This window comes from Mytilus californianus, unplaced genomic scaffold, assembly GCF_021869535.1.
Source record: "Mytilus californianus isolate M0D057914Y unplaced genomic scaffold, xbMytCali1.0.p SCAF_9, whole genome shotgun sequence".
Lineage (NCBI taxonomy): Eukaryota > Metazoa > Mollusca > Bivalvia > Mytilida > Mytilidae > Mytilus > Mytilus californianus.
This window is the reverse complement of record NW_026262745.1, coordinates 12,284,972-12,357,060: the sequence shown is the minus strand read 5'-3', so window position 1 is coordinate 12,357,060 and position 72,089 is coordinate 12,284,972. Positions and strand designations below refer to the sequence as shown.

General features: G+C 32.2%; 2 protein-coding genes and 1 long non-coding RNA gene across 3 annotated transcripts; 2 read left to right on the top strand and 1 right to left on the bottom strand.

The window, feature by feature from the left end:
- Positions 1-12,794: 12,794 nt before the first annotated feature.
- Positions 12,795-22,753, bottom strand: LOC127715589 (V-type proton ATPase 16 kDa proteolipid subunit c-like). The gene is made up of 3 exons (XM_052221681.1): positions 22,566-22,753; positions 15,254-15,437; positions 12,795-14,752 (listed from the first exon to the last, which is right to left on the bottom strand). The coding sequence occupies exons 1-3, from the start codon at positions 22,633-22,635 to the stop codon at positions 14,542-14,544; spliced, it is 465 nt and encodes a 154-aa protein (XP_052077641.1). The 5' UTR covers positions 22,636-22,753; the 3' UTR covers positions 12,795-14,541.
- Positions 22,754-28,894: 6,141 nt separating this feature from the next.
- LOC127715548 (periodic tryptophan protein 2 homolog) lies at positions 28,895-49,308 on the top strand. Its single transcript, XM_052221636.1, has 19 exons — positions 28,895-28,987; positions 30,566-30,678; positions 31,455-31,549; positions 32,518-32,617; positions 34,952-35,095; positions 36,112-36,247; positions 36,550-36,661; positions 36,948-37,011; positions 37,549-37,704; positions 38,285-38,492; positions 39,461-39,609; positions 40,398-40,545; positions 42,425-42,575; positions 42,868-43,048; positions 43,996-44,143; positions 44,692-44,866; positions 45,517-45,735; positions 48,484-48,709; positions 49,087-49,308. The coding sequence occupies exons 1-19, from the start codon at positions 28,970-28,972 to the stop codon at positions 49,289-49,291; spliced, it is 2,748 nt and encodes a 915-aa protein (XP_052077596.1). The 5' UTR covers positions 28,895-28,969; the 3' UTR covers positions 49,292-49,308.
- Positions 49,309-55,964: 6,656 nt separating this feature from the next.
- Positions 55,965-67,538, top strand: LOC127715599 (uncharacterized). Its single transcript, XR_007988485.1, has 3 exons — positions 55,965-56,240; positions 63,088-63,156; positions 67,073-67,538. It is a non-coding gene; the product is annotated as an uncharacterized LOC127715599 (long non-coding RNA).
- Positions 67,539-72,089: the final 4,551 nt, after the last annotated feature.

Below are 72,089 nucleotides of genomic sequence, written 5' to 3'. Positions count from 1 at the left end.
AGGAAAGTATATACTTGAAATAGATTTATGATGAATAATATGCAACTGCAGCACCCCTTTTTATCAAAGTGTACATGCATGTATTTTAATGACTGTCCGTTATTTCGATTAACAATGACAATTGTACGTGAAATTCTATAGTTGCCAGATATGCGACTTTTCGTATTTATATTTTCTCTTATATTACTCTCATTTAATATTTTATGCATAAGTGCAATATTAGGAATGGTTTATCCCCCCTCCCTTTTAATCTAACTAAATAAATTAATCAACCCTCTAGCTGACCAGACGTTAATACATCTACTATTAGTCTATTCGGAGTGAAGTTTCTTTATTTCTTCAAATAAGCTTTTTGGGGATCATTAGTGTACGTCCAGTGGCATATACCGGGGTATATTACATGCAAGTCGGAACAGGAAAATTGACATGAGGTACTACCGGTATAATATAATAGAACCATGTTCACATTATTACATTATTATACATAATACACAACCATTGTGATGATGACGACTTTCTTAAACTGTTCAAAATAATCTAATTGAAATAAAAATCTGTGATTTTACTATGTGCATAACTTCGATGAACTAAAGCAAGTTAGATATCGACCTGTATTTAAATCAGATTGGTTTTGGATGTTTCTCTCGTATATTCAATATACATGTATATATTCTAAATTGCGACTATCTATAGTTCCATAACCTTCTATCTAGGCGTATAATCCAATGATCGACAAGTGCGAACATTTTGTTAAATCAATATTTGTACGTTTCAAAATGTCCATAATTATTGACAACGAGTAATTACTTACATTTTCCCCAATTTACGTTTAGAAAATATGTAAATATATTTTTATTTTATCAAATCTTTTTTTGGAATTATTTAGATTTTCATAAATATTCTTTACACCATAAATGTTATTTATAAACAAGCGTATGAGTTTAGTCATATATATAATGGCTATTATATCTATGGTTTAGTAAAGACTATCATATCACTATCGGACACGCAAGACAAAGATGTATATTCACCTGATAGTTTCAAAATGGAAGGTTACAAGTTATCGGCCGTGTACACTTCTCAATACCCTCAGAAGTGAAGTGATGCACGAACTTGCTTTATGTAATTGTGTAATAAGAGTTTTAAAGCCCGACAGGAAATCGCTTGAATACCTGGACGTGTCAACTCACAATACCTCTGGGAACAATTCCTTTAGACATACTGGTGATCAGATAAGGGAAGGTCCGAATTTATTTAAATAAGATTATTACATAAATGAATTATGAACACACTAGATTTTCGAATTTTTTTTTACACGTAACACTTAATTTATCACTTTGAACTTTTTAACTAATTTCCATTAAAATTTCTTGTTTCAAAAACTTAGTAAAAAAAGAGTTTTAAAACGACAGACCATAGTACTAGTTATTTCAAAAAAAATTATATATAATTACATTTTCCGCCTATCAAGTTAGTTAGGAAAGGTTTCATGCACAGCCATGTCTATTATAATCTTTTTTTGTGACCCGGGAAACTGTTTAGGCTTTCCTTGTCGGGTAAATCAACCGTACGCTTGACAAGATATCGACACTCAATTACGGCTACGTTAGGTTACTGCTTGTTTTGGTCCTTTGTGGTTTATAGATATATCGTGGTTTCTATTCAGGGATGATGTCAAAATGGCCGCACGCGGAGAAGTGATACTCTAAATTTAAAATCGATGGTGATCTCTTATCTAGCAGAATTAAACTTTTATATTTATGAATTTGTGGTTTTTTATACATAATCAACATAATATCAATTTTTCATTTTTTTGCGAAGTTTCCCTTTAATACCTTCAATAAATCGATCTTTAAGAACTTTATCTTTATCACACAAAACTGTGTTATCTCGCTTGTTTATTTGGTCAAATATTTTCATCAGATTCAAAGAATAGTCTTGCAAAGTTTCATCATCTTTTTGATTTCTTTGAAAAAATAGCTGTTGTAATTGACTAACGGAATCATCACCATCATAAATACTATGAATCAAAAGCAAAATTTTATCAGCAGAATCTCTTTCTAATAACGGTCTTAGTCTTATCTCATCTTTAGCTGGAGATATTACATTTTGCATAAGAAAGTCAATTTTGGCTTTTTCGTCTGGTATTGTAACGAGATGTTCTCGGGCATCTTCCAACCAATCACTTATTATCGGATCTCTGTCTTTTTCGGGCTTTCCGGATAATTTTGTAACCGGTCTCTCTTTTGCAACATATACAGTTTTTGTTGATTTTTGTAATTGTTCAATGATTTTGTTATTATGTTCTAATTGTTGCTTTAATTGTAAGTTTTCACCTTTTTCTTTGTGCATATGGTATAATTTCTTACTCAATTCGTCTACCTCTTTCTGTAACTTTTCTTCTTTAGTTTCCATCTTGCTTGTAATATCTAGCACTTTAACCCCTAGAAAATATTGTCTAACCAACGTTGCCAATTTTTTATATATATAGAAGAATTTTTAAGAAGAATTTTATAATATTTTATTATATATATAGTTATCCTGTCGACGACGCCATTTTTGTAACCTCCGAAAACGATAAAACTGGCTTACGAAAGCACAAATGTAAGGTTCATGAATTTATTGTACTGTATTCATATATTCACATTATACATATATCGAAAAATAACATTAATTATTGGCAACGCTGAATAGTTCAATATTTGTGAAAAAAATGGAAAAACACAAAACATCATAAGTCTATTAATATGCAGATATAAATTCAATTAAATTTAACTTGAAATAAAGATTGCTTTTTCAAATATCAATTAAATACATCAGAACCATTAATTTATCCAAAGCTATATAAAAGCTATAAGAACACGATTATCTCCCTTCTGAATATTACAATTCTTAACATTTCTCAAATCAAAATATGAACACAAGAGAAAGTCTTCAAAGTAAACAACATTTTTTTTATGAATAATCAATAATGTTTCAATTAGAAATATCAAAAATTAACTAAACATAATCATAATATCAATCAAGGGCACATAATTACAATTCAATATACATACCCTAAATAAGGAAATGGTAGACAATTTCACCTCAAAATATCATCCTCTAGTAGGAAAAACACATAGATCTACCTGTGAACAATATTGACTTTATCAGAACCTTTTATATTTAAAATGTAAAACAAATCTTTCATAGTATAAATATTTCTCAACAATGCCTATCAATTAGTTCAATAAAACTATAATTATATTTTTCAAATGATTATACAAATTTCGAAATCATATTTGCATTTGCAAAACTTCAGATAAAAATATAGAATGTTATTTACATGCACATGTCATATTTTTTGTTCTTTTTGTATTTTATAAAACGCTTTTATATAAAACAGTTATATTCAAAATCATTATAAATATTTACAAAATACACCAACCTTAAATCTTCAAATATTCTTGTTGACAAAACTGAGACACAACTACACCTGTCGATCAGTTATTTATCTATAGTAAAAACATACAATGTAGTGAACAGTTTTTACCTGTACACTAATTACTAGAATGAAGTAAATAATATTTTGAAATACCTTTAAATAATATTTGGACAAAATAAACAAACTGTATCATAAATATGATTTAATAAAATATATAAATGCTAATATAAAAATTATCTTTTCTGTTTTTTCTTAATTTTATTTAATTTCCAAATTTTACTTCAATTGCTGAACTCTATACAAAGAGAGATAACTCAAAAACTTCTAATGTAGTTTTTGACATATTACAAAACTTCAATTGCTGAACTCTATACAAAGAGAGATAACTAAAAAATTTCGAATGTAATTTTTGACATGTTACAAAAAATTAAGATCAGCATGCAAGTCAAGTACAAGCAGGATTCATATTCGTCACATTAAAATCTGCTCGTCCTGAATATGAATTTGATTTGCCAATGGACATTTACACTGTGTCTAAACTACCCCGGCAAAAAATGTTTGGACTCGATAGTATCTAATGTCCGGCACAGTGACGGACAATCAACACACAGAGAAAAGGTAAAATTTCTGTTTATTTATTTGTTTTTTAATGACATTGAAGAATAAACATACACATATAACTATTTTCGATTGTGTGATGTAATATTTTCTACAACCGATCTAGATTAATGGAGAAATAAGTAAAAAGGCACATGAAAATGGTGAATTGAGTGAACCTTGCTACGAATTTGTTTAATTTCTTTTTAAATTGTGCACATCGTACGGAAAGAAAAATACGGAAAGAAAGATATTAACACAGAGATTGCATGGCTAGTCACTATGAGCACCTCAATATTTGCATTTCTGTGCATGGAACAAAAGAAATGATTCATGTCAAAATGGAAGGACCCAGTTTCGTCAATGTTGTTTATTACTTAAGGACTCGGTTTTGTCTCAGTATAGGACCCGGTTTTGTTTTGTTTTGAAACCACACATTTATGAAAAGCTACGTTAACACGGATCTGAACATTGCCCATCGGAAGAAATTAAATATGTGAGTCAAAAAGATGTTATAAAGATGTTATTGCAATACAAACATGTCGTGTTAAAATATATTTCAAACGGGAACTTTTCAAAATAGGGAGTAGACATTTTTGAATGCTATACGTATACCTTATTGAACTTATCTTCGAACTAAACTTAAATGGAAATAAATACTTTATAGCATGTACTTACATTAATTCCTTATGATATAAAAAAAGAAGATGTGATGTGATTGCCAATGAGACAGCTCTTCACAAGAGACCAAATGACACAGAAATTAACAACTATAGGTCACCGTACGGCCTTCAACAATGAGCAAAGCCCATACCGCATAGTAAGCTATAAAAGGCCCCGAATTGACATTTGTAAAACAATTCAAACGAGGAAACTAACGGTTTAAATTATGTACAAAAAAATGAACGAAAAACAAATATATAACACAGCAACAAACGACAACCACTGAATTACAGGCTCCTGACTTAGGACAGGTACATATATACGGAATATGGCGGGGTTAAACATATTAGCGGGGTCCCAACCATCCCCCTTACCTGGGAAATTGGTGTAACAGTACAACATAAGAACGAACTATAAAAATCAGTTGAAAAAGGCTTAACTCATCAGATGGATACAAATAGAAATACATCTCACAAATGTTTGTTTATTTTCTATACTACTGTAATGATGTAAAAATAAGAAGATGTGGAATGATTGTGTTACCATATCAATTTTTCAAAAGAATAAGGATAGTATGCTTTACTATACTATACGCTATGTTTACTATATATTTACTCATTCGTTCATCCATTGACGGACAGTGAGAGAAAAAGCTCCGTTTTGAATGCCGTACTTTGACATTTTTATTTATTTCCATTTAAATTTAGTTCGAAGATAAGTTCAATAAGGTATACGTACAGGGGCGGATCCAGGATTTTGGAAAGGGGGGCGTAGTAATGAAGTTTGCCGAGCGGAGCGAGGCGAAAATTTTTTTGGGCCTTTTTTTGACTTAAAAACATAAAATAAGTGTAAAATGCATTTTATAGTTAAAGTGTAGGGGTTGGACATTTTTGGTGCCGTATTCTCTCCATTAATTGTCTATTATAAAATGATTGGATGGATCCAAAGCTATGTATTAATTGATTTATTTGATGTGGGATTTGTCAGTAAAAAATGGACATAGAAAATTTCGTTTGTTGTATGCATGGTTAGTTAGCATAACCTCACAGATTTCTTGTTGTAAACAAGATATACGGCTATTCAATGAAATTTACAATACGACCGACACGAAGAAAGACAAACAAGCAATTTTTATCCAAATTTTTTGTTGAAATGTTTAAACCAACAAGGGAAGTGAGGGGGTTCCAAATCAACCAAAGGCTACTAATGAGTCGAAAATGACAATGAAGTTGTGAATGACTGTCGACACATGAAGACATATAGGCCACACCCAGCAGCAGGTTGCAGTCGGGCCTTGAAAAAAGTATTCAGTATATCAGTTCGGCGAAACAAAACAGACATTCCGGTCAGATATGGGATTCACATGCACCCCCCCCCCCCCCCCAAAAAAAAAAAAAAAAAAAAAAATTACGCCCGTTTTTTATTCATCATGTTCATTTAATGCTAAATAATATTGTTGAAAATATTTTTTTCTAATAGCAAAAAAGTGGACAAGATTATTGTTTTCAATCCAGATACGGCCAGAATTATTGTTTAAAGCAAAAATCAGGGTCAAATTTTTTTCTCTGAAATATCTCAGACTGCCCCCTCAAATCAAATGGTCCGTACCTTAGACTTTAAATCTATATTTAGAGCTTACTGACTGGGGATCACTATTCAGCAATGTTATTAATGGGCTGGCGCGTGTGGGGTTAAACATGTTTTCGTAGGTAAATAATATTGCTGTGGAACTTTTTTTTCATGAGAGTGTAATAGAGTATTACTTTCTGATGGTTGGAATTGTGAAATAGAAGTCAATACGTTCTTGCTCAATACTTTGTCGCTTTGAAGGCGTCATGCTTGTCATCCTCAGCCTAAGCAATGTGTTACTGTAATTTGAATTTCAAAATGACTGAGTGACGTTTTTTCGACGTACTGGTCAACTCCACCGTAGCGAATCACATGACTTTGACATAATCAATAATATATTACAGTAAATACGAGCGAAAAATATCTTTATAAGTAAAGAATTGTCGCATAAAAATTGAATACACGGGAAATGGCAACGTTCGCGAAGTCTAGTCTGATTAATCATTTTACAAAAAAAAACAAAAAAAAACGTGCAAGCAAAGGGGGGGCGTACGCCCTCTACGCCCCCCTCTGGATCCGCCACTGCATATAAGCTTGTATTGCTGTTCTTCATCTCAAATATAAGTAGGTTTTATAAGATACAATATCATTTTATTAATGATTATATATAAGGCACAGACCATTCGACGTGTTTTGTGGAAGGTTTTGTTTCCATAAAAAAAATAAGTGAAAAAAACACGACATTCAGTTTAAAAAAAAATGCTATATGCATTGAAAAAAATCGTTTGTTGTTTAATAAAGTCCGAAAAAGACTGTTCTGAGAAAGGCACATTCCCCAGTATACAATGTGAGTGTTTGGTAAAAAAGACGTATCTCATATCGATACCAACATTCTTGACAATAAACATCTATTTTTACATATTCTTTTAAGACCGATTGTAGTTGGTAATTTCTTTTCTGATCAGAAGATTTCACTTGTTAATCTATCTTGATCCTGTAATATTGTATTAGAAACCAATAAATATATTCGTATTAATTCCAATCAGCATGTACATGTACATATAGTTTACATAAATGCTTTTGGATATAGACATTACAAAAAGGTGTCAATTTTTACACACCCATCGATAAGATGTCATAAATCACACATGTTGAAGCTGGGGTCAATTAACGACCAGTTTAGGAAGTCAAATCAAGCTGTGTCTTGATTTTCGATCTAGATAAGCAGATACAGTAGCAATAAAACTGTGTTAGAAAATTATTTGGTGACCCCGACTGGGGGGGGGGGGGGGCACGTGCCCCCTGTGCCCCCCCCCGGTAAATCCGCCACTGTGTGCTGTTATACCAGTTTTTTTCTTGTTTGTTATTTTTTTTTGGGGGGGGGGAGGGGGCGCTTACACGTTCAACCCCGCAATTCTGTATGTGCCAGTACCAAATCCAGGAGCCTGTAAATCGGTGGTTGTCTTTTGTTGCTGTATATCATACATGTATTTGTTTTTCGTTTTTTATTTTGTACATAAATCAGGTCGTTAGTTTTCAAATTAGTTTTTTTTTCACAGTTTTTATTTCGGGCCTTTTTTAGCTTGCTATGCCGTATGGGTGTTGTTCTCATTGTTGGATGCCATACGGAGTTCTATATTTATTAACTTTACGTCATTTGGTCTCTGATGGAAAGCTGCCCAATTGTCATTTTTCATGGGCTAACTTGCCACTTAGGTTGTTCTACGAAGACGAAGATATTGGACGTTATAATGTTGCAACCCAACTTTTTTTTATAAAAAGAAATAATTCTTTCATGCCATGCTCAATGCTCATTTTAACATACGTAGGTAGGCATTATATTTGTTAAAATTTTTAAACCAAGCGTTAGCAAGGTATAAAATATTGACAAATGTAATGCCTACCTACCCATGTTAAAATGAGCGTAGAGCATGGCATGATATAATTATTTCGTTTCTAATAGGGAAGTTTAGAACTTGTGTATTTTGAAGCGGACATAAAATACACGTTCGAAAGACAATCATTTTGATTTGAGATATCCAAAACGTTCTAATAAATATAAGAAGATGTGGTATGAGTGCCAATGAGACAACTCTCCATCCAAGTCACAAATTGTAAAAGTAAACCATTAAATGCTATATACGTCAGTGGCGGATCCAGAGGGGGGCGTAGAGGGCGTACGCCCCCCCTTTGCTTGCACGTTTTTTTTTTGTTTTTTTTTGTAAAATGATTAATCAGACTAGACTTCGCGAACGTTGCCATTTCTCGTGTATTCAATTTTTATGCGACAATTCTTTACTTATGAAGATATTTTTCGCTCGTATTTACTGTAATATATTATTGATTATGTCAAAGTCATGTGATTCGCTACGGTGGAGTTGACCAGTACGTCGAAAAAACGTCACTCAGTCATTTTGAAATTCAAATTACAGTAACACATTGCTTAGGCTGAGGATGACAAGCATGACGCCTTCAAAGCGACAAAGTATTGAGCAAGAACGTATTGACTTCTATTTCACAATTCCAACCATCAGAAAGTAATACTCTATTACACTCTCATGAAAAAAAAGTTCCACAGCAATATTATTTACCTACGAAAACATGTTTAACCCCACACGCGCCAGCCCATTAATAACATTGCTGAATAGTGATCCCCAGTCAGTAAGCTCTAAATATAGATTTAAAGTCTAAGGTACGGACCATTTGATTTGAGGGGGCAGTCTGAGATATTTCAGAGAAAAAAAATTGACCCTGATTTTTGCTTTAAACAATAATTCTGGCCGTATCTGGATTGAAAACAATAATCTTGTCCACTTTTTTGCTATTAGAAAAAAATATTTTCAACAATATTATTTAGCATTAAATGAACATGATGAATAAAAAACGGGCGTAATTTTTTTTTTTTTTTTTTTTTTGGGGGGGGGGGGGGGGTGCATGTGAATCCCATATCTGACCGGAATGTCTGTTTTGTTTCGCCGAACTGATATACTGAATACTTTTTTCAAGGCCCGACTGCAACCTGCTGCTGGGTGTGGCCTATATGTCTTCATGTGTCGACAGTCATTCACAACTTCATTGTCATTTTCGACTCATTAGTAGCCTTTGGTTGATTTGGAACCCCCTCACTTCCCTTGTTGGTTTAAACATTTCAACAAAAAATTTGGATAAAAATTGCTTGTTTGTCTTTCTTCGTGTCGGTCGTATTGTAAATTTCATTGAATAGCCGTATATCTTGTTTACAACAAGAAATCTGTGAGGTTATGCTAACTAACCATGCATACAACAAACGAAATTTTCTATGTCCATTTTTTACTGACAAATCCCACATCAAATAAATCAATTAATACATAGCTTTGGATCCATCCAATCATTTTATAATAGACAATTAATGGAGAGAATACGGCACCAAAAATGTCCAACCCCTACACTTTAACTATAAAATGCATTTTACACTTATTTTATGTTTTTAAGTCAAAAAAAGGCCCAAAAAAATTTTCGCCTCGCTCCGCTCGGCAAACTTCATTACTACGCCCCCCTTTCCAAAATCCTGGATCCGCCCCTGATATGTGTGTTTTTTTGCTGTGCATGAACTGATTTTGTGTCATGGATGGATACCCAATATCCTTTGTTTTTCTATTACAGTACAGTAATATGTGTATATTTTTCTTGTTTTAAATACCATGTATGAGGGTATGAATATGTTACCGTAAATGAGGGTATATATATAAATGGTTTATCGTGAATGAGGGTATGAAGGGGGTTACAGATTAAAGAATAATGGTTTAAAAGTTAAGGCTAGAAAAAAATGGGCCCAATAAATAAAGAAAACAGATTAAAGCTGTGATGAACTGTAAAGAATAGAGGACAATTGGCAGCAAATAAAAGAGTAGAAAGAAATTGACCCAAAAATGATGAAACGATATAAAAATGAAGACCCGACCCCCCTACCCCACCCCCAAAACGACCACCATCATCCCCAATACATGACACCAACACCACCCACACTCGCATATATGCATATATAAAAAAAATCCTTAATTTTGGTTTCATGGTGCCCCCCCAGACCTCGAGGTTCTGGATCCACCCCTGGCACAACATATGAAAAAAAATTCAGTGAGTTGAAAAAGGCTTAACTCATTTGATTACAGAGCCCCTATAGTAAATATGCGATTGGCGGCTGTCTCTGTTTTTTCGTCTTTATTTTATTAAATTTTATGATGGTATACGATATAGTTACATTATATCAGTGGCGGATCCAGGGGGTAGAGGGAGTACGCCGACCCCCCCCCCCCCCTTTTTTTGGTGGCTAGACATAATTATTTTATCATGTTTTTTACGATTTATCTATGATTTTTTAGCATTAAATCGGTATAAAAAGTTCCCTTTGCTACGCTCGACGGTATAAAATCCGTTTATGTATACGCCCCTTTCAAAAATCATGGCCTCGGTCCGCCCTTGCATATTGACAATTTTAAACTTGACCAACGTGCTTAAATTGTAGAACATTTGTCAATGAACGATAATCATTATACAATGAAGAGATAAACCTATATATAATAGTTGTACTACTAGTATATAGGGCAGTTGTTAAGAACTCGATACTAGTGCATTAAAGAATTTGTTAATGTCAAAAAAAGAGGAAAAAAAAGAGATAAAACAACGTTTATTTATAAAATTACTAATCAAATAATCATCATTGCAATTTCCGGGTGACCTAAGACTATTATATTAACTTATACTTAGTATTATTGTAACAAGGAGGGGTAAACAGATTTTTAACGCACTATTATTGTGATCCTTTGCGCCGCATGGAAATTCCTTTTCTTGGGCGATTCTGCATGCATATACATTTTTCTTATTCTCTTGCTTTATAATGAACGTTTAGTTTCAGAATATTTATTTTCAAACGATCATACTGTCTCTCCCTTTAAGTAGAGAACATTAAGAAAACCATCTTGTTGTCCCAGAAAATCACATATCAAATGTGCGTCCTTAAGTTTTCAAGGCCGTACACTATTTAAGTTTGAACACTTAAATTTACATATAAAAAAATCTAATTGCGTTACAAAACCTTCATTTCTTTTTAATTTTTCCTTTTTTTTTTATAAACAAAACAAAATTGAAATTTGCTTTGTTCTAATAAAGCAGGAATTCAAGTGTTTACGGATTCAAAAAGGTTATAAGTTATCCTGTGAAAGAAAATGTTTTTCAACGATCCCTCAAACTGCTGTTGAACGCCATATTTTAATATTTGTCATGCGATTATGCATTATTTTCTATGACAAAACCGGGTCTGCTTTGTGAAATTTAAGGACAAAACCGGGCGTACACATTGACAAAACCGGGGTGCTTCAATTTTGACACGATCCACTTCTTTCATTCCATGCACAGACATGCAAATATTGAGGTGTTCATAGTGACAAGTCTTGAAATCACTGAGTTAATATCTTTCTTTCCGTACAATGTGCTCAATTTAAAGAGAAAGTAAACAAATTCGAGGCAGGGTTCACTCAATTCACCATTTTGATGTGCCTTTTTACTTATTTCTCCATAAATCTAGAACGGTTGTAGAAAATATTTCATCACAATATCGAAAATAGTTATATGTGTATGTATATTCTTCAATATCATTAAAACAACATATAAATAAACAGAATTTCTACCTTTCTCTGTCTGTCGATTGTCCGTCACCGTACCGGACATTAGATACTATTGAGTCCAAACATTTTTCGCCAGGGTAGTTTAGACACAGTGATTTAACAACCATCAATTATCATCTTCCTTAATCCCAAGGTGACATTGATGTCAATGAGTTTCTTCCTCTGTTTACAGGAAATCATTGTACCGTAAATGTCCAATGAATATGCATGAAATATTTGCCACTGGCAAGCAATTACTACATGTTCCTTCAAAAATATATGTCGCAGTTTTTTGTGATTATCAAATGTATTCTTAATGATATGCAAGTCATGACTCCATCTTGTTGCAAGGAGCAACATGAAGTTACACATATTATCATGCTAATCTTACCTCCACCGATAATTCAAAGTATTGGAAAAAAGGGAGAAGCTTAAGGAGATGATGACAATAATGACAAATTTCCAAAGTTGGAACACTTACATGCTTGAAGAAACTGAAGAAAATAAACCACATAACGCAATGGTTACTCAACCAAAAAATAAAGAGTTATTTCCACAACTTTGGAACATTTTAATTCAAACTTTTGTTTTGTAATTAAAATATATATGTTGCTCAACTTTTTTTACTCTGTACATGTCCAATTTGATGAATGTAAAATTATTCAAAGAATGTATGCTGGTTACAGGATAATTTTGGTTGTCCTTTACCTAACCCAACCAATCCATTTCCACAATCTATTTTAATTCATAGCCCTAAGGAATTTACAAGGTCTAGCAAGAGAAGTAAAGATATATTTATCAAATGAAATAGGCTTCATAATAAGGGCAATCTGAACCACAGCGTCACTATTTCTTCATATTTTATACTGCTTTTTGAGTTGCAACACAAAGACAAAAAATGGTTATTTCGATTTATTTATTGTACATTGTTTATACCTGTTGAAACAGGTTTTTATTAAACAGGTATAACAGGTAATTACATAATATCTCTATCTATCCCGACACTACATTCATCTGATTATTATGTACTAAACGACAAGAAAATTGAAGATTTATAAAGTGGATTATTTCCCCTTGGTTTTTCAAAATGTTTAAATTTTCAGTTAGTTTCTTGATTAAACTACAATTAAATTCACTGCTTTGTTTTGTTTTTCTAATCCATTCATCTTTTTGACTGGAATTTTCGTTATCCTGTATTTTAACATGAATTTAAAAAAAAATTGTTTTGGCAAACTTTTCACGTTAAATACATTTCGACATCATATTAAAAGCAGCAAATTTAATCTTTGACAAACTGTTTACACCCAGATCAATAAATACGTTACTGGCACACACTACATATAATTTTTCCTTTAATCACAGTTAATAAATCATAGTTTCTGTAAAAAATAATTTTAAATAATTTATATATAAATATCCACGAAACAGGAGAAAAATAACAAAAAATAAAAAGAATTAAATAGTTCTCAATAGTATTAGTTATATGTTATAGTATGATTTGTCCATTGACTTGTATTCTTATTTACCTGAATAAATTGGTAATATTCAATACCTCTATAACTAGCAAATCATTTTTATAGCTTAATTGACATTACAATTTCCATCATTTTCACTTCTTCTTAGTATTGTCCCTTTTGGCATTTAACCATTTTCAGGGGCTTCCTAACAGATCATACTTTTAATAGATGAGATAAGAGAAATAATTGGCAACAATTCATTTCTTGAGAAAAATGAAAAATTACTAATTTTTTTCTTGTTTTACAACTATTTAACACAAAAAAATCAGTATCACATTTTTACCTGTAATTGCAGAAAATTAACAAAATGTTATAAATGAGAACAAAACATGATTTATTTACATTTAAAATGAACTTGTTCTAACAGTCATGTACAACAACATATGCACAAAAATAAATCCTGATTAATTAAAATGCATTGCTTGGAATGTCATTAGTCACTAAAATACATGAACAAATATTTTGGGACTTTTTTTTATTCAAAAATTTCTGATGACCTTATGCTCAGAGACAGAAAAGATTTGTATTACAAGGCTTTCTTATACATTTTGTCATTAAAAGCAAAGCAAAATGGACATCATCCAATCCATACTTAAGTGATGCATTTCACTTAAACAAAAAATGTTTCAATAAATGGATTAATAGATCAATGGGGTTCAATTAATACATTCCATTAATTGATGAATCTAGGAATGAAATATTTTAATCAAAACATGTCTTCACATAACAGTAATAGTCTTTTTAGTATTTTTCCTTAAATCTAATATTGAACTAAAAATTTTGTATTGGATTATTAACAGGCAGTGTCACTGTTTTATGTGTATTTGAGCTAAATAGGATTTTTACAACCAATCCATAATTAGCAGGCAAAACAAATGGCAACTAATGTAAATGTACGTGTATGTCCAACTGTCTCTTATTTACCCCTGATGACCAGCATATGTTATCTTTGGCGATGTACATTTTCATTCATACAACTCACACCATGTTGCAATTCATTTCACTTTTTCTTTACATACAAACAAAAACGACCTATTATAAACACAAAAATCTGAGGTTGTCATCATGATGATTTCACCTCAAACTTTTGTGTGAAACATTTAGAAGTTAACATTAGAGAGAAATAATATAACTATCCTTGTCGTGTGGCCAGAATTAGAGCTACAATAAGTCCATAGAGACCCAGTACTTCAGCAAAAATAAGGATTAAAATCATTCCTACAAATAATCTTGGTTGTTGTGCCGTTCCTCTTACTCCTGCATCACCTACAATACCAATAGCAAATCCTGCAGCTAGACCACTCAAACCTACACTTAAACCAGCACCAAGATGACAAAAACTCCTGCAATTACAAAATGATACGCGATATACATAACAATATTTTAAATAAATACAATGTACATGTACATTTCATTATAAGAAATCTTAAGTCACATGACTTCAATGGTTGCCATAGAAAAATGATATTAAATGTAAAGAAATAATCATGATCATTCATAATTCTTGAAAGAATTGCATGGAGGCCCAAACCCCCTGAGGCATAGTTCCCCTTAGACAGATTTGGTTCAATTGGCCATTCTATTTAGACCCTTTGGTTTTTATACATGTGCTCCCAAACAAAATTTTTTTTTTTTTTTTTTCCAAACATCTTGGGCATACCTGACAATGTCTGTGGGTTATTCCAGAAATTTTGTCTGGTATGCAGAAACAATGTGATATGTTTTTTGTGCCTAATTGGTTACAAAATTAAATCAGTGAATAATTTTCTGCATTGTTTTTTATCTTGTGTAAAATAAGATAATGCTTACTTGATTTTTCATGATACCTATTTTTGTAAACTTACTTGAATAATGTGTAACTTTTGTCGATACTGTTGGCTATTAAAGCAGCTACGACCAGTCCATAAATAGCCAAAATACCAGCCATGACAACTGGAATAACAGATTTCATAATCAACTCAGGTCTCATGACTGACATGGCAGCAATTCCAGTACCAGATTTTGCTGTTCCATAGGCAGCTCCTAGTGCTGAAATAATCAAAAATCAAACATGTTACAATGGTTAAATAATACAATCATGACATTAGGATATAGTCGAAATGTCTGCAATATTTGCAAATGACAAGGTGACAATAACATGTATTAAAATAGTAATACTGAAGTACTATTGGCAAAAAAGAGGTACTAATTGCTGCCACAACACTTGGAATGCCTTAGTTCTTGTTCAAATGTATGTTTGCTTTGATTTTTCATTGTGGTGTGACGGGATTGCTTCCCTTGAATAGAAGATACTTACAAATGTAGCCAACCATATGCAGTTGAGCTAGGGAGAACTTCTTTAGCTGGTTTGAGCGCTGACTTGTAGTACAAAGGTCCCGGATTGAGTCCCAGGAGAGACAATGTAATTTTCTATACTTTTGCTTCTTGAAAAGAACTTCTCCCTTGCCCATGTTGCCAGTAAGTAACGACATCATTGATATATATACTGTTACAATACATTGACTACGATGATTGTCATATTTTTATTTGGAATAATTAAATAGACATCAATGATAAAATACCAAATTCAATTAATGAGACCAGACATTAAACATGTTAAAAGAAAAGTTTGTATTGCCTTAGAAATTTGTAGCTTTTTTCACTATAGTAAAAGGTTGTTGCCAGTTTAGATTGTAACAAATATGCACTGATTTAGTATCAAAATCAATAACTCTGAAACAATGAATCTAAACATGCTAAAGATATATTTTGAATGAGGTGAGGAACAAAATATTTAATATCAAAAGAATTTGATCAATTTTTTACTTACTTCAGTATATGGGGATACTTGAAATTTTGTCAAACGGTTAGGGAGGTAAAGTGTTAGGATACACTACTAAAAGCATCAATAAAATTAAGGGTAGTCATTTTGAGGAGTACCAGTTAATACATTGGCCAAAAAGGTAAATCTAAACACAAGTCTATCTTATTTTTGCTTAAATTAAATGAGCATTCCATTACGATTGTATAAGTTAGTAATGTATATGTATCAAGAAATACAATAAAAAATAACTGACTGACCTTGGAGAATCAATGAACTTGTTTAAAATTATAAAATAAACTGTTAGCACAGAGATATGTCTCGCCTATTTGAAATTTTGATAATGCAAATGTTGAAATTAAAATGGCAATACTTTAACATGTAAGTTATGCAATTATTCAAAGTCAATGAACCATGACTGAAGGTACATGGCTAAACAATCTCCATGAGATGTGCCAATGCTAATACAACTGCATACCAAATACCACTGACTTATTGTAAGTCGTTCCCTTTAAACAAACCTAAACACAAACATTAACTTGTAAACAATGTAAAAGTTTCAAAGTCAATGAACCTTGATGAGAGGGTGGGGCTATATAATCTCCATGGACACGAGACTTGCAAATTCCAATACATTTGCATACCAAATATCATTGACTTAACATTAGTGGTTTATCTTAAATTGATTTAATCAAACTAATACATGTAAAGTAAGCAAAAGTTTCAGTCAATAGACCATGACTGAGGGGCGGGGCCAAATATTCTCCATGGAAATGAGATGTGCTAATGCTTATACAACTGCATACCAATTAACATTGGCCTATCACTAATGGTTCCCCTTAAACTGACCTAATCACAAACTAATACATGTAATCTAAGCAAAAGTTTCAAAGTCAATAGACCATGACTGAGGGGGCGAGGCCAAAAAATATCCATGGAAATGAAATGTGTCAATGTTTATACAACTGCATACCAAATATCAATGACCTACCACTAGTGGTTCCCCTTAAACTGACCTAATCACAAATCAATAAATGTAAACTAAGCGAAAAGTTTCAAAGTCAATAGACCTTGACTAAGGGGGCAGGGCCAAATAATCCCCATGGAAATGAGATGTGCCAATGCTAATACAACTGCATACCAAATATCATTAACCTACCACTAGTGGTTCACCATAAACTAGACCTAATCACAAACTAATACATTGTTCACGCCGCTGCCGGAAACAGCATACCTATGTCTTGCTTTTTGACTCCGTCAAGGCGAGACAAAAATCAATATCTGATTTATTTCTGGTATTCTATTTATATTGGATTTCACACTACAGACTCATCAGGATTTTTTTATTTCATTGATATATCAATACTTTATGAATGAATCCCGATGATATCTACTTTTCTTTACTGCTAAGTCTTCAGTTCACATTTCCTTACTTTCTTTAATGTTTAATTTATTCAGTTAAAAATTATTTTCAAGCTTGATTTTTTGTTATGGAGAAGATCTGTATGTAATTTTTTCATTTTTATGTATTTTCAGATTTTTTGGTACTCCCTTCATTTAAAAAAAAAAAATTGGCATTACATAATAACAGTCCAATTAATAATGAATATTTTTCAGAAAATGTCAATACTTTAGAACATTGTTTTTTTTTAAAATCACAAATGAAAATAGAATAAATGGCTTGTTTAACTAACCAAACATAAAGTGAAATTATAGTTTTGAAGCACTGTACTTAAATGGAACAAGCCAGTGAGTGACAACAGTAATAATTAGTGGGTGATACCAAATATTGATTCTCCCCTTACAATCAATAACCAAATACATCTCTTCATTCAGTGGGGAAAATGTAGTTACCATGGAGACAAATCAATTGTGGGAGGCCAGTGTCAGCAAATCAATGCTTACAGACATTTTTACCAATACTCCATATATGAATGGATGCATTCCTATCTTGGAGTATTGGAGAAAGTTTCACTTGTAAGCTGAAAACTAATGACAATTTAAATAACATTGGTACATGATTTTTTCCATCTTAAATCTATTTGAAATATATCACTATTTGCAGGGCAACAGTAATGTGAAACAACAGCTACACTTGTTTTTTATTCCCCACCTACGGGCATGATATTTTTCGGTCTGTGCGTCAACCGTTCGTCCGTCTGTTCCACATCAGGTTAAAGTTTTTGGTCAAGGTAGTTTTTGATGAAGTTGAAGTCCAATCAACTTGAAACTTAGTACGCATGTTCCCTATGATATGATGATGTCATTGATCTTTCTAATTTCAATGCCAAATTAGTTTTTTACCCCAATTTCATGGTCCACTGAACATAGAAAATGATAGTGCAAGTGGGGCATCCTTGTACTATGGACACATTCTTGTTTATATTATTTTATTGTGGTTTTTTCAGGGGATGTTGGAGGGGGCAGGCATGAGTTTAAAAAAAAAAAAAAATTGTTTAATTCTAAATTTCTTAAGAAAAAAATTGTTTCAGAAGGGAGATAAATAATTAATATTCTATTGAAAATTAAGGACAAAAATATATAAGTACAACATACATGAGTCAGATGATGATGACATATGGATTTCAATAAAAAAAATTTGTTCCTGTATTTTATCAAATGTTTATTTTCTATTAAGTCGTACTATATCTAGTTCAACTTATAGTATTACAAAGTACATTGTACTTGTAATGAAGTACTTCAATTTTGCTCATTATAAAGGTAATATAAATGTATAAAATCAAGTAATATATAAAGGATTAAGACAATGTACATGATGTAAGACAAGATTTATAAAGTTATGACATCATCACAGATTTAAATCTAGTTTTCCATTCATATTTCATTGGTGGAAACATTGACCAAAGCATAATAACAAACATTTATAGAAGCTTTCTTATAACTTTTTACTTCACAGCACAAAACATGCAAAATATAAAGTTCTTATTTTTGGTGTGCCCATACTTCATTTTTTGTATGAAAAAATATACTGTAAAGTTGATGCAATACACGATACAGGGAAAATACTGAAATTTAACAAAGTACAAATGTACTCTAATTTTGTCATGGTTCACTACATGGTAACTCATGAATGAATAAGAAATTTTAATTTTGTCTATTTCAAAAACATTAATTACCTTTTTTTTTTTTATTGTTAGCACTCCTTTATAAAGTCTCCCAATGTCTAAATATCTAAACAGCATAAGTTGCCTTATCATCCTATCTAACAAGTTTCAGATAGAATCTTGTCATAGCCATTAAATACTAGTCATGCTAGTAGCTACATGTATATCTCATTTCTAATATTTATACACTTGCCACAAGTCCTTCGATCTATTTATAATTGGAACATGTAAACATTTTAACCAGAATTTAATACATGTCAAAATATGCACTCTTTATTAAATTTGTGAAACCAAAAATAACAAAATTTCCAACAACACAAGGAACATTTAATTTGCCAAAATATTGATTGTAATATTTCAATTCGACTGTGAAGTCAAATATATATATATTATTAGTTACATGGTGTGTTAGTGACCTAATACGATATATATGGGGTCAGTAAATTCCATATGGGGTGAGAGCAAAGCTCGAATCCCCATATGGAATTTACTGACCCCATATATATCGTATTAAGTCACTAGCACACTGTGTAACGAATTTCTCTTACCGACTATCTTCCCATGTGGTATTAAGACTAGCGGCCTATCAAAGTGATTTAAAAGACTTCAATACTTAATTTTAACATGTTTAAGAACCTACATTGTTTGTACTTCCATTTGTCTATACAAAAAACAAATGCCAACAATAATAACGTGTTAGCTTTAAATTTATTTTATGAATGTATTTCAATCGTTTATTACCAGTTTCTTTGTTTAAACCTTTCAGATGTCATTTTTGTTTTAAAAGGGAAGTAACCCCTTACTAACCCCATATGGTTGCTAACCGTATATGGTAACTAACCATGTATTTTTTTAGGACACCCTATATGATATATATATGGTCACCACGTGTAGTCGATTAACCAATCATATCCCCATAAATCTATAGAAGGTAAGATAAATATACATACATGTATATGTGTACTTCATCCCAATTTATGCTTTTGTTTATAGTATAATAGTCAACTATGGAAATCATGTTGTTGTTTTTTTTATTTTAATACCTACTTGTTTTAGTTAATTTTTAATACAAGAAAGGAAAAAAATCTGAATGATTGGACTAATAAAATAATATGTCTTTGTCTCAATGTGATTGAAATACAGCTGAAAATTTACAAAATTCTTTTCACAAAATACCATGATAAACTATATGTGCTATAACTTCAAACCACAAATGTAGGTTTCTTTTTGACATAAAGAATTGAGAATTGAGACCTAATTTGATTTGAGTTATAGCCAAGGACCCTTGATCACCATTTTGGAGATGTAAATGGTTAATTTTTTCCTGATTTGACTAACCAACTTGAAACATTTGGTAAAACAATTCTGATAAAAGATCCCTACTAGCAAATTGATGAATTGAGCAAGGCTTACACATGTTAAAGAACTTAAAATGGTTTGGAAATAACTTTTTTTAAAGTATAATGGTCAGTAAAATAAGTTGAATTTGGATTGATTTAATGAAAAATTTTGTGCATGTAGACTTCCAACAAACCCTTGCTCAAATTGTTTCAATCAAAAACTATCCATAAATTAACTTGACCTTGAATACATGTCTAAAATTTCAAAGTCAATAAAGTTCAAATTGTAGGGGAATATGTAGCTAGATCAGGGAGTATTCAACATGTTGAAGTACTGACAAGTACTAAGTGTTGTTCTGATGATCGGAAAAAGTCGGAAATCAGTTGGTTGGGCTTGGTGATGTCGATAATTGATTGGAATTTTGTTCAATCGATTGTCGTTATAGTTTCTGGACATTTAGCATATCAACTTCAGGTCCGTTTCCAGTTTGCATTTTACATGCGGTCAAACAAAATGTAAAGAATAATATCAGTAGATGACAATACAATGTCAAACATCCTATTATCAAAGACATATGATAAGCAAATTCTTTCTGTACAAACGTGGTCAAAGCATTGTTTTACAGATTGGTCATATATAAAAGCATTGATTTTACAGATTGGTCATACGTTATTTAAAATAAATAACTTTTTATGAAATACTTTCTTTCACTTCCTGTGCTTGTTACTGGAGAGTGAACATCATCATTCTGATTTTTCGACAAAATAAATTTGTTACTACATTAGAACGTGGTTCAAATTGCCTTTTATTAATGTTTCATCCATTTGTTGTGTTAAAAACGTCATATTCCTAGATTCAAATTGCTTATCAAACATCGTTTGTTTTTGTAAAGTTTCCAAGTTTGTCCACCATTGAAACATATACGAAACACAGATCAAATACGGACCAACTATGAAAGAATTCTGTATTCTTACAATTATAAGTACAGACGCATGAATGACACAGCTGACAGAAGAATAAAGATCACAAAAGTGAAAAATACGCATTCCACATGAATTAACGGACATTGGTTGGATCTCCTTAGTTAAATGTATATGTTTTGATGCAAATGCATTGTTTTATTTATTGATTAATTTTAAAATTGCTTAAAGTTAAATACTTGATATATATATGTCTTTTTTTAATGAGAAGCATTAAAATTTTGAGGCAGCTATGTATTTGATATTATAATGTGAGTGATACCATTGAAATTTAGAAATTTAAGTGTCATTGTTGGTAATACATGTAACTAATAAATGTTGTAATCATCAGACAACATATGTTCAATCTGAATCTATATTCTAATTGATTCGCTGTTTTAATTCCTAAATAAAATATGAAGAGGAAACTAAATATCAAACATGAACATTTAAGACTCAGCAATGATATGGAATATATGCATTAGACATGTACAATGTGACTGAATGCATGATTTCATACATCATGTACATGTATAAAAAAAAAAGAGTAAGGTATAATGATGCGATTATAACTGATAGTTGGTTGGTTGCTGTCAACCGATAGTAATAGATAATCGGTTGGTAATTTCAACCGATTATCCAACACTATTACAAATCATACATGATCATGACAATAAAAAGTTAAAAGGACCATCATTGCAATCCCTGCACTGCTGCTACACATATTACTTTTCGTCATTCCACTTAATTCTGTTTAATCTTAAACATAACAGCAGTCGTCTACATGCTCAACCAATACGATTCATATGCAGTCATATATTTCTTGTGAAAATTTACGTATTGAAAGTTACGAAAGTGCATCTGACTAACATAATCAATTTTTATAATTCTGTAGTGACTGGTCAAATTATTAATTGCCCTTTAAACTCACCACTAAAGGAAATCGCAGCAGTAGCTCCCATAGCTCCGAAGAAAGGGGTGTAAATTGGTTCTGATGACATTGTGCTGAATATTTTTGTTCAGATGTAAACTTAAATAATTCACGTTTTTCCGGCTATTTCGTCTCTGTTCTTTGCAAGATGGCGATGACGTTCAATCATGTGATTTGACTAGGCGCATGATATGTTTCGCCTAATTTCATTGGGTTGTATAATATTTCTTTTTGTAGAAGCGGATCGCCAATGGTGTACTGCAAATAAAACAAAATGACGCAAGTGTTTTAAACGACGTCCGCTGATACTATTCAGGGTACTTTCCAGCAAAGTACACAGGATCTTGAGGACAGGACAATTTTTTTGTCATCCTTTTTTCCAAAAATCTGTTATTTTTTTTTTTTTTAATTTCAATTATTTTCATGTTTTTCTGTGTTATATTTACACAAATATACTACAAATAACATTTGTTTACTAGTTACGAATTTGTATAGTGATACTCACTATACAAATCTTCTTCTCTAAGTAGATTCCTCCGATATCGAAGCACCCGTGTCACACGGTATTAAAAGCCCTTAATTTTACTAGTATGATAATTACTTAAAAAATAAAATAATAAAAGGGGTTATATGCAGTCTGGCATAAGTATTTTAATGTTTAAAATGACTTAAAAGTAGAAAGAATATACACCGAAATGTAAAAAAAAAAAAAAAACCATGATCGAGCTCTATTTACACCTATTAGTGCGAGTGAATTATTTTCATAGTGCATATTTAAAATATACATAGATTTTCAGTTTGATCTCCATATTTATTATGTGATAGATGTTTAAAACTTATAAAACACAGTTTGTTTATCCATTATTCACTTGAGGGGTTGCCTGATACTTGATGGTAGTATAAGTTATCATTGTAGACATAATATTTTAGTATTTCAATTATATTCACCCTTTCATGTTTTATTTTGTTTAAATATGATAAAAGATTTAGGAGTAGATAAAACTTATAAAATAATATCTTATTTGTTTTAGATTTTGTTTCCTTGAGAGGAAGCAATGTCTTATACCTCATCCAGTCTGTTTATTCTTGATAAAAATAAAATGAATACTAGTAGTTAAAAACTTCTAAAAAAAACCAAAAAAACTTAAAACTTATTTGTCTTAGATTTAAATCCTTAAATGGGATTATTTTTAAGTGTTGGTGAATATAAATTTTATGGTCAAAGTTAACGTTAACGCTACTAGACTTGGACTCTTTTTTTTTTTTTTTACCATTGACTAAATTGTTTATCTTAAATGTTTAGTATTTTGTTTCTAGGTCATTTTAATCTCCTTATATGATGCTTGATTACTTGCTTAGTATGAAATGCACTATATCTTCCTTTTCGATTTGACACAACTGACATTTTTGTTCTTCAGTGTTTCCAGTGAATCTCTGAATATGTTCTTGTAGTAGATAAGTTCCTGTCAGAATCCTAGCATTGATGTTTGCCTTTTTAACTTCATAAGTTAAAGGTGGTAAGGTTCTCCACACCGGATGGACTTCATGGATTTTAAGCATTTGAGTGTTGCATCGTTTCAGTGTCGATTTTTCTTCCATTTCTTCTTGCAAGATGGTTGACCACTTATTGGCAATATTTCGGTTAATGTCCTTTTTCCATTGCATTTTAGATGGCAATTGATCTTTAAATTCTGAAACAGTCGGTAAATTATAATATTTTAAGATCTCTTGTATTCTTGAAAAAATGCTATCCGAGTTTCCTAGCTGCATTTACTGTCATCTGTCTTTCAACAAGATTTTCAACTTAGTGTTTTCTGATGCCGGTATTGGGTATAAGACGCTTAGCTGCCTTTTGTGCATTTCTGCCTCTATTGGTAATGCTCCTAGTAACATATATACTGCTGCAGTAGCTGTTCTTATAGGTAGTGATTGGAAGCATCTCAGGGTTTTTAGGTGGAATTGTTTCAACTCTGTCATTTGGGTCGAATTAGAGGGTAGGATTTCCAATCCATACAGTAGTCTGGGTATCACATAGGCTTGGTATATCTTATATGCCGTTCTAGGGTTTAGTCCTTCTTGTCCATTTCTAGACCCACAGGTATTAGAGTGTAAAGTGTTCTCCTGGCTACACTTATATGTTCTTGTGTGTTCAGGTTTGTCTCATTTTTACCAGCTCTTATAATTCCTAAATGGGTTGTCTGTTGTTCCTGCTATTTACTGTGAATTGCTATTTTACTATCCACAGCTGTCACTCGGTTAATATGTCACGGCCTGAGATTGCTATAAATAAATATTTAACATGTGTAATAGTTATCTCAGATATATCTATATACAGATTAACACGAAAATAATTGATATTAAAAGAACTTGAAAACAAAAAAATAACGGATCATGTTTGGAAAATAGAGGGGTGCCAAAAAAATGTTCTGTCCCAATCACCTGTGGCAAAGTATACGTAATAATTGTCAAAATTTACGATTGTTATTAAATTTATATGCATTTAGAACTCCGGTTGAACTTCCGACGGTCTGAATATCGAAAAATTATACACATACACTGTAACATATATATTTGCCCTCCCATTCCAGTTTACAAAATATATAACTTGAAGTGTTCCTCCATAGATATGTAGTCAATTAAAAAGTTTGTGAATTAATTTATAGGTCTATACACTTTTTATGAATACAATCTAAGACTAATATATATTAACGTTGGTGTAATCTGGGACATATCAAATATCACAGATAGAATGTATGGAAAAAGAGGCGAAAATATACATTTTATAATTTTGAATTACGATTTCACGAAAAACCGTCCACCGTGCACATTTAAGAAATAAGATAAATTGTATAAGCGCTAATTGTTTTACATTTACTGATTGTTTATAGATTTGGTAAATTATGTCAAGGCTGCTAAAGAAATTACATCACAAAAGGGCATCGATGGTTGAGTGAAATCATGTTGTTAAGAAAAATGGCAGATGGTGTTCAATGTCGCGAACAGCTGAATGCTATAAATTTAGAATGTACATATATGCAAAGGAAAATATCCAATTGCTTTATTTTATCTATGCAATATGAATAGCCCCGTACTACTAAGACTCATTGAAATACAATCCCGGCATACCTTGAAGTGGGGCCACCTCAACGCTGTCCTTGGATCAACACGGTGACCTATAGTTGATAACTTCTACGTCATCTGGTCTCTGGGTGGAGAGTTATCTCATTGCAATCCGATACCACATCTTCTAATTTTTTATATTAACAAAATCGCCAACAAGGCAAACTATGACAGATCACTTGGATTACTCAGAAGAAATCTTGGAAAATTTCCAGCCTTAGAAAAACCAAACATTATTAAACCTATACACAATATGTATTACCACAAAACTAAGATCAAGTACAATTTTTTTGTTTCCGTTTTCTAACTTTAGTTTGCCTCAACCAAATGTTATGAAACTTATACACAATGCTTATTACTACATACTACAGATTAAGTACGAAATTTGGTGGCGACACTTTTACCATTCTTGAGTTATTTATATATATCTAAAAGTGTAACTCACGATACCAAGCCATTATAATTTAGAAAGCCTTTCAAGCGTTTCGTCTACAAAGACGATGTCCCTCATGGGGGTGTCCAAGTAATCACATAATCACAAATTTTTTGCCAATATAATCATATATTATTTTTTTAAACAACTTAATCAAATATTCAAAAATACAGCCCTAGATTATCAAATAATCAAATAATCATGAAATATTTGGTCTGGTAATCAAATAATCACAATAAAAACGGCCAAGTAATCACATAATCAAAAATCCCATGAGGAGGCTCAAAGACCTATCAGTGGCACTTAAACCTGAAACAATTAAGTTCAGGGAAGGCAAAATTTATTACGCAGTTGAAGAGCAAACGACTGTAATTACAAGCGTAAGAGATAAACTAGTCCTGGTAAAATGCTCATTGCTCGTTTAAAAACTCCATGGTTACAGAATTTACTGAGTATTTTTAGTCCGATGTCAGTAATTAATGCATAAATCTCTAACATAATAAAGCACTTCAGATTTCATAAAAGCCACGGGTGGGTCACATAAGCAAAATTCATGACTTCAGGAGAATATAAAAATGAAAGCAAACCCCAAACTTATAAAATTAAAGGCAATTTTAAACTTGTTTTAAAAAGAGGCAAATTAAAATAAAACTGCATTCTGCATGGAATGTACAGGGTATACACTATCCCTTCCCACATGCACGAGTTATTTATATATATCTAAAAGTGGTAAAATGTAACTCACGTTACCAAGCCGTTATAATTTAGAACGCCTTTTAAGCGTTTCGTCTACAAAGACGATGTCCCTCATGGGGGTGTCCAAGTAATCACATAATCACAAATTTTTTGCCAATATAATCATATATTATTTTTTTAAACAAGATAATCAAATAATCAAAAATACAGACCTAGATTATCAAATAATCAAATAATCATGAAATATTTGGTCTGGTAATCAAATAATCACTATAAAAACGGCAAAGTAATCACATAATCGAAAATCCCATGAGGAGGCTCAAAGACCTATCAGTGGCACTTAAACCTGAAACAAGTTCAGGGAAGGCAAAATTTATTACGCAGTTGAAGAGCAAACGATTGTAATTACAAGCGTAAGAGATAAACTAGTCCTGGTAAAATGCTCATTGCTCGTTTAAAAACTACATGGTTACAGAATTTACTGAGTATTTTAGTCCGATGTCAGTAATTAATGTCCTCAGACATATTCTCATAGGTATTTATGTCCATGTCCTTAAAATTCCAAGGCAAAAATGTCCTTAATTGCCTTTATTTTACTGGGAAAATTCTTTGCACTGAAAGAAATCATTCACTCAGTGTAAACAATGGAATGTATGATTGTTATGTTTCGATTTTTTTTAACAGTTAGGGAACGACCATAAAATAACTTCAAAAAGGGGGGTGTATGTTTTTTTTTGTCTGAGTCAGAAAAAAATTATTTAGTTTTTTGAGGCTATCAATCAAATTATTTTTTTCAATATTTAACACTATAAGGTATGGGCAAAATCTGGATTCAGAATATTTTTTTTTGTCATCTGCTTGACCAGAATTTTTTTTTCATCAAATTGGGGATCAGAATATTTTTTTAGAAAAAAACCATACAAGGCAACAGTAGTATACCGGTGTTCAAAAGTCATAAATCGATTGAAAGAAAACAAATCCAGGTTACAAACTAAAACCGTGGGAAACACATCAACTATAAGAGGAAAACAAAGGAACAACAGGAACACTGAAGTGCAACAAAAACTAACGCCAACATACATAGAAACGAAGTATTTGATAACAACTGCCATATTCCTGACTTGGTACAGGACATTTTAAGCAAAATGGTGGGTTGAACTTGGTTTTATGGCTAGCCAAACCTCCCGCTTATATGACAATGTTAAAAAATATCGCTAAATTGACAACACGTGACAGAAATACGTACAGCACAAACGCACGTAAGAATACTTAGGCCAGCTGAAGGCCAGCTGAAGGACGCCTCCGGGTGCGGGAATTTCTCGCTGCATTGAAGACCTGTTGGTGACCTTCTGCTGTTGTCTGTTCTATGGTCGGGTTGTTGTCTCTTTGACACATTCCCCATTTCCATTCTCAATTTTATCATCACAGAGAAACGCACAAACAAATAATATAATAGTCGACACAACATGCAAACCGCAGAACAACAACGAACATCTTCCATCAACGACAGACACCACATGACATCACGAACAGTGACCCACTTACCATAGGCGGATCCAGGGGGGGGGGGGGGGGGGGCTGGGGGGCCCAGGCCCCCTCTTTCGTGGGAAAAATTTGGTTGATTATATAGGGAATCACTGAAGCATGACTGAGCGCCCCCCTTTTTAGGTCAGTCAGCACCCCCACCCCCCTTATGAAAAGTTCTGGATCCGCCACTGCTTACGTAAAGAACATGCAATTTCGAACTTTATACCGTGACTGAATTATTTTTGACAATACCAGTCCAAACAATTTGCATGACAATGATGTATTGAAAGGCATAGACTTCTACTGTATAACATGTATAACTAGGAAATAATATTTTTCATTATTCAAATATTTCATATTTTCTTAATATTTTTAAATCGAAAGAATTGTTTTTTATAATAGCAAGCAAATCTTGCGAGGACAAATAATTTTCATTATGTAAGTCTATTAGAATGCGTTTTACCGATGATGTTTATATTGAAGACTCCTTGTCTGATCCGTTTTTATATTATTTCATAATCCGTATATCATTCCGTCACCGATCTGTGTTTATTTTATTTTCGAGAAGAAAACATTGCCATGTGACAATCATGTTTTCTTGTTAAAGTTGTATTGCGATAGCAGAACAATGAAATTTGCATACAAAGTACATAAAATATTATGCTTAATTCCAACAAATTCTTTAAATTAATTCAATATTTCACAGTTTCTCTAGCAATCGTTTTTAATGATTATTTGTTTAGTGGCATGTGCCTAGAATTTGAGGCATCATGACTTTCATGATTCATGTTATCAGCAACATCAACATTTAATAGACCTTTTCTATAGTTGTATATGATAATTTGATTCTTGATTACATCAATCTTGGAGAACAAGTGTTTTCCTTTATCTTTTTAGGACATGGAGTGACAACTTTACAGTCATTCTAAAGACATAAAACCCTAAATATGTCTTCAAATGTATTCTGTAGAACAATCAATTGGAAATATGAAGATAGATAGACAGAAGTTTAGATGTTTTACTTGTTAAACATTTCAGTAAAAAGACAAAAGACAATAATTATATAATCTAACACATTCCCAATAAATGGTTATAATTTACGATGCAGTCCGGTAAATCTGCCCACGTAAGGCTTTGATCGTATGTATTCCTGCTTAATTATATACAAATTGTATCAAATTTAATATAAATCGATTTACTGACAACTCAATTTCGAGAAGTTTATCTCATCCCCAAAAATATATGAAATAAATTTTAAAATCAACAAAACAAGTCATGGCAAGTGGGTCATGTGTGTTTTTATCAGAAATGTGTTTGTTGGGTAAATCTGCCCATGCGCAGTAAATGTGTATGTAGGGCCAGTTTATCACATAATTATGAAAGGAAAGTGGTGATTTATTAATAGACCGCTTACATAGGAATTACAGACAATAGAAAAAAAATATTTTCAAGTCAGAAATGAATTGTTTAAGCAATAATATGATTATCATTAGCTTTAGGAACTGTATTATAGATATCAATCGATATTTTCTGAATAAAGGATTTTTCTTTAAAAGTTGACATGCAGTGAGGATAAGAATAGTTCCTATGAATAAAATAGCAGACGAAATATTCATGGAAGTGACAATTAGGGGACACTACTGTTTGGCAATACAGTTACAACATTGCAATATACAAAATGAACCAACTACCAAGCATAATTTCATATATAGAAAAGAACTTAGTGATATCTCCAGTTATTGGGATCTGGAAATCAGGTAGAAAAATTATACCAAACTGTTAACCCCCCTGTAAATAAACATATAAAAATAAGATGTGGTGTGATTGGAAATGAGACAACTCTCCACCAGAGACCAAATGACATGAAAGTTAACTATAGGTTACTGTACTGCCTTCAATAATGAGCAACACCAAAACCGCAGCCTAAAAAGGCCCCGAAATGACAAATGTTAAACAATTCAAACAAGTATTTAAACAGTCTGATTTATGTAATACAGTCAAAACAATAAACAGAAACCAAAGAAAACAAATAGCAACAAATGAAAACAACTGAATTGCTTGTTCACTCTTTCAAAGTTTTGATATGATATACATGTAGTATGATGATGATGATAAATGGTTCTATATACATTGTAATTTAATAAATACAGAAAATGGCAGTCCTTCAAATTGCTGTAAGGAACATGAGACATATATTTCGTGTTTATTTTCTTTTTTCTTTCAGTTTTCTAACTTGTTAGGATCTGTGTATAGAAAGGGTAATGTTCTTTTTACACCTGATGGCAACAGTGTCATCAGTCCTGTGGGAAATCGTATCTCCATATTTGATCTTAGAAAGTGAGTATTCATAAAATCTAATAAACATCATGTATTCATATAGTGATTTATTTCATAAGATAAGCATTTATAATGTAACTGTTTTTATGTTGGATATATGATTCTACAAAAATGTATAGTGTATTGTGTTATTTATAAAATTTGATCTGACATAATCATATAATATGTCTGGAAATAATCATGGTAAGTGTATTTAATTTGGATACAATAATTGATGAAAAATAACAATAATTCATATCTGGTAATAGATTCTATAAAGAAAATTTGTGATTAAGAAAATTGGGATTAACTTCACTCAAATATCAATTTAGTTGAAATGTATTAAAAGTAACCTTCATTTCATGGAATTATATTTTAACTCTGATGTTTTAGATCTACAATATCTTCAGAAAGTTACATGACACAATAAATTCCATCGATTTAAGTGACAAGAGAACAGATTGAAATTCATGAGTAGTGTAAAATGAAGAGTATTATACATCATTTTCTAAATCTGTGCCAATATCATGCATGCTAGCATAAAAAATGAGGTAGGCCTGATAATGATATTGTGATGTCCAAAGTTTGGATGATATCAATATATAGTCCTGATTTTGCATGAGCTGAACTAGATACTAATTATGGACTAGTGGTGATATGGCATATTTTCTTCCAGTCATTTCACAGAGATGAAAATATGCATATCAACAGTAAATGTATGTTGATTTAATACAGGAAAATTTTTGATATTTTAAATTGGTAAATGATTATTAAAAAAATGTCTAATTACTTTGCAGTAACAAGTCAGAGACACTGCCAATAGAAACACAGATGAACATAACATGTATGGCTTTATCTCCAGATGGTTACACACTTATTGTAGTCAATGAAAGTAAGTCAATAATTAAACATGTATGTTTAGTTTCACATTATTTACTCCTCCTTCATGGTTCTCATTTAGTCAAATCATAAAAATAATCTAATTTGTTGTTGTGAATTGAAAAAAAATAATTGTAATCATCAATCTGCTGAACTTCGGGTATTTTACTCAAACGGTACTGTATTCATGTACTTCACAGTAGTTTTAACTTCATTAGACAAAACTGAATTATAGATTTAGCTTGAATTTACAAAGTCTAGTGGAAAATTTCGCTGGTTCACCTTCTGACTTGAAGCCCTCATACTTAACATGCTTAAGATACGACTTTTGTTATTTGAAAAAATGAATATGACACATGTTTTCTTGAATATCTTTCGTCACTTCAGGTATGCTTAAAAATATTTTTTGGAAACATTTGAGTGCATAAAACCAAAATGGCCTAAATTGAAAAGATAAAATCATCTTATGTTATCTTTGCATGAGCAAGTTGCAACCTTAGTTTAAGTACAAAAACACAATTTATCAACTGCAAATTTACAGTCAAAATGTATCAATTTAATCATACCAGTGTGAAGCTCTTGCTACTAGACTAATCATACACTCAGACTCTAAAAAACCAATGGCAGTAAAAAAAAAACCATATAATTCTGATTTTTATTTGTACATGTTGTATGGCACATGATTCTTTAGTTGCTTAAATCCACGCCATTTGGACTCTGGTAGTACCGCTCCTCTTTATTTTATATTCTGTAATAACTTTCATCAGGTACGCTTCAGACGAGAAGTTTAGAAAACCAAAATATAAAATGTTTGAGAGCATAAACATAATAAAAACACAAAAGGCCTAAACATCCTTTTAACTACCTTAAGTCATCAGTGTTGTTTTAGGAATTTGCAACCTTAGGTTTAGTTTCATATGTATGATGAATTTTAACTTTCAACTTGTTTCCATGAGATAATTATTTGGATAATATTTGTAGGTGGTGAAGCACTGTTATGTAGTTTAATTAGTAAATCAGTTTTACACTCCTACCACTTCCACAGACCAATTCATCAGATCAAGTTCAGTCCTGATGGCAAGTGAGTATGCCTTCTGGTTAAATGTCAATTACCCCCACTAACCATGTTCGCCCTTGATGGCAAGTGTTTATACCTTCTTGTTAAATGTCAATTGCTCCCACTAACCATGTTCGGCCTTGATTGGAAGTGAATATACCTTCTTATTAAATGCCAACAATTCCCACATACCAAGTTTTGTCCTGGTTGGAATTCTTAGCTAGATATCAATAAGACAACATCTGTACACAGGGTGATATCAACAAATTAGAGACAAATATTCATTGTAAAATCAAAACAATACAAACATTCAAAGAATTGATGGACAGCATCGACTCTTTTCACAAAAAATCTTACGACTAAAATTGATCGTAAGTTATACTGAAATGTGTATGACTTACGAGTATTTTTACTCTTAAGTTTTTTTTGTGAAAAGAGCCGCAGAACTGTTTGTATATACATACAGATTGATTGATTGATTGTTGGTGTTTAATCTTACTTTCAGCACTATAGGCTATATTGTGATGGTTTGATTTTATTGCTGGAGGAAGCTGGAGAAAACTATTAACTTCTGATAGGAAAAATGACAATCTTAGTCAATTAAGATTGGAGTCCAACACACTTGCAATGTGTGGGGTTCGAACTCACAACCTCACTCATTGTTGACAGGCTAGTGATACAGTAGATGAACAACTTAGACCACTTGATCATTCAGGCCTTGAAAATCAGTATTTCTTAATATCGCAATGCAACAAATTTTGAAGTTATTTCCATGCAGGCATAGAACGTGTATGTGCTTAAGACGTTTGCTGCTGAAATTAAAAATAACATCTTCATTCATAGTTTTTTCAATAGACTGATAGATATTGTATAATACAACAAACTTATAGAAAATAATAAGTTTCTAGCTGTGCTTGTTTTTGAGAATTAATGATTTGAAAGTTTATAAATTTTGGCAGGGTATACAGGTGACTGTAATTATTCCTGGATTTTTCATATGATGTAAAAACTCTACTTTGGCATACAAAAAAAACCATACCCCGTACATGTGTATAAAGTTTCTAGTGGATGTTAACACAACTTCATAGTTAACTACATTATAAGATTGATTACAGCCATTTGACCATGATGTTTTTAGAATGATCTTTATGTCCTACATGGAATTTATCTTTTACGTTGTGCAAAGGACTTCAGAAAACCTCTTTTAACTACATTTTCTGACGTCATATCTACTTTTTTGGAATTTCCTAGAATATATGTTATAATTAGTTTTCAAGTAGTAAAAAAGTTAGTGATTATTCTTTAATTTGTTTGGCAAAGTTGTTTTGTCATACTTTAAGAAGGAATGCAGTCAAAGTGTTAATGGAAAAAAACATTTAATGGTGCAGTGGCGGATCCAAGGGGGTGTGTGTGTTCTGGGGGTTGGAACCCCCCCTTTTTTTTGACAATCAATGCTTTTGAAAGGGGACATATGGTTGGAAACCCCCCCCCCTTTTTAAAAATGGCTGGATCTGCCCCTGTGGTGTATATACATCTATGACTTCTGTTTATATTACAGGAAGTTTGTTGTCACCAGAGAAGATAAAATCATGTTATTTCATGCTCCTGGAAAGACCAGAGAGTTTAATCCTTTTGTCTTACAGAGGACATTTAATGGTGTATATACATCTATGACTTCTGTTTATATTGTAGGAAGTTTGCAGTAACCAGAGAAGATAAAATCATGTTATTCAATGCTCCTGGAAAGACAGAGAGTTTAATCCTTTTGTCTTACACAGGACATTTAATGGTGTATATACATCTATGACTTCTGTTTATATTATAGGAAGTTTGCAGTAACCAGAGAAGATAAAATCATGTTATTCAATGCTCATGGAAAGACAGAGAGTTTAATCCTTTTGTCTTACAGAGGACATTTAATGGTGTATATACATCTATGACTTCTGTTTATATTATAGGAAGTTTGCAGTAACCAGAGAAGATAAAATCATGTTATTCCATACTCCTGGAAAGACCAGAGAATTTAATCCTTTTGTCTTACAGAGGACATTTAATGATGTATACTCATCTGTGACTTCTGTTTATATTACAGGAAGTTTGAAGTGACCAGAGAAGATAAAATCATGTTATTCCATGCTCCTGGAAAGACCAGAAAATATAATCCTTTTGTCTTACAGAGGATATTTAATGGTGTATATACATCTATGACTTCTGTTTATATTACAGGAAGTTTGCTGTCACCAGAGAAGATAAAATCATGTTATTCCATGCTCCTGGGAAGACCAGAGAATTTAATCCTTTTGTCTTACAGAGGACATTTAATGGTATATATATTTATGACTTCTGTTTATATTACAGGAAGTTTGCTGTCACCAGAGAAGATAAAATCATGTTATTCCATGCTCCTGGGAAGACCAGAGAATTTAATCCTTTTGTCTTACAGAGGACATTTTATGGAGCCTATGATGAGACAGTCTGCATTGATTGGACTACTGATTCTAGGTAAGGTTTAAAGTCAGGTATTTAGTTTTTATTGGAACTCACTGCCTTATCAGTAGTGTAAGAAAGAAAGAAGATTTAAAGTGTGCAATAAAAAAAACATCAGTGTAAAAAGACAGACAACACAATAGAAAAAAGATTAAATGATAAACACTTTGTATTTATGTGTTGTATCTATGTTAATTTTAAAAGCTCTTCTGAGCTTATGCTACACTGTGTGGATAAGTACCAACTTTAAATAAAGCTTATTATTTGATTTGATTTTACCAAATATTATCTAGATAGGTAAGGAATAAATTTTTGTACTTTAGGAAGGAGTTTGACTATGCTACTTTTCTTGTCACTGTCCTGTGTGGTTTCTATCCTAAATTAGTCAATTATTGGTAGTTCATGTAGTTTGATGTGGTGTTCACTAGTTTTATAAATTCCAGCTGTGTTTTGTTTGTTTAGGGATTTTTGGTGTTGAAGAGTGATCTGTACATATTGAGTCTAAGAACTTGACATATGCATGATATAGCATTGACAATTGTATATTTTTGAAGACTGTAGTTGTCCTCTAACTGTAGTGTTTTATTTAATTGTGGATTCATTATTATTCATGTGATACCATATTTTTTGGATTCAGTGGATACAGGTGAACCAGGAAGTTAAATGTTCAACCGATACATATATTCTATGGGCTTGTATGCAGACTTTGGCAAAAATCACTAAATCAAATATCCACGAAAATGCAAGTTTTCCTCAATCCAAGAAATTTATACACAGGAAAATAAATGAATCCACACTATTATGTTGTCCAGTTGCTGTCTTATTGATATATCTCTTTTATTCATTTTTGAAATCCCATACATTTATTTGCCATTTCAATTCAGATATGATTTATGGTCATGGAGGTCTGTGTACAGATAGAAAGGCATATAGCACTTTTGTAGAATTAAAGGCACTTCAACTGGCTGATCTATTTTTGTGCCTGTCAGATGAAACATAACATTTGATTTTACTTTTTATATTTTCAACAGGGTATTATGTGTGGGATCTAAAGATATGAACACCAGAGTGTATGGAGCACAACACTTTAAAAACCTGGTAGTCTATTCTATGGGTGGACACAGAGATGCCATAGTAGGATCATTCTTTGAAGCCAATTCATTAGATGTATCCTTTGTCTATAGACTTTTTTCATATTAATTACTTTTAACTCTTGAGTATATAATTTGTTGACACGTTACCTACTCTGTGGTAGGACATTCTGGTACTCGGGTCAAGCAAGAGCAAGTAAATTAACTAATATCCAATGATTTTTGTAGGGTATAGAAAACACAAAACAGTTATCTTTTCTATTCATTATCAAACATACTAAAAAGAGATACTCGACATCTAATTTACATTGTTTGAACCCCTGTCTATGATATTTAGGCAATAGTTTGTATGTTTGAGTCCTTAACTCTTTACTAAAGCTGTACAGTATAAGTCAGTGTGGACATCTATGTGTATATGAATGTGATACTGATTTAGATGGACTCATACCATATAAACCTACACGTACTGATGAACAAGAAGACAATAAAGGTTAGATTTGTTTGTTGTTATTTCTCCTAACTTCAAATCAAAGATTTGCATTGATTGACATGGCAAAATTTAAAAGCTAATTTGGATACATTTTTAGTTTGCATACATTCAGACATATGGCACATAACATTTCTTAAGACTTTGTTCTTTTCTTTAATGAATTTGATAGCTTGCTTAAACATTTGTTAAAGTTGAAAGGTTTTTCCTTTATACTAGAAAATAGGCTATAGATAAATGAAATTGTGGTGGATGCATATTTAATAAAATTGTATTTATTGTAATTAAGATAAGACATTATCAAAGACTGATGAAAACACAGAAGAAAAAATCCTCTATAAAAGATTAGCAAAGTGAGTAATACATGCCATTGTCCATGCCTTATTGCAGTCTTGTCTGACAGTGTTCTGGATATTTCTTATTTAAATTTGAGAAGTACTTTAATGGCTTTACTTTGCTTTTATATAAGCAATTTTTTTAAATGGTAAGACAAGATAGGATTTTTGTGACTAAATTTCTTGAAATTAATGATTTTATTTAATAAAGTCCAAGTCTTTGAGGTAAAAATGATTTCCTCAGGTGGGTCATGAATCTTTAATTTTCTTTGGTTGTGCATGAGTCTATAATTGTGTTTTTAAAAGGGGAAATCATGCATGCATTATGGTTTTGATGGTGTTCCTTAGAACATGTAGAATAGCATAAACTAAGCATTGGTACAGTTATATCTGTTATGCCCCACCCTTAATATTAGAGTGGCATTATGTTTTTCCAGTCAATGCTTTTATTAGTTTGTCTGTCCCATATGAGATGAAAACTTTTTAAACGGTGGGTTTTTGTGATTATCTACAGACACTTATTTTTGTTTTATAGTTAAATTTTTTTATTTCCAGACATTCCTTCAAAGATTGTCGACCTGAAGGGTCATCGTATCCAAGGGTTACCAGTGTGGATTACCATAAGTCTACGCATATACTTGTTACAGGATTCCTAGATGGTTCCTTTTTCTTACATGAGATGCCAGATTTTAACCTTATTCACTCTCTAAAGTAAGTTGAAAAATAGGTTAATGTCAACAGAAGGAGGTAATTTTTATTTCACAAGTAACAATATATTGATTGATTGGTGTTTAACATCACTTTCAGCACGATTGGATATTTCTCAATGTTCAGTTTTTCTTGGTTTAGGAAGCCAGAGTGCCTGGACAGATCTAGACAATTCTAGTCAAAGAAGTTTGGAGTTGAATGCACCTGCCATGTGGGAATCAAACTAAAAATATACATTTGTAAAGTATATCCACAAAATAGTTATATTGCATCTTAATTACTTTAATTCAATGGTTTCCAAGATGTTAATGAAATTTAGGTTTAAAAATGAAAAAATACTTGCGCAAAATATCACAAGACAAAAACTGCATATACCTAATTGATAAAAGAACAATTAAAAGATTGAATACTTCAATTGTGATAAAAATCACTGAAAATTGTTAAATTGTACAGTCTTAATAAAATGATGAATATGACTAGAGAAGGCCCATGTAGATGCAAGTACATTTAGTTAGAGTATGTTTCTATGTTACCAAAAATAGTATTTTAAAATTTATTAAAAGACAACTTTTAATTATTGCAGCATATCTGAGCAGAGTATAGCATCAGTAAGATTTAACAACACAGGTGACTGGATAGCACTTGCTTGTTCAGGTCTAGGACAGCTACTGGTTTGGGAATGGCAGAGTGAGACCTATGTCCTTAAACAACAGGGACATTTTAATAACATGACCTGCCTTGCCTACTCTCCTGATGGACAACATATGGTTACTGGTGGTGATGATGCTAAGGTAGGAATCAACAGATAAGACTGGTACCAGGCTAGAAAATACATTCTTCTAATGAAGATCTGATCACATGATTAGCCTTGATTGCCTTTGCTTTTTCAAAATAGGTTATAATGCTAAAATATTTAAAATGGAAAGGCCATATGAAAGATATGTCTTGACAACAAATATGTAGTCACCTGACTGGGGTATGGGTGCTTACAATTTTAAGTGCTGTAAATTCAGAAATAATTACAATGTTTTTATAAATGTAAAAAAATGCGACAGTATCAGGTTTGCATCAATAAAAACCTGCATTCATAATTCCACATGTAGTTTTCCTTCAAAAATTGTTTGCACTCATGTTGATAAGAACTTGCATTTTTACCAGTAATCAATGATTTACATTAATAAATGCAAGCATTACATTCTGAATTTACAATAATTGTAGATGTTGAATAGATCATATGCTAGACATTTGTCCCACACACAGCAAATACATTTTAGTCTTCCTTGCTTTTAGGAATCACATAATTTTGTATTTAATTTTAAATCTTCTATTCGCACGAAAAAATGAAGCTGAAAATTGATTTTGTAAGATACTTATTCATAGTTTACAAATAAGAATATTTTGAAAAAAAATTGCTACTTATTTTAATAATGCGGAAGAGTTTAATGCAGACAAAAAAGCAGCTCAGATGGAAAATAATGTCCCATCATCAGAGATGTAACACAAGTAGTTAAGTTTATTTTTTGTGTCAATGGGTTGCTGTCTAATTGACTGAAGTTTTCAGTGTAAAAAAGTTAATTCCATTTCTTGCATTTTTATAAAAGGTTTATCTCAAATCTTAAGTCAAGAGTTTGACATGAATAAAATGATATTTTGGACAAACTTCTATTAGACAGCAACCCTAAATATAATGAAACCAAGATGGCATTTAAAGCTCATCAAATAATAATGTATTATATTTAGTTTCTCATTTAACTTTCAGGTAAAAGTATGGAACACATCTAGTGGTTTCTGTTTTGTCACATTTAATGAACATTTAGGAGGGGTAACAGGGGTAATCTTTACACAGAACGGACAGGTGGTTTTAACTTCATCATTAGATGGTACAGTCCGAGCTTTTGATCTCAACAGGTAATTATAAGAAAATAAGACTATTTACAAACAAAACTGAGTACAAGAAAACAGAGTACAAGAAAGTTGATAAGAAGAGATATAACTTAATAAATCATGATGCATAATCCATGCATTCACTCCAAAAAACCAACAGCAAACCAGTTATTAAACTAAGAAGTGAAGAAAGGGGAAACTAAAATGGCCTCAGGAGAGTGACATTGTTATATAATTTTTTTTTTTAAATTTTACAATTCAATTATTTCCTAGATACACATTATTTTGTTTTATCATTTTGCATATTCATGACTATGTTTCAAGAAAAGGAAATGTAGGCTATACATCAATGTGATAGCAATCCAAGGACAAAACCAATACACATCCAGAGGTCAACATATAGTCCTAAACATTAGACAAGTGTCCATACATTATATCAAGCTCTAAATAACATAACATTGTAATGAATTAAAAAAAATATAAAAGATCTGCCATCAACACCTGAGTACTAAAATGAAACCATTGACAGGGTATAAAGAAAAAAAAAGACTTTTGTATCAGTTTTAAGGCTACCTGATTTAGCACATGATATTAATGGAATTGTTAGAGAGTGAAATGTCTTTACAAGAGAATATGCTCTTCTTAGAAATTTCAAACAGCATAAAGGTAAAAAAAAAATTTTTTATATACTTTATTGCATACAGGATAACTAAATTTTATGATAAAACCTTAACAAGAGTTGTGTAAGTTTTATAGACTAGGGAGAACATTTGAAATTTTTGTAATTAATAACAATATCACTAATTTTTAAGGTATCGTAACTTCCGTACGTTTACGTCACCGAGACCAGTACAGTTTTCATGTATAACAGTAGACAACAGTGGAGACATAGTTTGTGCTGGAGGATTAGATGTCTTTGAAATATTTGTATGGTCAATGCAGACGGGGAGATTGTTGGAGGTGAGCATTTAAATATGGGTATTTTTGGTAAAAGGAATGGGTATAAAAATTATTGATATACAAGTCTTTGAAATTTTTTTTTTAAAACTACCTATTTGTGACATTTATCGCAGTTTTGTATTTTTACAACTTTTTTGAGACTTCGTCAATGAGTAGGACCACCTACATCTAAAAAAAGATCATAAACCAGCATTATGAATGTGACAATATTCAGCAAGCACATGTCAAACTTTTCCTTAAAGCATAGACATTGTTCACACTGAATCTTAAACAAGTTTGAAACAGGTTTTTCAAACAGAAAAGAGAAGATACAGATTTTGTTTGATTGGTTCAGTAAAATATCAAAATAGTAGTAGACCTATTCCATTTCAACCAAAGATTTGAAAACAATTTGTTGACATTTCAAGAAATGGTTTTTTTTTTCCATTTTTATACGCCCGTTTACGGGACGTATTATGGTATACCGTTGTCCGTCTGTCCGTCTGTCTGTCCGTCCGTCCGTCTGTCCGTCCGTCTGTCCGTCGTCAACATGTCGGACATTAACTCAAAATTGCTTTAACCAATTTGCATAAAACTTTGGTGAATTGTTTATATCTATTGACGTGAGCTCCCTTTCGTTTTTTATAAAATTTAGATTTTACGTTTCCGAGTTATGGGGTTTTATTCATTAAAAAAAGGGGGATTTTCCAGTTTTCGGACAATAGGTCAAGAATGCTTTCACCAACTTGCAAGAAATTGTGTTGAATTGTTTATATCTATTGACATGAGCTCCCTTTTGATTTTTATAAATTTTAGATTTTACGTTTCCGAGTTACAGGGTTTTATTCATAAAAAAAGGGGGGACTTTCCAGTTATCGGACAAAAACTCACAAATGCCTTCAGCAATTCTTATGAAACTTTGGTGAATTGTTTGTATGTATTGATGTAAGCTCCCTTTAGAATTTTATAAATTTTACATTTTACATTTCTGAGTTATGGGGTTTTATTCATTAAAAAAAGGGGTGATTTTCCAGTTTTCTGACAATAACTCAAAAATGCTGTCACCAATTCTCATGAAACTTTGGTGAATTGTTTACATCTATTGATGTAAGCTCCCTTTTTATTTTCATAAATTTCTAATATGACATTGAGAATTAATTATACTTTATTTGTTTATAGTCTGACAACAGATTTACTAAGTATTGCACAACAGCCAGAAATCTTTAATTGAACATAAATTCAATTCATATAACCAATTTCAAGTTCTTTGAATACATTTATTCAGAAACCTATAATATGTCAAATATTTAATTACAATCCAAATTCAGACCTGAATCAAGCTTGAATATTGTGTCCATTTTTGCCCCAACTGTTCAGGGTTGGACCTCTGCGGGCGTATCTAGCTGCTCTCAGCGAAGCAGTTTATTGGTGATGGCTGAAATTAATCCCAAAAATTTAATGAATCCATAGTATTGATAGGTTCTGTATTATGGATTTTTAAGATGAGATTTGTTTAGATAATTAGATATGTTGCAAGGACAGTTGGGTATCTTGTGGATTATGTGTTAACAATTAACAATTGTTTTATTTTTACCACCTATATTTTTTGTATATTTTTAGCAAATATATAACTGTAATTTCATTTGAAGTTTTTATACTTTGAATAAAATATTGTTGAATTGTACATTTATGTTATCAGTAAAAAGGAATACTTTATTATTACTATATGTGCATTTCACAAAACCTGACTTGACTTCATGTCTATTTATGTAAATAGATTTTTTGATATGCTGGTAGTAACCAGTATATTTTTGTTATCAATATTACAGAATGATCAATACCTTTTATTTTATTTTTATCTATAGCCCTCAAAAATGTGTTTTATTATTGTTTTTTACAGGTGCTTGCAGGACATGAAGGGCCAGTTAGTTCCCTTAGCTTCAGTCCAAAACAATCATTATTAGCTAGTGGATCATGGGATAAGTCAGTCAAACTTTGGGATGTATTTGAGAATAAAGGAGCAAAGGAAAATATTATTGTTAATTCTGATGGTAAGATAACAAAATGAAATTTAAAAGAGATCACTTTCAGCAACTGCTGTGCTGAATTCATGAAGCAAACGTTAATATGATATACCTCAAAACTAAAGCTTGGCCTATTGGATGTAAAAAAGGTGAAAGCATTTATTATAGATTAAATGAAGAAAAGTTCACAGTATTTATATCTGATGATTATGTACACTTGTGATTGTATGTAAGTGTTAATTGATAAAGAAAAGCCTTGCAAATAATAGATTACATTGTCTGTTTTAGAAACAAGTTTTAAATTTTTTTTTTCTTACAGTGTTAGCTGTTGTCTTCAGACCTGATGGAGAAGAGATAGCAGTGTCAACGTTAGATGCACAGATAACTTTCTGGAACACACAGAATGTAGTACAAACAGGCTCTTTAGAGGGAAGACATGACTTAGGTTACAGTAGAAAGGAAATTGATAAGATCACGGCCAAGAAATCATCTTTTGGGAAGTAGGTTTATTTGAATCATGTTTTATTTTTAATTTCAAAGTCTCAATGTTTTCCCATAATGTCAATGTTTGTCAATTTTCCTAGTGACCTTTGGAAAACTTCAAAATTAGAAATGAATAGTTAGTTACTTAAATTTCAAATTTCATTCATTGAAAATATAAATATTTTTTACCTGAAAATGCTTGTATTGCAACATGAAATTAAAAGCAGCTTAAACTATTAAATAATTCAATTAAAAGATGTACAGGAATCATTATCTCCTGTCCTGCTTTTCCTTTTATTCCGAAATCACTTCAAGAGTGTTGACCTCTGAATGTAGAATGTACAAGACTGCCAATTCAACGATTAGAATCTAAAGCCTACTTGGTATTGTTTTCAAAAGTATGCATCAAAACCTTGTGATTGGTTAAAGACATCCTTTTACAATTTATATTTGACCAATGGACCATTTTCATATTGCAGACTTTTGACAGTGGAGTTTATAATTTTATGAGACATTACACACACTGAGGTGGGACATTCTGGTACTTAAGTCAGGTAAAAGCAATTAAAAGAAGTAAAATCAAGCTGACAATGGATGCAATTTGGGGAAAGAAGTTGCACCCATTGTAAGCTTTATTTTACTTCTTTTATTTATTCTTACTTGACCAAGTACCAGAATGTCTTAACACAGAGTACATTTTGTAGGTAACCTGTTAAAAAATTATATACTCCAGAGTCAAAAGTCAGTTATATGAAAAGAGTCTATTTTGTTTTGTTATTTTCATCATGTTTGTGAAGGGATATTTCGATGTATGCATTTTACTGCTTTATATTGTAAATTTTCTATTATTCAAAACTTCTTATTTTGATATTCTACAAACAAAATACTGAAAAATCACTTTTAGATCATTAAAAAATGCATATCGTTAAGAAAACTTGTCACAATTTATGGATTTTTCTTTCAGAGCTTTTAATACAATATGTTATTCTGCTGATGGTAAATGTCTACTAGCCGCTGGTCGGTCAAAGAATGTGTGTATATACTCCATCCAGGATCAGATACTGATGAAAAAATTTGAGATCTCCTGTAACATGTCGTTTGATGGCATGGAGGTAGGCCATGAATTACATTGTATGAATATTTTTCTTTTAAAATCTTGTCCATTCCTTTTAAGCAATGTATTGCTGGACCTCCTGGGGACTCACTGCTTAAGATTGACTTAACAAGTGTTCTTGAAATGAAAGTAAGAGTCTAAAGTATCATATCCTCAAATTGATCCTTAAAATTAGATACTGTGGATTTATTTAGTTTCCAGGATACCAATTTTCATGGATTGAGGAAAACTTGTCTTTTCATGGAAATTAAATGTTGCGGGTTTGCCAAAGTCTGTATACAATTCTTTAGTAAGTGTGTACTTTGTGGGACATTTAAATTTTAGGTTTACCTATTACCAACAAATCCAAGAAAATTGGCATCCAACAAGTTATAATGAATCCACAATAATGCTAAATAAATTTGGTTTATTCAGTTCTGTTTTATCATAGTAATAGTTATACAATTCTATAATGAAATGTATTTAGTAAAACTGTAGTGCCCTATAGAAAATTACCAAGAAAATATAATTTTTTGGAAATAATGCAGATTTTTTTCAACATTATAGGAATTTTTAGACAAAAAGAAAATGACAGAGTGGGGAAGTTTGTCATTGGTGGATCAAGGTGAGGGTGATGAACAAGGTCAATCCCTAAGCTTACCAGGGGTCAAGAAAGGGGACATGAGTTCACGACATTGGAAACCAGAAGTGAGAGTGTCATGTATACGATTCTCACCTACAGGTAAAACATCCATGAATTCTTGGTAAAACATCCAATGAATATGTAATAAGAGAATATTACAGTGCCATTTAATCTATTGAAATTTATATTGGTAAAACATCCCATGAAGATGTTTCAGGGTTATTGCATCTGTTAATATCAGCACAAGGACCTTCCTTGTTGTACAGACGTTTATATTGGTAAACCAGAAAGCATCAAGACAGTGATTATTAATGGAAATTCATATGGGTTGTTTCCCTTGGAACAGTCAATAAAATGTGGTCTGATATTTATTCACAATACAAAGTTATAATTTCAAGTGTACATTATAATTGTTCTGTTTATAACTAAGAAAATATGGGGTATTGACTATTGGTGAACGAGACATCTTTTCAATGACAAAGAGAAAAAAATTAATATGACACATCAAGATACCAATCACATCATTCATATATCATGTATATGTTCAAAGAATGATATGACCTTAATTTTTTTATTTCACCGTTTTTATGTTTTATGATATATTGCAACATTATTTATGAATATGGATGAGTAAGAATAAAATCCTTCATTTTTATAGTGTTTTTTTTTTTTTTAAAGAAGATGTAACAAGGAGTTTTTCATTAATAGTTTTATTATTTAAAAATTACCATTTACATTTTTATTATCAGGAAGATCCTGGGCAGCAACTACAACAGAGGGAATGCTGATATACTCGTTAGACCAGAACCTTGTGTTTGACCCCTATGACCTTGAAATAGAAATTACTCCTGTTAATGTGAGGAAGAAGCTCTTTGAAAAAGAATATTCTACTGCACTTATACTGAGCTTTAGACTGAATGAAAGCAATTTAATCCAAGAAGTACTTGAATCTATACCATATTCTGACAGTAAGTACATCAATAAGATTTCAATCAAACCTAAATGAGTCAAAGGTCAAACGAACCTAACAAATATATAGGACATAGCCAAGGTTCTCAAGACATGTTGAGAGTACTTAATTAAGACTGTATCTGATATGAGAGGTATTTGTGTAGGATATGTAACTTAAATACCTTTAATTTAGTTTGTACTGTAGATTGAAATACCTTTAATTTGGTTTGTACTGTAGATTGGTTATTGTTCGTGGGATACTAATTTCAGTGGATTTCTTTGGTAAAGGTGAATGTTCAGTAAAGTGTGAAATTAGGGTTGAAAATATAGGCCATAAACACAAAATTTCCTAACTAACAAAAAAAGAAACTAGGTACTGTGAAAGTACTTTTATTCGTGGGGTACCCATTTTCGTGGTTTTCGTGAATGACTTTATCCATGAATTTTATAAGTGTCCAATGAAATATAACAACTGTTGTCCAATTCCAGACATGGAAAGATCCACATGTAGGTTTAACTTCATGAATACATGCATATAATCTTGAGAATAAATCGAATATCAGCCAACGCACTATGAACTAAATATACAACTTCAGACAGGAATTTACCCATTTAATCTTTAAAAAATATAAACTGTACGACTTTAACCTTTTAATTCTCATGAAAAATAAGTTTTGAACAAAGAAAGTCAGATTTCCAGTGATGATATGCAATGAAGTGTTCATTTCCTTTCTTTATACATGTAATTCTCATACGAAAAAAGAAAATAATGATTTCATTTTGGGCTTGCTTATTTTATTTCATAAGAATTAATTCTACAATTCAAAGTAAATTTGTAGCATTTTTTTATGTAACTGTTTCTGTTAAGTGACATCTGTTGATCATGCGATCTCGAGTTAATTAGTGTCATCACTTCTGATAACACGTGTGATACAACTAAAATGTTTACCTTGCATTTTCTTTCAAACGAGACAATTTATAAGCATAGATGAATCAGCTTTTTAGCTCACCTGGCCCAAAGGGCCAAGTGAGCTTTTCTCATCACTTGGCGTCCGTCGTCCGGCGTCGTCCATCGTCGTCGTTAACTTTTTACATTTTGAAATTCTTCTAGAGAACCACTGAATGGAATGAAACCAAACATGGCATGAATGTTCCTTATGAGGTGCTGACCAAGTCTTGTTACTTTGTAGCGGATCCATCATCCAAGATGGCCGCCAGCGGGGGACTTAGTTTAAGATAGGACCCTATGGGAAATACATACAAATGTTTTCTTTTAGAGAACCACTGAATTGAATGAAACCAAACATGGCATGAATGTTCCTTATGAGGTGCTGACCAAGTGTTGTTACTTTGAAGCTGATCCATTATCCAAGATGGCCGCCAGCGGGGGACTTAGTTTAACATAGGACCCTAAGGGAAATACATACAAATGTCTTCTTTTAGAGAACCACTGAATGGAATGAAACCAAACATGGTATGAATGTTCCTTATGAGGTGCTGACCGAGTGTTCTTACTTTGAAGCCGATCGATAATTCAAGATGGCCGCCAGCGGGGGACTTAGTTTAACATGGGACCCTATGGGAAATACATACAAATGTCTTCTTTTAGAGAACCATTGAATGGAATGAAGCCAAACATGGCATGTATGTTCCTTTTGAGGTGCTGACCAAGTGTTGTTACTTTGAAGCTGATCCTTCATCCACGATGGCCGCCTGATGGGGACAATGTTTAACAAAGGACCCTATGGACAATACATACAAATGTCTTCTTTTAGAGAACCACATACTGAATGGATTGAAACCAAATATGGCATGAATGTTCCTTATGAGGTGCTGACTAAGTTTTGTTACTTTGAAGCTGATCCTTCATCCATGATGGCCGCCAATGGGGGACTTCCTTTAACATAAGACCCTATGGGAAATACATACAAATGCTTCTTCTAGAGGTGCACTGAATGGAATGAAACCAAAACATGGCATAAATGTTTCTTATGAGGTGCTGATGAAGTGTTGCTACTTTGTTGCCGATTTACTGTTCAAAATGGCCACCAGGATTTTTTATTAAATTACAGGACCAATATTAAACCAAATTTGGCCTCACTCGTTATTAGGGTATCTGTTATGATTTTAATCTATTTTTACATGATTTCCAAAACCAAAGTAGAATCAGGTGAGCGACACAGGCTCTTGAGAGCCTCTAGTTTCTGAAAGCAATTATTTTATTAAAAATATTATTAATGTTGTAAGTAATGAAAGACGAACAAGTGAGTGAAAATGAACACCTTATTTTTGCAATTTCCCACAATCATTATAAAACAACATATAATTAATTTCATGAATTTTCATTTCTGAAGTCTTAAAATTCTTCACTTGATTTTTTTCCAAGAAAACTAAAATCAAGGAATTTAAGAACTCACAAACATGTAGCTTTTGCTCAAACCACGAAAATTGATAGCCACGAATAAAAGTACTTTCACAGTAACTGGGGTTGTATACAATGAAAAAACAGAACAGGAATCAAGGATATTGTTTGGTCATTCAATATCAGTGTTGTCAATATCAAGTAATGAGATGTGATATGATTCCCAATGAGGAAACAATCCACCAGAGTCCAATGGTAATGGATTTTTGTAACTACTGGTCACTGTACAGCCTTCAACGTTGCAGAATGGTTAGGATTCTAACTCCTACATGTCAACTTTTTATGAAACTGTATCACAAAAATTATTTTATTTAATTTACTAAACTTTAATTGGTGTTTTCAGTTGATGTTATAAGTGAGAATCTCCCAGAAATATATGTAGATAAACTGTTAAATTATCTGGCATCAGGAATAGAATCATCAGCACATATACAATTCTATCTCAAATGGACAAATAAACTTCTAATGTGTCATGGACCTAAACTAAAACAAAGATCACAGAAAATTATGACAACACTCAGATCAATGCAGAAAAATATTACTAGAAAATATGATGACATTGGAAAATTGTAAGTATTTAATGGCTTAGGAGAATGGCTTCTGTGAATGACCTTAGAAGAAATTTAAAAAGAATTTATAAATATTTTTTTGACAAATTTGGATAAAGCATGTAGACCAAAACAGAACTATATTGATAATAACAAGGGTGATATGATGTACATAACAATGCGTAACCAGTTTACAAATATATGAAATAAACTACATATCAAAAAATATGGCAGTAATTATTATAAGAGTAGTAGCCCTAGTGGTCAAGGGTGCTGGACACACAAAACAACAGTATATGCATTTAATTTGTAATGTTAACTTTGAAACAAGAAATAAATTAACATTCCCTTGATATTTTCATCAGATTTTAATAAATGTTATTGTCACCTTTTTTCAGATGTGATCATAATAGATACAGTATGGACTATATAATAGCTTTGTCAAAATCTAAAAGAAAACACACAGAGGATGCAGATGACAATGAATTTGAAAGTGAGGCTTCAAGGTCAGATGATGAATGTGATGGAGAAGTTTTAAAGGAAGTTGGAGAGACATCATCAGAAGATGAAAATTTTATGTCAAATTTCATGGATACTGAATAAATGAAAATAGCAATGTTTGTGTTTGTATGATGTGAGGTATGCCTCCAAACATAACCAGCAGGGAATTTCTACAGTTCTATTCTAAAATTAGACACAATGCTTATTACCACCAAACACAGATAAAGTTTGAAACTGGGTAGTGTCACTTGCACAGTTCTTGTGTTTGTCCCTTTATAAATGGAAAATTATCAAATTTGGTGTTTTACACACTCAAACCCCCAACATCTCTAATGACAACATACATAAACAAATGTTTTTCAAAGAAAACAAGTTATGTCCCTTCAAGAAATGGAACATTTGCTGAATTTGCCACCAAACACCGATCAAGCTTGAATTTGAGTGGTGTCACTATCACTGTTCTTGAGTTATCTAAATAAGGAGACGTGGTATGAAGGCAATGAGACAACTATCCACCAAAGTTCAAATGAAGTGGATGTAAGCAATTATAGACAACCTATACGGCCTTTAACAGTAAGAAAAACCAATACGTATAGTCAGCTATAAAAGGCCCCGACATGAAAAATATGAAACAATTCAATTGAGAAAAATAAGGCCTTATTTATAATAAAACAATTTGCGAAAAACAAATATGACAGAGATGAACCAATGACAACCACTGAACTGCAGGCTGCTGACTAGGGACAGACACATACAGAATGTGGTGGGTTAAACTAGTTGCTGGCGTCAAACCCTCCCCTAACCTGGGACAGTGGAGTAACAGTAAAACATAAGAACAAACTATAAAAATCAGTTTCAAAAGGGCTTAACTCATCAGATCAATACAAAGCAGAAAACATCTGACAAAAACACAGACCGGACGTGGCAGCGTATCTAGACATTCCACAACTAAAAAGACACTAAGTAAAAATCTGAGAATACTAGCAGTTACTGACAGCTAGTTCAAAGCCAATAACAACTAATAAAAAAATCATGTATCTAAGACTAAAATATCAATCAGTACACATTCAACATCCAATGGATTAAGTGTAAAAACGTCATTAACAGTCGGAGAAAAATTTGACCTTGTGCAATGCCAAAATATATGTATAGACAGATTGTAGTACCGCGAATATGCATATGTTTGTTATGTATACAAAAAATCTACCCGGAAATATGTGTTTAATTACAGCGAAGTGTGTAAAGATCAGTGACAATACACCTACGTCATGAAATTGCAGTAATTCCGAATACATTTATGGCCCCAGTTCCCATGTTATAACAGGAGACCTTAACATCGTTCGTGACCGAGAGTTGAAATCATTCCTCAGTAAAGGACCTAAATATCGTCCCCCGTCAATTATTAATTGGAATGAGTGTAGTAACATCATCCATGACTCACTCCGTACTTACTGCTCTAAATGGATAAAACGAGAAAAAGCTGACAAGAAATCATTAGATTCTTTTTTAATTCGATAATGAACATAGTTGATATACGTATTCAACATTTTAAAGAACATTTTACTCCTAACAACAACCATAACAGCCCTATTTCTCGAATCAAACATAAGCTAAAAGAACTCACCAAGGAATTTGTTTTTGTCCCTGCTGATAAGGCAGCTAACAATATCATTATTGTTTGACGTAAATTTTACATTGAGGTTCTGCAAAAGAAAATCACGAATTCACCAACATTCCAACTGACTCCATTTTTTGGAAAATGACATCTGTAACAAACATAAACATACTTGATAAATTGCATGTTTATATTGGTGATTTCAAATCTGTTCAAAGTTTTGATTTTTCTACCCTATATACCACTTTGCCTCATAATCTTATTAAAAAAAATTCACACACCTGATTAAATGGGCATTTAAAAAGTCAGAATGCGAATATATATGTTCAAACTCTTTTAGGTCATTTTTTAGTAACAACAAACAAAAGAACTATGTCAATTGATGCTTTGATACTATAACTGCCCTTGAATTTTTACTAGATAACATTTTTGTTCTCTATGGAGATTCCATATATCGTCAAGTTATTGGAATTCCCATGGGGACTAACTGTGCACCACTTATTGCGGACCTGTTTCTGTATTGTTATGAGTTACAATTTATGACTAAATTCAGCAGAGACCCATCAAAACAACATCTGATTAAAAAATTTAATAACACTTTTAGATATTTAGATGATATATTGGCTCTCAATAATGACGACTTCAGTATGTACACTAAAGAGATTTATCCTGCCGAACTGACCTTAAATAAAGCTAATACTAACAATGAACACAGCTCTTTCCTGGATATTGATATCTATATCTTTAACGGGAAGCTTAATACCAAAATTTATGACAAAAGAGATGATTTTTCATTTCCTATTGTTAATTGTCCATTTTTAGATGGTGACGTTCCCTTGTCACCATCTTATGGTGTTTATTTATCTCAACTTGTTCAATTCGCTCGTTTATGTAACAACATATTTGATTTTAACGAAAGAAATCCTTGTATTACTGAAAAATTATTACACCAGGGTTTTCGATATCACAAACTAGTCAAATCATTTACTAAATTTTATCATCGGTACAAGGACATCATTCGTAAATATAAATTAACATGCAGTCGATCTTATACGTTCAGGTATTTCACATCCAATCTTTTATGGTAATATTCTTTACAAAGCACAAAAATGTCGGCATTCACCTCAAAAGCTAACCAAACCTTTAAACAGACTTATTCGGAAGGGATATACATATAGTTACGATACTGTTGTCAAGTCATTAAGGATTGCATATTTTGGTATTAATATTGATTCACTTATAGGGTCTTTGCATCGGAAATAAACACATTTATTCTAAAACCAGTTGTTGGCATGATACGGGTTATGTTCTCATATATTTTATGATGGTATGATACTAAACCCCTAATGGGAGGGATTGTACTTGATATTCATATGATGAAGACATAATCTTTCAATCAGTTTAATTGAGGTCTGGAGCTGGCATGTCAGTAACTGCTAGCAGTCCTTTGTTAATTGGCACTGGCTACGGTTACATGGAAATGTAACAATAATATAAAAATTATTGTTACATTGGAGACTAATTGCCGGAATGCAGGGTTGGGTAAGGAACCGATTAATTACGAATGTAACAATAGTATTTGGGTCTACGGCTACATTGCGTTATTGTTACATTAACGCACTGCAATGTACGATGGGAATAGTAATAAATATGTATTAAAATAAAACTTGAAAACTTTTATTTGATATAGCATACAATATTTTTACAATGACAGTTTCTACAAATCCAGTATGTTGTTTTTGGAGCATGTTTTAGTCCGACGCATTTTCGGTGAAACCACTCTAAGCAGCCATCACAAACCAGTGATACGGCAATGTGCACGCTCTATATTGCATACCGTACAATTCCATTCTGCATTTTCCCTATATGAAGTTTTAAGAAACTTTCAATGTCTGAATGCCATGCTTCAGGTGAAAAATATTTTGTTACTCTTGCGATGTTTACATTTTCGTCCAATATTTTTATTTGAATTATGCTGAGACTACTATAACACAAAAAAAATTACCTGCCTTTTATGAATAAAAGAGATGAGTGAAATACTTTAAGGATGTTTCATATTGTGAAGTTTACGGTTGTTAAAATAGTGATCCTTTGGACACTTGTCATGAATCAGCAGGAGTTTTTTTTTCAGATTTATGAATAAGGACCAAAATAATTAATGAATAGAGAAAAAAAAGAATAGACAATAATGGGGTGCAATTGTATAAAGAATAACTGGAAAATTAAAAAGTTAGGTTACACAATTCCGATAATACAAAAATGAACAATGTACAGAAAAAAGAACTCGTATAATTACAGATAGATTTAATAGTGAAATAAAAGCCTTATCTTAAAAGATTAAGAAAAATAATCTAAACAAAGTTAGGACGTAATTTTGATTTTGCTCGTTTCGTATAATACAAAGATTTGCAGAAATGGTGATACTGAAAATGGAATGACGAAAGTAGATTCGTTTTGCTTTTGCTTTAGTTTTTACCCCCCTGGCCACAAAAGTCACAGACTGCAATATATATTGATGCTTTTTAAGCAGGGGCAGTGGCAGCGGAAACTTGTTATATATCTTTAGATTTCAGAAGGCAGAGGACAGGATACTTCATATCTTTTATACAGCTGCCTTATGTTCAGACGTTTCTTTCTGGCATATGTCAATTGACCTTGACCTCATTTTCATTGTTCAGCGACTGCATAAAATACTGTTGCTTTTTGACACGTGAATCTTTCACTTATTAAGAGTAATGGGTTTCTTTTTATTTTGTATATAGGATCCCATCTTTGCTAGCCAAGGGTTTCAATCAGACTCCCAAGGAACGGATCATATCGTAACCCTTGGCAAGCGAAAATGATGGGATCCTTGCAAAACCCACATGTCTGTCAGAAAGGATTCACCTGACTGAATGCATTTCATGGATCAGTGATCGAGGTTACTTTTCATGATTAAGTCCGTATCTCGGATACTAACCAATAGGATTAATCTGTAAGGGGACGACCATTTTATATTAGAGGTGAGTGGGGGCAGCACGATGTTTTCTGGATTGGTCATTAATTTTCATCTGTTGCTATGCATGCTTAATTTTTCCCGCTCGAAAATGTTCACTTTTGTTCACATTTATATCCTCAACCATCCTGCATTTTATGTTGCAGAATATTCATTTTCATCCTGTCCTGTGCAAATTCATTTGTTTCAGTTCTTAACGGGCCAAGTTATTCATTTTCAATATCCTCTTGGCCCATCCCCCTCCCCCGGGAAAATCAAATGGTTGTCCCCTAACTAAGTAATGAAGGATCGCAGCTTAGCGTGCAGGTCTGTTTCTCAGAAATTATAAGCAGTTAGTCAACTATATCTGGTGCTTCGAATGAGTATCAGGTGTGCACTTCTTTTGGCAGATTTAATCAGACCCTGAGCTCATTTTATAGTTCATTGGTAAACTAATTTTTGTGTGGTAAGGTCCGTCTCTCGAATACTATAAGCAATAGGGCAACTACATTTGGTGTATGAAATGATTGTTAGGTGTGCATGTATGTCTGGAAGGGTTTGTTGGACATGGACCTCATTTTCATGGCTCATTGATCAGTGTAAAGGTTTTGTATTTGGGTCCGTTCCTCAGATACTATAAGCCATAGGTCAACTATATTTGCTATATGGAATGATTGCAAGAGGAATATGTCCGTCTGGCAGCGATCACATGACATCAACCTCATTTTCATGGTTCATTGATAATGTTCAGATTATTTGATGCCGTCAGTAAAACCTTTATGTTAGACTTTCAACATAAAATTTTAAAGCAGGTAAGACATTCAGGGTGTGCACGTTAGTCTGTTATTTATGTGATATTTAATCTTTTTCAATATTTGTGTTGGTTAAGTCCACCATTTCTTTGAAAGCTCAACTGGCCTAAAGGGCCAAGTAAACTATTCTTATCACTTGGTGTCCGTCGTCGGCGTCCGTTAACATTTACAAAAATATTGTCCTCTGAAACTACTGGGCCACCTTTCCAATTCGATATGTTTTAGGGTCAGAGAATCTTAACATGCCAATAGTTTTATGAATTTAGTAATGTAGACATTAACAAATCCGATATGTGGCACAAATCTTACACGCTATACTTACAACTGGATTATAACACGAGCAACATAAATATATGTCAACATTCAGGAGCACCTGCGATTATATGAGTTATTGGTGGGACTGTGTTGTGTTTTGTATGCCCCCCCCCCGCCACAGCGGAGCGGGCATTAAGTGTTACCTTTGTCCGTCTGTTAAATTAATTTCCGTTCCCTAACTTTAATAGAAAAAACAAAGAATATGGGGTATCCATCCATGACACAAAATCAGTACATGCACAGCAAAAACAAAAGAGCAAAGGAACAGCGCTTTTATTGCTGTTCTTCATCTCAAAGACATTAGTTTGCCTCAACCAAATGAAACTTATACACAATGCTTATAACCACAAAACACAGATCAAGTTTGAATTTGGGTTGCGTCAGTTTTATTTGCCTTCTAGAGCTATGCCCTTATACAAATGAAAAAAAAATGCTGAATTTGCCTCCACCAAATACACAATGCTTATTACCACAAAACTCAGATCAAGGTCGAATTTGGGTGGCACCACTTTTACCGTTCTTGAGTTATGTCCCTTTGTAACATTATATGAAAGCGGGGTCATCATCTGTGTCCCATAGACACATTCTCCATTTATTATTTTTCAATTTGGTCATAGTGTTGTCTGTCCTTGTACACGTGGTTATGATTGTCCTTTTTGTAATTTCATACTTTTTTGTAGACCAACGACTTATACTTTGAATATGAATAAAAGGAGATGTTGGGAATACGTCAATTAGACAGCATTCCAATGACAGCAGCATAAAGTATATCTACTGTAGAGACCATTCTTCTTACTGTGTCTAACCGCCTCGGTGGTCTCGTGGTAGCGTGCTCGCCTAGAGTGCGGGAGACCATATGTTCAAACCCCGTCCGATCAAACCAAAGAATTTGAAATTGGTACTTGCTGCTTCTCCGCTAAGCATGCGACATTAAGGAGTAAGAGCAACAACTTGTCGGCTCGTAGTCAGAATTATGTGTCTGGGTATGGTGACATGTCTTCCTGCTGACTGTTACCGTGTGAACTAGCACGTTAAAAATCTGATCTTATCAGGCTATCGTTTCACAAAAGATCGTAAATCGTACGATTTACGACTGGTCGTAGGATATGTTACCGACCAAGTTTACGAGTGTTTCACAAACGTGTCGGAATAATTATCGTACGACTTCCGATTACCGACCTCGGTTTTAACAGCTCTTTTGTGTGAAGGTCAGAAAATGGAGTCAACACGCACCTGTCAGTTCGTAAATAAACAACTTTGGGTTCTCGATTGTTCAGATTGTAAAAGTAGAACGTGCTGTTCGTACGAGAAAACTTTGAAATTAGAGCCTTACAGGTAAATATGTGTTATGTCTCCTTTATGCTTTAATCGTCTGGTAAACATGGTAAAACCATCCCGGGTAACTTTCGTAGATTTCAAGCACCGTCACTCAAAAGCAGACGACACACCACAGGGGTTTGTTACAATTTGCCGGGTTTACTATCCATGCGAACCCCGAAAAAGGGGTTCCTATGGATAGTCATCTCTGCAAAATGTACCAAACCCCTGTGGACACACTAAAACTACTCTAGTCATAATAATTATGACATCTTGAAAGTATATTATATTTTTTTTTGCTTTGACGCCTTACAAGATGTCATAATTATTTGGACTAACTAAAACCTGACTGATACTAAACGGTTAAACCGGTAGCTGAAAAGGCCGTATGAGGGGGTTTTAGGGGGCCATTTATTCCAACTTCCCTCCCCTATTTCCCATACGAAAATCTGTGAAAAAAACTTTTTCTTACTAATCCCATTTACACCCAACCCCCATTCTCCTCCCAGCATTCCAATGTACCCATGTCCAACCCCTCTAATAGGAAAGGCGAGGTTTTTGGACCTGATAAGGAAAAGGCATACTCGTGACACTGGTTTTATTAATTGAGTTACAGAAATATTCAAACTTTAAATATTTTCAATTGATGAAATTGATATCCTATCATGTTCCAATATTTTACCAATATTGACACATAAAAGATACTACATGGGAAGGTTTAATACTCAATAGAGGGACAGCCATGGTGGTGGACAGGATAATATTTTCTTTTTGGTAGTTTCATCTGTTGCTATGCAAGCTTTGTTTTTTGACTTGATTTGGTGTACAAATTTTCTGCATTTTAATCTGGTTTTGGTCAATATTATATCAGGTTCTTCCTGACTGTGATATTCATTTTATACATGATGCGCTCTTAAACATTGCATAGTTTAAGGGCCCCTTTTTTCAATTTAAGGTACTATAAAGATTCAAATTTATTTTTGTCTTCAGTCTTGATCTTATGAGCATGTCAAATGTAAGGTGTGGAAACATAGCTATTTGGTCCTATGCTCATTTTTTTATTTGGACAGACTATACATCATGTACATATAGATCTAAGGTTGCACATCCCAAGGACCATGAAATAATGTTTTTATTCCACATCTAATCATACATTTGTGTATACATGTATATACTTTACTTTCAAAAATGGAGTTTCATTGACATGTCTACATCATATGATCTGATATTGCAAACCGGACACTACTTTAAAAAAATAATGATGAATTTGAAATAAGTCATTTGATATTGTGACAAAACAAAAAGTTTCCTCAAGCCAAACAAAAAATATGTTTAGGGTTTTCAATATAATCATATAATAGTAAATACTATTGAATCTATTTCAGCTGTTTTGCTTGGAAATATAGAAAAAAATATTGCTTTATCAAAATTGTCTCTCAAAAAGTTCTGATACAGACCTGTATTAGAAACTAAAAATTAAGGTATAACTTAAGTTTTTTTTGTGTTCATTTTTGTCGAGCCTGCCACATGTCGCAGAAAGCTTGACATAGGGATAAGGATCCGGCGGCTACGGCGGCGGGGGCATTAGCTGACTTCTTAAAAGCTTTATATTTTAAAAGGTGGAAGACCTGGATGCTTCATACTTTGTCCTTGACCTCATTTTCATTGTTCAGTGACTACTTGAAAAAAAAATTAAGATTTTTTGTAATGTTAATTTCTCTCTTATTATGAGTAATAGGATAACTATATTTGGTATGTGCGTAGCTTGCAAGGTTCTTATGCCGGTGAGACAGTTTTCACTTGAACTCGACCTCATTTCATGGATCAGTGAACAAGGTTAAGTTTTGGTGGTCAAGTCCATATCTCAGATACTATAAGCAGTAGATCTAGTATATTCCGTGTATGGAAGGACTAACGTGTGCATGTTCAACTGGCAGGTGTCATCTGACCTTGACCTCATTTTCATGGTTCAGTGGTCAAAGTTAAGTTTTTGAGTTTTGGTCTTTTTTTTCTAATACTATATGCAATAGCTAGGTCAACTATATTTGGTGTATGGAAATATTTTATGATGTACATGTCAGTCTTGCAGGTTTTATTTGACCTTGACCTCATTTTCACGGTTCATTACTCAGTGTTAAGTTTTTGTGTTTTGGTCTGTTTTTCTTAAACTATAAGCAATAGGTCAATAGATATAAGAAGATGTGGTATGAGTGCCAATGAGACAACTCTCCATCCAAGTCAAAATTTATAAAAGTAAACCATTATAGGTCACAGTACGGTCTTCAACACAGAGCCTTGGCTCACAGCGAACAGTAAGCTATAAAGGGCCCCAAAAATTACTAGTGTAAAACCATTCAAACGGGAAAACCAAGGGTCTAATCTATATAAAAAACAAGAAACGAGAAACACTTATGAACCACATCAACAAACGACAACTACTGAACAACTATATTTGTTGTATGGAAGGATTGTAAGCTGTACATGTCTGCCTGGCATAGTTCATCTGACCTTGACCTCATTTCCATGGTTCATTGGTCAATGATTAGTTTTCTTGGTTAAGTCTGTTTCTTAGAAACTATAAGCAATAGGTCAACTATATTTAGTGTATTGAATGATTGTAAGGTACGTGTACATGTATTTCTTGTTTGGTTTATATTACCTTGACCTCATTTTCTTGGATCATGTTAAGTTAATGTGATAGTCGTAGTAAAGCTTTATATTTAGGACTATCAACATAATATCAATGATTAGTAAAGAAGGCAAAACATTTCAGCGTGTGCACTCTTGTTACCTATAATACAGTTTTCAGACACTTTGGATATTGTACGGTATTGAATTGTGTTATAATTCATTACAGATCTATATAATTAATTCTGACACATGGTAGTGTTTTAATTTGTACAGATCACAATTGAAAACTTTTATATATGATAAAATCACTCTTGAAAATCTTTCAAATATCGTTTACAGTTCAAAACTCTACCTTTATAGTAAATTAACAAATGAAATTAAACTGGAAGACTACTTGCACAATCTAAACAATTGTAATAGTCCTCACTTTTAACAAAATTCTGTGTAAGTGACCCTAACTTGGAAATTGAAATTATAAAAAGGTTGATATAAAAAAAATTTAAAGAGAACACAGAGTAAAGTTTGTAAAATATTAGATGATGAGGAACACTTTTTCCTTCATTGCCAAATCAACAGTAATATTAGAAATCCCCTTATGAATGTTTTTATGTGCAATAAAAACCCAATATCCTAATTTTAACCAGCTTGACTCAAACTTAACTATTTTAGATCCCAATAAACAATGATAAAGATATTTTGTCTAGTGCTGTAGGCTATATAAAGCAATCTATGGAATTGTGAAAATAACGTCCACATTCGTCAATTATCTATTTACTTATATATATATTATTAATATTAACTTGATTTGTTTCACACTTTTTTCATGTGCATGATGTATTGTATGTTTCTTGTGTATATTAAGTTTGCATTCTAACCTGTCAGGATTTTAATTTTTGCAATAAAGTTATATTATGTATAGACATGAAATGTACATTATCACAAGGACTCAAGGAGTATGTATTTTTTACAATTCATTGAAACCCCCTCCCCCTCTTTCTAACAGTATACGCCTGTTTATGTGCTTAGAAAAAGGACAACTAATTCCAGTTAAAAAGACATGGCTTGATCTTCAAAGTAGTACAAGTTAATACAAAGTATTAATAAGTTACAATTACAGCTGTATGAGGGTTACATGTAGTATCGTATTACTTTCATGAAAATTATTATATTAGAAACAGGTTGAATTTATAAAGAAATACAAGTAGTATAAATACCATGAATACTGGCAGAATTGTATTAGATAAAGAGACAGTAAGAAAAAATTCTAACTGCACAAAAAGTTCTCACTAACAAAAGAGGGTTCAAATCATATGAAAAATAAATTCATTACTTTTGGATTATTGTCGAGCCTGCGACTTTTGTCGCAGAAAGCTCAACATAGGGATAGTGATCTGGCGGCGGCGTAAGCTAACTTCTTTAAAGCTTTATATTTTAGAAGGTGGAAGATCTGGATGCTTCATACTTTGTATATGGATGCCTCATGTTACGAAGTTTCCGTCAGTCACATGTCCAATGTCCTTGACCTCATTTTCATGGTTAAGTGGTTATAGTTAAGTTAAAGTTTTTGTGTTTTGGTCTGTTTTTCTTATACTGTATGCAATAGGTCTACTATATTTGGTGTATGGAATGATTGTAAGGTGTACATGTCTAGCTGGCAGTTGTCATCTGACCTTGACCTCATTTTCATGGTTCAGTGGTCAAAGTTAAGTTTTTGAGTTTTGGTCTTTTTTTCTAATACTATATGCAATAGTTCAACTATATTTGGTGTATGGAAATATTTTATGATCTAAATGTCAGTCACGCAGGTTTTATTTGACCTTGACCTCATTTTCAAGGTTCATTGCTCAGTGTTAAGTTTTTATACGACCGCAAAAAATTTTGCGGTCGTATATTGGTATGACGTTGGCGTCGTCGTCGTTGTCGTTGTCGTCCTGCGTCGTCCGAAGACACATTGGTTTTCGCACTCTAACTTTAGTTTAAGTGAATGGATCTCTATGAAATTTTACCATAAGGTTCAATACCACAAAAGGAAGGTTGGGATTGATTTTGAGGGTTATGGTACCAACAGTTAAGGAATTAGGGGCCAAAAATAAGCATTTTTGTAACTTCCAGACATAACTTGTGTGTTAGTGTATGGATCTCTCTGACATTGTACCACAAGGTTCCATATCACACAGGGAATGCTGGGATTGATTTTGGGGGTAATTGCCTCAAAATATTAGGAATTAGGGGCCAAAAAAGGGGCAAAAAACAAGCATTTTTCTAGTTTCATGACAATAACTTGTGTGTAAGTGTATGGATCTTTCTGAAATTGTACTACAAGGTTCCATATCACAAAGGGAAAGCTGGAATTGAGTTTGGGGGTAATTGCCCTAAACGTTTAGGAATAAAGGACCAAAAAGGGGCCAAAAATAAGCATTTTTCTAGTTTCCAGACAATAACTTGTGTTCAAGTGTATGGATCTCTCTGAAATTGTACTGCAAGGTACCATACCACAAAGGGAAGGCTGGGATTGAGTTTGGGGGTGATGAATCATAAGGGGGTTTTTTGGGGCGGGATTTTTTTTTTTCCTTTTTTTTTTCTTTTAAAATTTTCCATTTTAAGTTGGTTATTTCTGTTTTATATTTAAAAGCAAATAATAATGATATGATAGGAGATACACATCATACTGGATGTGTAAATTATTATATAATAAGTATTGTGCAATAGCAAGAAATTTTCAATTGCACAGTATTGCACAATAGCAAGAAATCTTCAATTGCACAGTATTGCGCAATAGCAAGAAATCTTCAATTGCACAGTATTGTGCAATAGCAAGAAATATCCAATAGCACAATATAGCGCAATAGCAAGAAATTGTCAATTGTACAGTATTGCGCAATAGCAAGAAATATTCAATTGCACAGTATTGTGCAAAAGAAGATACTTCGTATAAATTGCTTATTTCTTGACCAATTTCAATGGGGTTTTATTCTTGAATTCTTGGGGTTCTTTAATATGCTGATTCTAACCATGTATTAAGTTTTTGGATTTTGGGCCCCGTTTTTAAATTGGTCCACATTGAGGTCCAAAGGGTCCAAAATTAAACTTTGTTTGATTTCATCAAAAATTGAATTATTGGGGTTCTTTGATATGCCGAATCTAACCGTGTATTTAGATTCTTAAATTTTGGTTCCGTTTTCAAATTGGTCTACATTAAGGTCCAAAGGGTCCAAAATTAAACTTTGTTTGATTTCATCAAAAATTGAATTATTGGGGTTCTTTGATATGCCGAATCTAACCGTGTATTTAGATTCTTAAATTTTGGTTCCGTTTTCAAATTGGTCTACATTAAGGTCCAAAGGGTCCAAAATTAAACTTAGTTTGATTTTAACAAAAATTGAATTCTTAGGGTTCTTTGATATGCTGAATCTAAACATGTATTTAGATTTTTGATTATGGGCCCAGTTTTCAAGTTGGTCCAAATCGGGGTCCAAAATTAAACTTTGTTTGATTTCAACAAAAATTGAATATATGGGGTTCTTTGATATGCTGAATCTAACCATGTATTTAGATTTTTGATTTTTGGGCCCCATTATCAACTTTGTCCACATTGAGGTCAAAAGGGTCCAAAATTAAACTTTGTTTGATTTCATCAAAAATTGAACTCTTGGGGTTCTTTGATATGCTGAATCTAACTATGTATTTAGATTTTGGATATTGGACCATAATAGGTGAATGTCCAATTTAAAATTTTTAAGTTCTTAGACCACATTCATTCTGTGTCAGAAACCTATGCTGTGTCAAATATTTAATCACAATCCAAATTCAGAGCTGTATCAAGCTTGAATGTTGTGTCCATACTTGCCCCAACTGTTCAGGGTTCGACCTCTGCGGTCGTATCAAGCTGCGCCCTACGGAGCATTTTATTGTGTTTTGGTCTGTTTTTCTTAAACTATAAGCAATAGGTCAACTATATTTGTTGTATGGAAGAATTGTTAGCTGTACATGCCTGCCTAGCATGGTTCATCTGACCTTGAGCTCATTTTCATAGTTCATTGGTCAATGTTTAGTTTACTTGGTTAATGTTAAGTTTATGTGACAGTTGTAATAAAGCTTTATATTTAGGACTATCAGCATAATATCAATGATTAGTAAAGAAGGCAAGACATTTCAGCGTGTGCACTCTTGTTTGTCAAATTTAACAGAAAAATATAATTAAGTATAGCCTTTTTAATTTATCCTTATATTTCAGATACTGAGTGTTCTCTCTCAGACTCAGATGATACCGTTTCAGGGAATGAAAAAGAATATATTTAAAAAGGTAACACAATTTTGATTCACAGTACCTTTTGAATTTTTGACTGAAGAATTTTTGGGTCAAAATTTGATTGTTTCTCATATTCTGGCTTGAGTGGTTGATCTGTTAGACTTAATTAAGTTGAACTGTTTAGAATATTCATTCAGATTTTATTTTAAAGAAGTTCACAGCATATAAACATACCCTATTTGAGTGAAAATTGACATGTGCAAGAATTTTTCTCTCAAAAAAGTGTTACACATATGCATGGCATAACAATATTACAAACTTGCGTTTTAGAGTTTTACTGTTGGCCCTGCATTTGAGTTGTTTCCCTTAAAAAAAAAATGCAAAAATATCTAAAATTGGAAATTTAAAAATTAATAAGATATCTATAAATTGTCTTGTTTAGTTAATTAGATACCTTATTTAGTTTATTATATATTTTTAATATTCATGTTATACAGTGTCTTATTCAGTTGAAAAATTTCTTATGAATTAATAAGATCTTTTTTAAATACATTTAGTACTGATATATTTATCACTTTTAAAAGGTTAAAAGATATCTTTTTTAGTTATAAAGATGTATTTCATAAACTTCATAAGATATCTTATAAACTTAATTAGATAACTTATAATCTAAGTAAGATATCTTATATATACTTTATACAATATCTGAATATATTAAATCAGACAGATATCTTATGCATACTTTATACAATATCTGAATATATTAAATCAGACAGATATCTTATGTATACTTTATACAATATCTGAATATATTAAATCAGACAGATATCTTATAAACTAAATAAATTTTTTTTTTCTTGTTTGAATTTTTTCACATTTTTTCTGTCAGAGCTGTTTATAGCCAACTATGTGGTATGCGTTTTTATAGGACCGCAAATTTTTTATTTAGTATAATGTTATGGCATTGTGTATGTGTCGTCCGAAAACATTTGGTTTCCAGAAAATAACTTGTGTAAAAGTGTATGGATCTCTAGAAAATTCACAGAACCACAAGGTCCTATACCAAATAAGGAATGTTTGGAATTGATTTTTTTGGTTATGGCCCTATACTAACCTTTATGAATAAAGGGGTAAAAAACAGTACTTTTCTAATACTGTGTATAAATGGCGTATTAAGTTATTTTCTTAGACCAATTTAAAATTGAAGGCAGCGAAGTCATGAATTCTTCTGGTTCTTACTGAATCTGATCATGTATTAAGATTTTGGATTCTTTGGCCTAGTTTTTAAATTGGTCAAAATTGAGGTCCAAATAGTTCAAAGTTAAACTTTGTATGATTTATTAAAAAAATTAATTCTAGGGGTTCTTTGATATGCCTATTCTCATTGTGTATTTAGATTTTTATTTTTTTTTTTCAAATTAGTCCACATTATAAAGGTCCAAAATTAAATTTTTGTTTTATTTCCACAAAATTGTATTATTCAGGTCCTATGATATATGCTGAATCTAACTGTGTATTTTAACTTTTGAATTTTTCAAATAAGTCTACATTAAGGTCCAAAATAAACTTTGTTTGATTTCAACAAAAACTGAATTTATGGGTTTCTTTGATATGTTGAATGATGAAATTAAATCTAACCGTGTATTTAGATTTAGGATTGAGAGTCCCAAATTGGTCCACATTGGGATCCAAAGGGTCTAAGATTAAACTCTGTTTGATTTCATAAAAAATTTATTACTTGGGGGTTCTGTAATATGATGCATCTAACTGAATACTTAGATGTTGCATTTTGGGCCCAGTTTTCAAATTTATCAACATTTATGTCCAAAGGGTTCAAAATTAAACTTGACTGTGTTTATTTTAACAAAAATTTAATTCTTGAGGTTCTTTGATATGCCGAAAGTAACTATGTATTGGATTTTTGATTTTGGGCCTAGTTTTCAATTTTGTCCAAATCGGGGGTCTAAAATTAAACATTGTTTGACTTCAACAATAATTGAATGTATGGGTTCTTTGATATGATGAATCCAACCGTGTATTTACATTTCGTATTTTGGGCCCAGTTATCAAATTGGTCAATATTGAGGTTCAAAGGGTCAAAAATTAAACTTTGTTTAATTGCATTAAAAATTGCTTTTCTCATCACTTGGTGTCTGTTGTCTGTCAGCTTTTGACTTTTACAAAAATTTTCTCTGAAACTACTGAGCCAAATTTAACCAAACATAGGGTATCTAGTTTTTAAAAATGCCTGCCTGCAAACAAGATGGCCAACATGTCAAGAATTAGATCAAAGGGATAAATAGAGAAAATCTGGTTAAAACAGAAATATTTTGTAAAAGTGCTATACTTTCGGGCCAAAAAGGGGTCTTAGCAGGCCTACTCTTTTGAAAAATTTAAGTGTAGAAATATCTTTTCACTTAATCGATTCAGTGATAGAATCTATAATATTTAAAGACTAATTAATATCTGGTAATTCAATCATATAAGATATCTTTAAGAAGATTATCTTATATACTATATAAGGTATCCCAAGAAGAATACAAGATATCTGATATATTATATACTTAATATAATAAGATATAAGATATCTTGAAATTGAAGAAATATAAAAAATGACTTGCTATACACTTCATATTAGAAATATATTTTCGCAATTGTCCTTTTAGCTCACCTGACCTGAAAGGTCAAGTGAGCTTTTCTCATCACTTTGCGTCCGTCGTCCGTCTTCCGTCGTCCGTAAACTTTTACAAAAATCTTCTCTGAAACTACTGGGCCAAATTTGACCAAACTTGGCCACAATCATCATTGGGGTATCTAGTTTATAAAATGTGTCCGGTGACCTGGCCAACCAACCAAGATGGCCGCCATGGCTAAAAATAGAACATGGGGGTAAAATGTAGATTTTGGCTTGTATCTCTGAAACCAAAGCATTGAGAGCAAATCTGACATGGAGTAAAATTGTTTATCAGGTCAAGATCTATCGGCCCTGAAATTTTCAGATGAATCTGACAACCCGTTGTTGGGTTGCTGCCCCTGAATTGGTAATTTTAAGGAAATTTTGCCGTTTTTGGTTATTATCTTGAATATAATTATAGATAGAGATAAACTGTAAACAGCAATAATGTTCAGCAAAGTAAGATCTACAAATAAGTCAACTTGACCAAAATGGTCAGTTGACCCCTTAAGGAGTTATTGCCTTTTATAGTCAATTTTTAACCATTTTTCGTAAATTTTTGTAATCTTTTACAAAAATCTTCTCCTCTGAAACTAGTAAGACAAATTTAACCAAACTTGTCCACAATCATCATTAGGGTATTTAGTTTTAAAAATGTGTCCGATGACCCCGCCAGCGAACCAAGATGGCCGACATGGCTAAAAAATAGTACATAGGGTAAAATGCAGTTTTTGGCTCATATCTCTGAAACCAAAGCATTAAGAGCAAATCTGACACGTATAAAATTGTTAATTATGTCAATATCTATCTGCCCCGAAATTTTCAGACCAATCAGGTTGTTGGGTTGCTGCCCCTGAATTGGTAATTTTAAGAAAATTTTGCAGCTTTTGGTTATTATCTTGAATATTATTATAGATAGAGATAAACTGTAAACAGCAATAATGTACAGCAAAGTAAGATCTACAAATAAGTCAACATGACCAAAATTATCAATTGACCCCTTAAGGAGTTATTGCCCTTTATAGTCAATTTTTTACAATTTTCATAAATTTTGTAAATTTTTGTAAATTTTTACAAAATATTTTCCACTGTAACTACTGGGCCATTCATTATAGATAGAGATAATTGTAAGCAGCAAGAATGTTTAGTAAAGTAAGATCTACAAACATATCACCATCACCAAAACCCAATTTTGTCATGAATCCATCTGTGTCCTTTGTTTAATATGCACATAGACCAAGGTGAGCGACACAGGCTCTTTAGAGCCTCTAGTTTTAAATTGCTTTTTATTTTTAGAATCAATATCAGAGGTTGAAAACAAAACACTGAAAGGAAAAAGAAAAGCTGCAGATGCAAGAAGAAAACTAATAATGAAAAAAATAACTCTTGATTTATGGAAGGAATGTGTTGCCTTCAAAGAATAAATTACAGATCTTGTTTCTTATGAATGTAAACTGTCTCAAGGATTCAAATTTTAATATTTGTTTCATTGGCAATATGTACTTGACAAGAGGAGTTAAAATCACTTTCATGTTCTGTTCATTTGAAGACAATTTCAGCTGAAATTATTCTTTAACCAAGATATATACTGTTGAAATAAAAAAAAAATAATGGGTGAATATTGAGTAAAATTAAATTATAAAGATACATGTATACAAATAATCTGAAGGAAATGGAACTTAATTTTTAAATACAGGAAATGAAAAGTTGAGTTCAACTAGTTGTAGAAAATCAGTTGTTTAAAATTTTTTTTGACACTTTGCTATATTCTTTTGTATTTCTGAATATTGTAATTTCAACTCGTCCTAAAGGCATTGTGAGTTTTTGCCATCAGTTACAAAATTGCTGTCTGTCATGCTGTACTTTTTCATTAATCTCCTCTAAAAACTACTCAACCAATTTAACTATAATAATAACCAATGCTACCAATTTGCATAGGATTTGATGTGTTTGACCAGCTGTACGTCTGTCCATCTGTCAGTCCTGTTCTTGTCACCACAACTCTTCTAAAACCACACAATGGAATGTCATGAAACCATGTAAATAATAAGGACATACTGTGCAGATGTGCATATCCACATGAAATTGTGATTCTGTCATTCATATTTTTTTCTAGAGGCTATTCCCCTATGGACTTAGAGAATTTCAGATGCAGATCCAAGATTTTGAAGAAAGGGGGGAAGGGGGCAAATTAGTAAAAGTTTGGAGTGGAACAGTTAATTAAACCCCATCTATGGAGTTGTACCCCGCTATGAATTAGAAGAGTCATACTGTTTAACCTTGTTCTACCTTCCATGCATTCCACCACTGGATGTTAAGCAACCAACAATCAATCAATCCATGCATTCCATGAAATATCAGTTGCATTTTTCACATAAACTGAAATTAGAGCTTCCTGAAACTTGTTTTATAGCTTCATGGCAGCAGTTCCATTTAATTTTAATTAAGTAATCTCAGTGTAACAGTTGTAAAAAGGCGTTAAACCAGTAGGACAGAGAAGACCAAATCAACCAAGAATGATATTGATATTGAAAGTTCATGTTTCTGTAGTAAGAAATGGAATCTTGTGTATTTTCTGTTCAATTCATATATTACAGTTGGTTCAAATTGAGCTTAAAATTGAAAACTGGTTGCCATGATATAGCCAATACAGTGCTGATAGTAGTGTTTAAAACCACCAATCAAACAACCCAGATCCCTTAAACTGCACAGTTTGACTGCACATATATTGCAGTTGTGACCTTTTATAATTTAATAGGTTTTTGTTTCTTCAATTAATCCAGTCTTGGGAATGACGTTTTTTTATCAATATTTGAGGTTTTTTTTTCATTAAAACTATAAACTACAGAAGATAGACGAATAACAGAAAAATGCAAACATTATCATGCAGTTAAACAAGACCTACAAACAAGTTGCTTTCTTTAAAAAAAGAAATGCAATCGTGAACCTTTTACATTTAAAAAGATGTGGTATGAGTGCCAATAAGACAACTCTCCAAGTCTCACTTTGTTAAAAGTAAACCACTATAGGTCAAAGTACGGCCTTCAACATGGAGCATCAATTAATATGGCTAAATACCTGTTTGGTTTATAACATCAGATATAATAATTGTAATATAAAGATGCATGATTATACCTGATTTTTTACAAGATGTAGAAAACAGACATGGATTCTTAATGAAACTGCTTTTCACTGTTCTGCATAATTTTATTGTTTCTTGTTAAAAAAAATTCTCTCTCTTCCGATAGACAAACATAGCAACATGCTAAATAGAGGCAACCAATGTATTTTCCATTCTGGGTTGCTGTTTTCGGAAATTAGAGGTATCTTTCCTGGCTAAAGTCGACATGTAAATGGGAAAACAGTCGATTGTTAAGACGTAAAAAGACATGAATCATGATTATGTGTTTTCAGAGTCAGTTTAAAAATAGTTCACAAAGCTATATTCTTATTTGTTAATCCCGTACTAAAACCGTTCTGGAAAACCAATTAGTAATACACTGGTATATATAATTTGGCCATTAGGGAGGTACAATTTCATTTTTATTGGAGGGCTAGGATGAAAAATTATGTCCTGCGTTTTTTTTAGTTGTAATTTCTGTCCTGCCTTTTTATTCTTCACTCTATTCAGTTCTCCCTTTTTTTAATAGTTTATCCTAACTTTTTAAAATAAATTGTCATCCTGCCCTTTTTTTTTTTTTTTTTTTGCCAAGTTGCTCATCCTGCCTATTTTTTTTTACTCAAAACTCCTGTCCTGCCTTTTTAGCTCACCGTTCCGAAGGAAATGTGAGCTTTTGCCATCACATGGCTTCCGTCGTCGTCCGTCTGGTGTAAACTATTTCAAACATCTCCTCTGAAACTACTGAACCAATTCCTACCAAACTTAAGCTGAATGATCCTTAGGATATCTAGAATAAAGTTTGTATTTTATTTTCTGTTTTGTCAAAAAAACATGGCCACCATGGCTAAAAGTAGAACATAGGGGTAAAATGCAGTTTTTGGCTAATATCTCAAAAACCAAAGCATTTAGAGCAAATCTGACATCAGGTAAAAGTGTTCATTAGGTGAAGTTCTATCAGCCCTGAAATTATATCTCAAACACTAAAGCATTTAGAGCGAATCTCATGTAAAGTAAATTGTTCATTAGGTCAAGTTCTATCAGCCATGAAATTTCAGATGAATCTAACAACCCATTGTTGGGTTGCTGCCACTAAATTGGTAATTTTAAGGAAATTTTGCAGTTTTTGGCTATTATCTTGAATATTATCAATGATAAATATAAACTAAACAGCAAAAATGTTCAGCAAAGTAAGAACTACAAATAAGTTTGATGACCAAAATTGTCAATTGACCCCTTAAGGAGTTATTGCCCTTTAAAGACAATTTTTCACAATTTCGTCGTGTGAATCTTATAGTGTTATATGTCCACTTTTGATAAAAATGAAGATAGCTATATATTTGAGATCCAATTGCAATGGTCTATCTCCCTATACAACTATGATACGAGATTTCTACACTCTACGAGTTTTTGTCAGAACTACACTGTTCTATCTCCACAATCCCATGGGCTTATACTGGCTTATTCATCTAGTTAGTTCAGAGAAAAATATTTTTATAGTGTTGTATCTCCACTATTTTTGCTGTTAAAAAAGTGTTATCAAAATTATCTTAGTAGTTCTATGATTAAATGGTTTGCATGGTTTGAACTCAATCCATGAGCAATTCTTAGCAAATCCAGCAGTACAGAATTGGGGATATTACAAAGTTAAAAAAATCCATGGTCTATCTCCAATGGAAATATGGGGATAAATTTCTAAAACTACATTGTTTGTAGTGAAATGTTCTTTCTCCAAAAAAAGGGGATGCTTTATTTGTCTAAGTTTCTTGTCTATCAAAAAAAACAATTGAACAAAGAGTTACTCTTCAAGCACGTTAATTCGATTCTTATATAACTGTTTATGTTTCAGTTAATTATTTATGATATTGAGCTTTTAAACTTTAATCTAATGTTTTACCACTATTACCAAATGGGAAATACATCATTATAAGATTTATACGACGATTTGTTCATCTAGTTTTCTTTCTTTAAAAAATCTTCTCCTTTGAAACTGCTGAATCAATTTCAGCCAAACTTTGGCTGAATTAGTTTCAGAGTATTTAGTATAATTTTTGTATTTTATTTCCTTGTACGTCAAGAAACATAGCCACTATGGCTAAAATGGACTTGAACATAGGGGTGAAATGCATTTTTTTGCTTTTGAAGAAAATATGACAGATACAAAGAACATTTAATAAAAATGGAATTTTTAAGCCACTCATTAATATATATTGAAAAGCAAAAATAGTCATTGATGAAAAATTGAGCAAAAAATAACAGGTGAGCGATTCAGGCTCTTGGGAGCCTCTTGTTTTTAAATTTCATCCTAGCCCCCCCCCCCTAAAAATCAAATGGTAGTTTCCTTAGCTATCATATTCAAGATATGCTCAGTTGCGGATTCCTGGGTAAAATTGCATTATTAAGTATGATTTCTTTTAATTTATAAATCAAAGTACTGAACATCTGATGACCGCAAGTTCTGGTGGATGGTCACAAGCACTTGTCTCAGAAAAAAAAAAATCACATCTCTAGTCTATACCGGAAAATGAGGTTAAGGTATATATGTATATTTTTTTCTGAGACAACTGAGATTGTGTGTGCATGATGAATAGATGATGGAATTCAACCTCACCGTAATAACTATTATATTGTAGTGATATAATCATTTGTTATCGGTTTACTCTGGTTTGTTGTTATATATTATATTAATATTTAATATTTGGGCTTATATTAATATTTGTATATATAACATTTATCTGCAATTTTCATCCATTTGTATATCATTCTATTCTACTATTCTAATAATAGTGCAGTGCAAGTGTATGACGGACACTCTTCTGTAATAATTCGTTTTTCTAATAAATTGGATTTGAGTTGGCATTCATATTTTCCCTCAAAACGTTCTTGAGATATTCTTCCGCATGTGTTCATACAAATTTTCGGTATTCTCGATTTGTTATTGATATATATATATATATACAAGTCTAAATTGAAAACAACGTTCAAACCTATGATTGCGTTGGATAAAAACCGCAATTTCTATACGTATGCATGCAAAACAAATTTCTTGTTAGAGGGGTCTAAAAACAGCACAAACAACATTTTCCAAAAGACCAAAAAAGTGAAAAAGTATATTTTAACAAAACGCATTTGACTAACAGGTCGAACAACAAATGTTCTTAAACCCTGCTGAATGCCATTGGCGATTGCCAAATA

Coding starts and splice junctions, on each gene's coding strand:
- LOC127715589 (XM_052221681.1), bottom strand. CDS start 22,635: ATGTCATCAGAACCAATTTACACCCCTTTCTTCGGAGCTATGGGAGCT. Junction 15,438..22,565: donor TGCTGCGATTTCCTTTAGTG/GTGAGTTTAAAG, acceptor TGATTATTTCAG/CACTAGGAGCTGCCTATGGA. Junction 14,753..15,253: donor AAAAGTTACACATTATTCAA/GTAAGTTTACAA, acceptor TTGTAATTGCAG/GAGTTTTTGTCATCTTGGTG.
- LOC127715548 (XM_052221636.1), top strand. Junction 35,096..36,111: donor GATTGGACTACTGATTCTAG/GTAAGGTTTAAA, acceptor TATTTTCAACAG/GGTATTATGTGTGGGATCTA. Junction 36,662..36,947: donor TGAACAAGAAGACAATAAAG/GTTAGATTTGTT, acceptor ATTGTAATTAAG/ATAAGACATTATCAAAGACT.